Genomic DNA, 71078 nt, shown 5'->3' on the forward strand with positions numbered 1-71078 from the left:
TGAAGGAGTGAAACTCTGTCTCAAAAAAATAAAAATAAAAAAAAATAAAGAAGCCCGGGCAGGGTGGCTCATGCCTGTAACTCCAGCACTTTGGGAGGCCAAGGCAGGTGGATCATGTGAGGTTAGGAGTTCAAGACCAACCTGGCCCACATAGTGAAACCCTGTCTCTACCAAAAAATACAAAAATTATTTGGGCTTAGTGGTACACACCTGTAGTCCCAGCTACTGGGAAGGCTGAGATGGGAGAATCGCTTGAACCTGGGAGGCAGATGTTGCAGTGAGCCAAGATTATGCCACTGTATTCCAGCCTGGGTGACAGAGTGACATTCTGTCTTAAAAAGAAAACAAACAAACAAAAAAATTAAAGTGTTAGCTGAATGCAGACGCCAAGGAGAAGCAACTTCCTGGGCATGCACATTAAGAGACAAAATGGTGAAGTATGACCTTCCAGGGACACTCCATTGGAAAAGGGAAGAAAGCCTCAGATGGGCATGTGTATAACGGCCTAAATACATTGCACGTGTGTGCTCACTTTCCAAGGGTAAGGGCACTGTGCATGCAGACAGCCCATCCTAAGGGAAGAATCATGGGAAAGAGGCAAGCTTATTGATATGGTTTGGCTCTGTGTCCATACCCAAATTTCATCTTGTAGCTCCCATAATTCTCATGTGTTGTGGGAGGGACCTAGCGGGAGAAAACTGAATCATGACGATGGGTCTTTCCTCTGCTGTTCTCATGATAGTGATTGGGTCTCATGAAATCTGATGGTTTTAAAAACAAGAGTTTCTCTGCACAAGCTGTCTTACCACCACCATGTAAGAAGTGCCTTTCCCCTTCTGCCATGATTGTGAGGCCTCCCCAGCCATGTAGAACTGAAAATCCATTAAACCTCTTTCTTTTGTAAATTGCCCAGTCTTGGGTATGTCTTTATCAGCAGCATGAAAATGGACTAATATGGTAAATTGGTACCAGTGGAGTGGGGTGTTGCTGAAAAGATACCCAAAAATGTGGAAGTGACTTTGGAACTGGGTAACAGGCAGAGGCTGGAACAGTTCGGAGGGCTCAAAAGAAGACAGGAAGATGTGGGAAAGTTTGGAACTCCATAGACACTTGCTGAATGGCTTTGACAAAAATGCTGATAGGGATATGAACAATAAGGTCCAGGTTGAGGTGGTCTCAGATGGAGATGAGGAGCTTATTGGAAACTGGAGCAAAGGTGACACTTGTTATGATTTAGCAAACAGATTGGCAGCATTTTGCCCTTGCCCTAGAGATTTGTGGAACTTTGAACTTGAGAGAGATGATTTAGGGTATCCGGTGGAAGAAATTTCTAAGCAGCAAAGCATTCAAGAGGCTATTTGCGTACTGTTAAAGGCGTTCAGTTTCAAAAGGGAAACAGAGCATAAAAGTTTGGAAAATTTGCAGCCTGACAATGCAATAGAAAAGAAAATCGTATTTTCTGAGGAGAAATTCAAGCTGGCTGCAGAAACTTGCATAAGTAACAAGGAGCTGAATGTTAATCACCAAGACAATGGGGAAAATGTCTGCAGGGCATGTCAGAGACCTTTGTGGCAGCCACTCCCATCACAGCCCCAGAGGCCTGGGAGGAAAAAAGTGATTTTGTGGACTGGGCCCAGGGTCCACGTGCTGTGTGCAGCTTAGGGACTTTAATGCCCTGCATCCCAGCCACTCTAGCCAAGGCTGAAAGGAGCAAACATAGAGCTTGGGCCATGGCTTCAAAAGGTGAAAGCCTCAAGCCTTAGCAGCTTCCATGTGGTGTTGAACCTGTGAGTGTACAGAAGTCAAGAATTGAGGTTTGGGAGCTTCTGCCTAGATTTCAGAAGATGTATGGAAACGCCTGGATGCCCAGGCAGAAGTTTGCTGTTGGGCGGGGTGCTCATGGAGAACCTCTGCTAGGGCAGTGCAGAAGGGAAATGTGGGGTAGGAGCCCCCACACAGAGTCCCTACTGGGGTACTGCCTAGTGGAGCTATGAGAAGAAGGCCACTGTCCTCCAGACCCCAGAATTCTAGATCCACTGCCAGCTTGCACCATGCATCTGGGAATGCTGCAGACACTCAATGCCACCCCATGAAGGCAGCCAGGAGAGAGGCTCTACCCTGCAAAGCCACAGGGGTGGAGCTGCCCAAGACCATGGGAACCCACTTCTTGCATCAGCATGACCTGGATGTGAGACATGGAGTCAAAGGAGATCATTTTGGAGCTTTCAGATTTGACTGTCCTGCTGGATTTTGGACTTGCATGGGCCCTGTTGCCCCTTTGTTTTGGCCAATTTCTCCTATTTGGAATGGCTGTATTTACCTAATGCCAGTACCACCATTGTATCTAGAAAATAACTAATTTGCTTTTGATTTTACAGGCTCATAGGCAGAAGGAGCTTGCCTTGTCTCGGATAAGACTTTGGACTGTGGACTTTTGAGTTAATGCTGAGATGAGTTAAGACTTTGGGGGACTGTTGGGAAGGCATGATTGGTTTTGAAATGTGAAGACAAGAGATTTGGAAAGGGCCAGGAGCAGAATGATATGGTTTGGCTCTGTGACCACACCCAAATCTCATCTTGTAGTGAAAGGAGCCGGGCACATTCCTCAGCCCCGGGCTCAAAACAAACAAGCCCAGTACAAACACATCCCATCCTCCCATCCCACCACATATCGCCATATATCTCTCAAACTTCCTGAGCCCAGTACAAACACACTCCATCTTCCCATCCCACCACATATCGCCATATATCTCTCAAACTTCCTGAGCCCAGTACAAACACATCCCATCCTCCCATCCCACCACATATCGCCATATATCTGTCAAACTTCCTGAGCCCAGTACAAACACCACCTGGAAAGTCTCCAATAAGGAGCCAGCCGTTCAAAGTTTTACTGAAAGCGCGGGAACCAAAAGAATTCCTTTGTTCCCCTGTAACTTTCGGGCTATAAAAAAGCAAGCAGTGGCATTGTTCGGGGCCCTCTTGTATGCTGTGGAATGGAGGGACCAGGTTCGAACTTGTAGTAAAGATCCTTGCCGCTTGGCTTTGACTCTGGACTCTGGTGGTCTTCTTTGGGGAACAAACGGTCTGGGTATAATAGTAGCTCCCATAATTCCCACATGTGGGAGAGACATGGTGGGAGATGATCGAATCATGGGGCTGGGTCTTTCCCATGCTGTTCTCATGATAGTGAATGGGTCTCATGAGATCTGATGCTTTTAAAAATGGGAGTTTCTCTGTACAAGCTCTCTCTTGCCACCACCATGTAAGAAGTGCTTTTTGCCTTCTGCCACGATTGTGAGGCCTCCCCAGCCACATAGAACTGTAAGTCCATTAAACCTCTTTCTTTTGTAAATCGCCCAGTCTCAGGTATGTCTTTATTAGCAGCATGAAAACAGACTAATACACCTATAAAGTCCTAGGATCAGGGTTAAACACCACACTTGACCTTCAGGTGCCCACTTGGATCTCATCCAAGTGAATTTTCCTTTCTTTCCTGTTCTAAAGGCTTTAAAATAAACTTCCACTCCTGCTCTGAAACTCACCTCTGTCTCTTCTTCTGCCTTATGCCCCTCAGTTGAATTCTTTCTTCTGAGAAGACAAGAACTGAAGTTGCTGCAGACCCATAGAAAGTCGCGGCCAGTATCTCAGATACCTTCCATCAGTAACAGGACTACAGGCATGCACCACCATGCTCAGCTAATTTCTTTTAGTTTCTATAGATACAGAGTCTCATTATGTTGCCCAGGCTGGTCTCAAACTCCTGGACTCAAGTGATCCTCCCGCTTCAGCTTCCCAAAATGCTAGGATTATAGGTGTGAGCCACCATGCCTGGCCAAGCACTTTTTAATAAAATTCTTATGATTCTAATATCAGAGCTCCTACTTGTCTTAAAAACTTTATGATTTTAATATCAGAAATTCTATCTATAGGAACAATGGGTGTGCAAATGTGGTGCTATGTGCCTTTTGGTTACAAGGAAGTGAGTCAAACTGCAGCTTGATAAATGCTTAATTATAATTGTATTTCTGTCCATTATTCTTGCTAACCCTGTGACAACAACTTCATTAAGTGTGTGAGTGGGTGGGAGGAACACCTTCACAGAAGGAAATGTATGTTTTACTCTCAGGCAGATAGGAGAGGGCAGAGAGCTCATGTTATATCTGCTTTTTATTAATTGTCTTCAGCTCAAAATAATCCTTATACCAGAGAGACATTTTTTGGGATGGTATATTTTGATCTCCTATAGACTCTATAGACCACTCCTGCAGCCACTCAGATGCTGATGATGGGACTCAGGATACACCAACCCAAAATATGACCATAGGAGACCGGAACACATCACCCTAAAATACGCCTCTTTGACATATTGATTATTCTGAGCTAGTTATTCTGGGAAGCTGCAGACACAGAAGCAGCTATGAAAAGTTGTCCTTTTATCTCAATAAAGGAAATCTCCATTGATAAGGATGTCTCCCTCTCTGCACCAAGAAGACACTGATTATTAAATCACTAAACAGGCTTTTTAATTTTTTGACATGGAGTCTCACTCTGTTGCCCAGGCTGAGTGCAGTGGCATGACCTCCACCTGCTAGGTTCAAGCAATTCTCCAGCCTAAGTCTCCTGAGTAGCTGGGACTACAGGCATGCACCACCACACCTGGGTAATTTTTTCTTTTTTCTTTTTTCTTTTGTTTTTGTATTTTTAGTGGAGATGGGGCTTTGCCATGTTGGCCAGGCTGGTCTCAAATTCCTGAGCTCAGGTGATCAGCCCACCTTGTCCTCCCAAAGTGCTGGCATTACAAACATGAGCCACCAGTCCAGCCCTAAATCACTAGAGACTCTTAAACAATCAAGACAGGATCAACTGAAATCTACATAACAAACCTTATCTCTGTTTAAGGTAATTTTGCTGGCCATCTCAACTGAATCTGTCTCTGTCTTCACATCCTTATTTGTTGTTGTTGCTGCTGTTGTTGTTGTTTTCAGAAAATGATAATATTTAAGTCTGAAGTTGAAAAGATTTTTTTGTTAATTTTTATTTTTTAAGATTTACTCTTTGGGAGGCCGAGATGGGCGGATCACGACGTCAGGAGATCGAGACCATCCTGGATAATCTGGTGAAACCCCGTATCTACTAAAAAATACAAAAAAAAAAAAAAAGATTTACTCATCTCTCTGGGTTATCCCCCATCTTGCATACAAGATGTATACATGTTACTAAACTTGTTTTTCTCTTGTTCAATCTGTCTTTTGTTACAGAGAGTCTCAGCTAAGAACTCATGAAGGGAAGATAGAAAGTCATATTTCTTCCCCTATACCAATATATTTAACAACTTTACACCACTCCCCTTCTATAAACTGAGTTATACCCAGACATCTTAGCCATTAGCAGCATTAGCAAAATAAAGAGCAAGATCACGTAACACAGATTGGTACCACTATAAATTCATGATCCCCAAACTAAACTAGACCATCAACACTGCCTGATATCATGGCTGTCTCACTAGTCAACCCATACTTCTTTCTTTACCATCTTAACCATTTTTTTAGTGTGCATTTCAGCAGTGTTAAGTATATTTACATTGTTGTGCAACAGATCTCCAGAACTTTTTCATCTTGCATATCTGAAACTCATTAAACAACTCCACCATTCCTGGTAACTGTCACGGGGGTGGCAGGGACAACAATCTGGGCCAGTGGCTCTGGAGTAAAAGAATTTACCAAAAATGGTTGTAAAGAAAGGCAAATTTATGAAAGAAAGTAGGAAAAGCCAGGCACGGTGGCTCATGCCTGTAATCCCAGTACTTTGGGAGGCCAAGGCAGGCAGATCAAAGGGTCAAGCGATCGAGACCATCCTGGCAAACATGGTGAAACCCGTCTCTACTAAAAATACAAAAATTAGCTGGGCATGGTGACGCATGCCTGTAGCCCCAGCTACTTGGGAGGCTGAGGCAGGAGAATGGCCCGAACCCGGGAGGTAGAGATTGCAGTGAACTGAGATTGCACCACTGTACTCCAGCCTGGTGACAGAGTGAGACTCCATCTCAAAAAAAAAAAAAAAAAAGAAAGAAAAGAAAGAAAGACAAGACAAGACATTGCAATAAAGCAACTGGAAGCCTGCAAAAGAGGAGCTGACTGCAAAGAGACAAAGGTTAGCTGGAGATTTTATAGAATAGAACTTGGGCTGATTGATAATGCCAATGCACTGGGAGCATAAATTGCATTCTTTTGTCAGCTGAGATGTTTGATAAATTGAGGCGTTTGTTGGTAAGCAGTAAGTTTGTGAGTTACATACATTATCTGAGTAGGAGGGCCATATGTCTTGGACAATATATCCTTGGGCATAAAGAAAAACAGACCCATAATTCATCTGCTTCCTTTTTTGTTTATATGTCCTGAACCATGAAGACAGGCATATTTATAGCTTATTTGTTTTATCTCTTTGCTTTCCCCGGGTCCCACCAGCCTGACTCCTTTTCCCTAATTAGGACTCCACAGTAACAACCACTCTACTTTCTGTTTCTATATATTTGTTATATATTATTCTTTATAATAATAAACCTTCACCCCATCTTTAGTCTCCTCAGAGGTGGTCTGTCTACCTCTTTCATAGAGAATGCAAACTATATCAAATTATAGCCATCATGTCTATAAATTGTCCTCCATACCTACCTAACTTTCTTCCTTTCTTCTTGTTACAATGGAAGTGGTATTTCTTCCTCTTATACGAAACCAATCTCTCCATCTCTCCTCTAAATACCATCTCTGTTAATCTTCTCAGGAAGTCTACCCATCCTATTATCCTTTCTTTCTCTTATCCCTTTGCTGATGATTCTCTCAGCATTTAAAATGTCAGGCCTCTCCTAACATAACAGTAATAATGATGAAGAAAATTTTCCTGAACTCCACACCCAGGGACTAAGCATGCTATCTTTTCTTCAGACAAATTTCATAGAAATGTTTAAACTTGCTGATTCTATTTTCTCATAATCTCCTCATTCCTTATTCATATTCATCTGGCTAAAGCCCCCAAACCTCACAATTAAGGTCCCAGTGGCCCTTGTATTGCTAAATCTAGTAGATGCTTTTCAGTCTGCATTGCATGATCTCTAGGCAATATTTGACCCTGTTACCCATCCACTTGTCTTTGAAAACACCCTTTCCTTGATTTCTATATCATATTCTGGTTTTTTACCTCCCATCTCTTTAGCTGCTTATTTTCAGTTTCCTTTGTCCATTCCTGTTCTCTACCCAAGCCCTAGGTAATCTCTTCCTCCCATATGGTTTCACAGACTCTGTTAGTAACTCTCAAATCTCTATCTTTGGTGCATTCTTCTTTCTCCTAAACTCCATACCCACACAGCCAACTGCCAAATATCCTAAAGGAGACATCATTTGGCTGTCTTGAAGACAGCTCAAAAGCCACATATCTAACACTATATTTACCATGTCTGCCTTCACCCCATATACTCCTTTTCATTGTCTGCCCAAGTACTCAAACCAAACTATTGACTTGTTCCTCTCTTTCTCTCCCAAATTGATCACCAAATTCTGTCATGTCCACCTCTTAAATGTATTTCAAATCTTCCCCCTTTTCTTTGCCTCTACTGCCACCACTCTTGTCCAAGCCACTAACATCACTTACCTGATCTATTTAGTATTCCTTCATCAGCAAATAATTATTGAGTTTCCGATACTTGCCAAGCACTGCTGTAGACATTGAAGGTAAAGCAGAGAATCAAAGTTCTCTACTTTGTAAGTAACACCTAAATCTTTGAATCCATGCTTTGTCTTCCAACTCTTGAAAGAGACGTTGGTATAGAGAAATCGTTCTCTATTATATAATAAACAGTGCAGGCAAAATACATGGCAAATTACATTTTTACCAGTGTAGAAACGATAACATGTGGTGGAATAAGCTCTGGGGAACTGGAGAGTGGGTGCCTTGACTACAAAACAGCCTCTACTTAGGTCTAACCATTGTTTCCAAGAAGAAATATGAGCTAAGAGAGAGCATTCAGACCTTCTACTTTTTCAATTCTAGTGTTTATGTGACATTGCCTTATGGGTTTTTATGTATTTCCTTGCTTTTAAAAATTAGTCCTTTTTCTTTTCTTTTCTTTTTTTTTTTTTTTTTTTTTTTTTTTTGAGACGGAGTCTCGCTCTGTCGCCCAGGCTGGAGTGCAGTGGCCGGATCTCAGCTCACTGCAAGCTCCGCCTCCTGGGTTTACGCCATTCTCCTGCCTCAGCCTCCCGAGTAGCTGGGACTACAGGCGCCCACCACCTCGCCCGGCTAGTTTTTTGTATTTTTAGTAGAGACGGAGTTTCACCGTGTTAGCCAGGATGGTCTCGATCTCCTGACCTCGTGATCCGCCCGTCTCGGCCTCCCAAAGTGCTGGGATTACAGGCTTGAGCCACCGTCTTTTTTTATGTATTTTTTGTAGAGACAGTTTCACCACATTGGCCAGGCTGGTCTGGAACTCCTGAGCCGAAGCAATCTGCCTGCCTTGGCCTCCGAAAATGCTGATTATAGGCATGAGCCACTGCTCACGGCCTAAAATTTATTTTTTGTGTACCTTACATCCCATATTACAAGCCATTTTTCTATGCCAAAACATATATTTTGAAAATCACTGTGCTTTTTGTTGGAGGTAAGATGTCTGAACCCTGGAAATATTCTTAATCTAGAACAGGTCAGATCCCAGACATACTGAATAAATTATGTTCTGCTATATTTTTAGAAACACTTCCAAAGATTTTTCACATAAAGAAACTTAGTAAATTCAACAGAATGAAATTTCCTTTACTTGACAAAGATCATATAGCAAAAACCTTCATAAAATATTAATGGAAAAACTTCAGATGTATCTCTTTAAAGAACAGGAACAAGAAAAAGATAACTCCTACCACTGCTATTTGTTATAACCACTAGAGGATATTTATTCTTGAATTTTTTCCATGTTTGGGTGTAAAATCATGATTATTTTGCTAGCCCTACCTCACCTTTCTAACATGATGGGAATCAGTCTCTTACAAAAGATCTCATCTTTTAAAATCATTTGGAAAAGACTATGCCTACCGTCTTTTATTTGGGTAAAGTATACATAATATAAACATTTCCATTTTAGTCATTTTCAAGTGTACAGTTCAATGGCATTAAATACATTCACGTTCTTGTACAACCATCACTACTATCCATCTCCAGAACTTTTTCATCATCTCATACTGAAAATCCATACCTATTAAACAGTAACTGCCCATTCTTCCCTTTCCCCAGCCCCTGGTAAACACTATTCTACTTTCTGTCTTTATGATTTGACTACTATAGGTACTTCATATAGGTGGATTTATACAATATTTGTCCTTTAGTGCCTGGCTTATTTCACTTAGTGTATAATGCCTCCAAAGTTTATCCATGTTGTACCATGTATCAGAACTTCATTCCTTTTTATGACTGAATAATATTCCATTATATGTACATGCAACATGTTTCTATCTATTCATCTGTTCCTGGATATTTGGGTTGCTTCCACCTTTTGGTTATTATCAATAATGCTGCAATGACATTAGAGTACAAGTGTCTGTTTGTGTCTCTGCTTTCAATTCCTTTGGGTATATAGCTAGGAGTAGCTGCAGAATATGTTCATTCTGTGGTCTCTTGAGGAACTGTTAAACTGTTCTTCATAGCATCTGCTCCATTTTGTTGTTGTTGTTGTTTGAGACAGTCTCACTCTGTCACCAGGCTGGAGTGCAGTGGTGTGATCTCGGCTCACTGCAACCTCTGCCTCCCAGGTTCAAGCAATTCTCCTGCCTCAGCCTCCCGAGTAGCTGGGACTACAGGCACGCACCACCATGCTCAGTTAATATTTGTATTTTTAGTACAGATGGAGTTTCGCCGTGTTGGCCAGGATTGTCTCAATCTCCTGACCTCGTGATCCGCCCACCTCAGCCTCTGAAAGTGCTGAGATTACAGGCGTGAGCCACCACACTCAGCCGTATCTGCTCCATTTTACATTCTTACCAGCAATATACAAGGTTTCAATTTCTACACGTCTTTGCCAACATTTAACTTTTTTGGCTTTTTTTCTCTTTAGAGACAGGAAAAACACAGACTTGCTTTGTCACCCATGCAGTGCAGTAGTGCAGTCATAGCTCACTGCAGCCTCAAACTCCTGGGCTCAAGTGGTCCTCCTGCCTCAGCCTCCCAAGTATCTGGGACGACAGGCACACACCACTACACTTGGCTATTTTTTTATTTTTAGTAGAGATGGGGTTCTGCTATGTTGCCCAGGTTGATCTTGAACTCCTGGACTCAGTGATCCTCCCACCTCAGCCTCCCAAAACACTAGGATTACAGGCATGAGCCACCATGCCCAGCCTTATTGTGGTTTTTATTTGCATTTTCATAATAATGTTGAACATCTCTTTATGTGCTTACTGGGCATTTTTATATCTTCATTGGAGAAATGTCTACTCAAGTTCTTTGCTCACTTTGAATTGAGTTGTTTAGGTTTCTTTTGTTGTCGAATTCTAGTTCTTTACATATTCTGGATTTTTTGTTGTCATTGTTTTGTTTTTTGAGATGGAATCTCACCCTGTCGTACCCAGGCTGGCGTGCAGTGGCGTGATCTAGGCTCACTGCCACCTCTGCCTCCTGGGTTCAAGCGATTCTCCTGCCTCAGCCTCCCAAGTAGCTGGGATTACAGGCGCTTGCCACCATGCCCAGCTAATTTTTTGTATTTTTAGTAGAGACGGGGTTTTACCATGTTGGACAGTCTGGTCTCAAACTCCTGACCTCAGGTGATCCGCCCACCTTGGCCTCCCAAAGTGCTGGGATTACAGGCGTGAGCCATCATGCACAGCCATATTCTGGATATTAATCCCTTAACAGATACATGATTTGTAACTATTTTCTCCCATTCTGTGGATTGCCTTTTTATTCTGTTGACAGTGTCCTTCTATGTACAAAAGTATTTCTTCTTTTTTTTTTTTTTTTTCTCTTGAGACAGAGTCTCGCTCTGTTGCCAGGCTGGAGTGCAGTCACACAATCTCGGCTCACTGCAACCTCTGCCTCCCAGGTTCAAGCAATTCTCCTGCCTCAGCCTCCTGAGTAGCTGGAACTACAGGCACACACCATCATGTCCAGCTAATTTTTGCATTTTTAGTAGAGACGTGGTTTCACCATGTTGGCCAGGATGATCTCAATCTCTTGACGTCGTGATCTGCCTGCCTCGGCCTCCCAAAGTGCTGGGATTACAGACATGAGCCACCGCGCCCGGCCCAAAAGTATTTCAATTTTATGAAGCCCAATTTGTATATTTTTTCTTATGTTGCCTATGATTTTGGTGTCATACTTATGAAATCTACCAAATCCAATGTCATGAAGATTTTCCTCTATGTTTAATTCTGTTTTATAGTTTTCACTACACTATTATATTTAAGTATTTGACTCATTTTGAGTTAGTTTTTATATATGGTGTTAGGTAAGGGTCCAACTTCACTCTTCTTATGTGTATATGCAGTTTTCCCAGCACGAACTGTCGAAAAGATTGACCTTTCCCCAGTAAATGGTCTTGTACCATATGTTTTTAAGATGACAGCTAAACTAAAATAATTGAAAACATAAAAACACTGTGCTAGCTAAACAAAATATGTGGAGGCTGGATTTTGACCCAAAGGCCACCAATTTACAACAGTGTTTTAACTTCATTTCACATTAAATTTTCCAAATGAACTAGGAGGAGAGAGAAACTTACTGTGGCTTACCATGTTCCAAGCATAGTGACAGGTACTGGTGATAAACTGGTCAAAAAGATTAAGAGTTTAAAGTCCTAGCGTCAGGGAGTTTGAAGCTGAGTAAGAAGATCTGTGGAAAAAGACACACTTTATTTTAGTACTTGGTCAGCAAATGTTTATAAATACGGAGCCCAAGAGGAGAGTCAGTTGAGAACAGGATTAGAAACAGTTTTTGTTTTGCTTTTTGAGACGGAGTCTCACTCTGTTGCCCAGCCTGGAGTGCAGTGGTGCGATCTCGGCTCACAGCAACCTCCGCCTCCCGGGTTCAAGTGATTCTCCTGCCTCAGCCTCCTGAGTAGCTGGGACTACAGGCGCGCGACACTACACCTGGCTAATTTTTGTGTTTTTAGTAGAGACGGGATTTCACTATGTTGGCCAGGCTGGTCTCGAACTCCTGACCTCAAGTGATCCGCCCGCCTCAGCCTCCCAAACCGCTAGGATTACAGGCGTGAGCCACCTGGCCGGCCCAGAGACAGCTTTTAGGATAAATGAAGGAAAACACAACACAACACAACATAGGTACAAGTCCATGACAACTAAGAGCGTAGTCTGCAAGTACCCAACTGCCTACTGACACCTGTCTCGTCTACGGCGCTTCTTTCAGCCGGGAAAGCGTTCTTTGCGTGCTGTGACATAAAAAAGCAGCGCCGGAAGGGAGAGGGCGGAACTTCCGCCTGAGCCCCAGCGACCGCTTTGGTCTATCGGGTGGAATGTTGGGTAAGCTGCGTGCTGGCTTCGGCGCGGGTCACTGGGCGTCCATACGGCGGAATCCTTCGTCCTCTAGGGTCCCTGCACTTTGCGTCAGCTAGAACCACTATCTTTGCACTCCTGGTAAGCGAGTTTCTTCTTTCTCCTAATGTGTGTGTTGGGGGTGGGAGGACGCCGGAGACGTTCCGGGACGCACTTAGTGGAGCATATGCGCTCGGAAGGTCCAGAGGTAAGAGGAAGTCCAGTGAATAATAAACTGTAACTAGTACAGTACCTTAAACAAAATCAGTGGTTCCTGAAACCATGTCCTTGATTGCTTTTTACAAGTGGGGTTTTCATTTCTGTGGTATTCTAAGTCTTTACCAGTTACAAGAATAAAACTTTTAAAACTCTTCTCTGAAATCAATGTTTATTAGACTGGTGCCTGGGGACTCCAGCTTAAATATTTCGGGGATTTTAAAGTAAATTGTTTTCTCTTTAAAGGGAGGCTGAGCAGGGCGCGGTGGCTCACGCCTGTAATCCCAGCACATTGGGAGGCCGAGGCGGACGGATCACGAGGTCAGGAGATCCGAGACCATCTTGGCTAACACAGTGAAACCCCGTCTGTACTAAAAATACAAAAGAATTAGCCGGGCGTGGTGGGCGCCTGTAGTCCCAGCTACTCGGTTAGCTGAGGCAGGAGAATGGCGTGAGCCCGGGAGGCGGAGCTTGCAGTGACCCAAGATGGCGCCACTGCACTCCGATACTCCTCAAAAAAAATAATAAAGGGAGGCTGAACTTTTTTTCTTTTTTTTAATGTAAGAAGCATCGAGCAAGGATATTAGGAAAATATTTGCGTGATTACTGTGAGCCAATATTTATTGACTATTTATTGTCAAGCATTGGATTCAATGTTAACATTATAGACAAAGTCCTTGTCCTCATGGACACTAGTTAGTCCTTACCATCTAGAGAGGCAAATAGATAACCAGCCAATTACAGTACAGTGTTAGAAGTACTGTCATAGGGACAAGAGTGCTGTGAAAACTAATGGTGGAATACTAAAGTGTGAGGTGAAGAGTAGCTAGAGATGCTGATGCTGCTGACCTGGCCGCAATAGGCTTAGAAATATATGTTGGGAACAATACTAATGGATAGCAATATCCCTTGAAACAACACTGAAGGAGGACCAGATTGTGAAACAAAGGTAGAGGGGTTATTTCGATTTGTTGCATTTGAGGTGTTTTTTGTTTGTTTTTTTGAGACAGTCTTACTCTGTCGCCCAGACCGGAGTGCAGTGGTACAATCTCGGCTCACTGCAACTTCGGCCCCCCCCCCCCCACCTTTTCAAGCAATTCTTCTACTTCAGCCTCACAAGTGGCTGGGATTACAGGCGTGCACCACCACACCTGGCTAATTTTTGTAATTTTAGTAGAGATGGGGTTTCACCATGTTGGTCAGGCTGGTCTCAAACTCCTGGCTTCAAGCGATCCTCCCTCCTTGGCCTTCCAAAGTGCTGGGATTACAGGAGTAAGCCACCGAACCCGGCAAGCATTTGAGGTGTCTTTCTGATGAATGGTCATTGAAGCCACAGAAGTAAGTCACATCGCACAAGGGAAATATATAGATTGAAAAAAAGAATAGGATAGAATGCAGAGTTATATCCACCTTTAAAGGAGGGGCATCTGGACATCAGTGCACTGGTCAGAGAGCAGGAAACCTGTGCAGGGTCATTAAATGAAGCCAAGGGAAGAAGGAATTTTTCAAGTGTTTTATTTGCATTTTGTAAAAATTTGAATTCCCTTTATTTCTTTTCCTTCAAATTTGAGACTAGTTTTACATCTGTAAGCACTTTCAATATCTCAAGGACATCCAGGCCTTTAGGATAAAATTGTGGAGCTTTTTATACATTTGTCCCAATCTTGGACATTTTCTTTGTTAAAAACATTTGCTGCAAAATAAAGCCTGAACTGGGGAAGAGTTTGTTGCCATTTTTTGATCAGTAGATCTCAGTATATTTCTGTAATGAGGGCATTGGTACAGCAGTTCCTAAGTGCTTTTTACCTGTTGCCATTCTCAGTTGCTTTCATGTCCTTTGTCTTTATTTGTTGCTTTTGTGAAGGATCTTGTGTTTGGTTCTGTATCTGGGCTTAGTGTAGAATGGAGGAGAATGTAGCATCATGATGTCAGCTGCCTTGGTGATACACAAATTTGTTGCCCAGTAACATTATCTGGGCCCCTAGATAAAAACCTGAAAAGGAAAGTTATCCTTTTAGCTAAAGCAATAGTGAAATTCATTTCTAAAATAAAAACCCAAATTTTTTTTTTTTTTTTTTTGAGACAGAGTCTCACTCTGTCACCCAGGCTGGAGTGCAGTGGCACAACCTTGGCTCACTGCAACCTCCACCTCCTGGGTTGAAGCAGTTCTCCTGCCTCAACCTCCCAAGAAGCTGGGATTACAGGTGTCTGCCACCATACCTGGCTAATTTTTCTATTTTTGGTAGAGATGAGGTTTCTCACCACGTTGGCCAGGCTAGGCTTGAACTCCTGACGTCAGGTGATCCACCGACCTTGGCCTCCCAGAGTGCTGGGATTACAGGCATGAGCCACTGCACCCGGCCAAGAACCCAACTAAGTTTTAAACTTTTTGCTCAATGAGTGATCACAGGCTCTAGGCCACAGGAGTCTAGAAAAAAAAATTGGTGCAAAGATTTGACTTTGTGTTTCAAAAATTGATTTTATTTTGGTATTTCAGATTTATACTTGCACAATTAGTTGTTAAGTTTTAAAAATCTTAATTTTTAATTGCATTTTTCTTCTTTTACAGGAGTTTTCTTACACATCTGCTTTCCTCAAAATGAGTGTTTGTGTAAATTTCTTCAGACCTTTCACCAGGTTTTTGGTGCCATTTACCCTTCATAGGAAGAGAAATCATTTATATTCAACAATTTTGCCGAGGTACATATCTTCCAAAATACCAGCTGTTACTTCTCCTAATAATGAGAGTACACCCCCTTCTGAAGAGCTAGAATTGGATAAGTGGAAAACCACCATGAAATCTAGTGTGCAAGAAGAATGTGTTTCAACAGTCTCAAGCAGTAAGGATGAAGATCCTCTAGCTGCCACCAGAGAGTTCATTGAGATGTGGAGATTGCTTGGCAATGAAGTACCAGAACACATCACTGAAGAAGAGCTCAAAACCATTATGGAATGTGTTTCTAAAACAGCAAAAAAAAAATATTTAAAATATTTATATGTGAAGGAAAAACACAAAAAAGCTAAGCAAATAAAAAAGGAAATGAAAGCAGCAGCAAGGGAAGAAGCAAAAAATGTCAAGCTGCTGGAAACCACTGAGGAAGATAAACAGCAAAACTTTCTATTCTTACGACTTTGGGATAGGAATATAAACATTGCAATGGGCTGGAAGGGTGCCCAGGCCATGCAGTTTGGACAACCTTTGGTTTTTGACATGGCTTACGAAAATTATATGAAACCAAAAGAATTGCAGTATACTATTTCCCAGCTTTTAGAAAGTGAAGGATGGAACAGAAGAAATGTTGATCCTTTCCATATTTATTTCTGCAATCTAAAAACAGATAGTGCTTATCACAGAGAGTTGGTTAAACGGTATGAAGAAAAATGGGACAAACTGCTTTTAACAGCAACAGAAAAGTCTCATGTAGATTTATTTCCAAAGGACAGTATTATCTATTTAACTGCAGATTCTCCCAATGTTATGACTACTTTCAGGCATGACAAAGTTTATATAATTGGGTCTTTTGTTGATAAGAAGATGCAGCCAGGCACATCCCTAGCCAAGGCAAAACGGCTGAAGCTGGCAACTGAATGCCTTCCATTAGATAAATATTTACAATGGGATACTGGTAACAAAAATCTCACCTTAGATCAAATGATGCGTATTTTGTTATGTCTGAAAAACACTGGTAATTGGGAAGAGGCTCTGAAATTTGTTCCCCAGAGAAAACATAGTGGTTTTCTGGAGATTTCTCAGTATTCTCAAGAGTTTATCAACAGATTGAAGAAGGCAAAGACTTCTAATTCATTTTCAAAAGGTTCTCTAAATGTGTGTGCACAGAAGTGGCTCAAATGAGAACATTTCATGGCCTAAAAAGTAAATGGGTTGGAAATACAGTTCTGTTAATATATTTCTTCCCAAATAATTCATTTTTCTCTTCTAAAGGTAGTTTTTCCCAACTGACTGCAGGGTTGTGTCTTTTCCCAATTAAATATCTGCAGAACTTTGGGATTATACTTTGTTTACTGTAAAAAGATAATAAGTAAAAAGAATTGTCCAATATTGTTGAACAGAATCATCTTTAAATTATCCCAAATAAATAGTTGTACCATTGGTAGACTTTTTTATGGAGGTTCCTAGAGGGTGGTGCCCTGGGGAGGGCTTGGAAGCTCTGCACCCCTTCCCCCATACCTTTCCCTGTGCATCTCTTCATCTGTATGTTTTGTAATGTCTTTTATAGTAAACTAGTAAATGTGTTTGCTTCAATTCTATGAGCCACTCAAGCAGATTAATCAAGAGAAGGAATTGGTACTCCAACTTGAAGCCAGTCAGTCAGAAGTTCTGTAGGCCCAGATTTACAACTTGTGCTGGGGTGGGAGGAGGGAGCAGTTTCGGGGACTGGGCCCTCAACCTGTGGGCTCTGACACTATCTCCAGGTAGATAGTATCTGAATTGAATTACAGAACACCCGGCTGGTGTCCAGTGCAGAACTGATTGCTTGTGTGTTGATGAGAAATTCCCCCACATTTGGTCACAGAAGTCTTCTGTCTGTGTTGCTTGTTGAGGGAGAAAATAGGAAAAAGGACTTTGAGGTTGTGGGGGTTTTTCCATACAACTATGAAAAACAGGTTCACGGATAAAACTGATTTCTTGTCCTCTTATGGAAAAAGGGATTTATGCTTGGTGCACTGGCTCACTCCTGTAATCCCAGCACTCTGGGAGGCCATTGCAGGCTGATCACTTGAGCCCAGGAGTTTGATACCAGCATGGGCAACACGGTGAAACCCCATCTCTAAAAAAAATACAAAAATTACCCAGGTGTGGTGGTGTATGCATGCAGTCCCTGCTACTTGGGAGGCTGAGGTGGGAGGATCTCTTGAGCCTGGGAGGTGGAGGTTGCAGTGAACCAACATTGCACCACTGTGCTGTAGCCTGGGCAACAGTGAGACCCTGTCTCAGAAACTAAAAATAACATTTTTGAAAACATGGGAGATAGGAATGATATAGGCAACTATTCCTAATTTCTGAATTGGAAATTAGCATAAGCGTCCAATGCATTTCTTTTTTTTGTTTTTTGTTTTTTGTGATGGAGCCTCACCTTGTAACCCAGGCTGGAGTGCAGTGGTGTGATCATGGCTCGCTGCAGCCACAATCTCCTGGGCTCAAGTGAGCCTCCTGCCTCAGTTTCCCAAGTAGCTGGAATTTTAGAACCCTGAATGATGCCCTGTTGCAGGGTTGCATTTGCTAGAAAAGACGCCATTTCTTCATACAAAGACTGTCCATCTTTAGGCCATGTGCTTAAAAGATTGCATCCACTAAGGAGGTATTCCTTTCCTAATTTGCCCAAAGACAGACAAGGTGACATCTCCACAGAATTCAAGTGAGAGTAAGCTATGAAGATATGAGGGAAGGGAATTCCAAGCAAAAGGAACAAGTGTAAAAGCCCTTGAGAGAGGGTTCAAGGTCCAACAAAGGTTGGTGCGCCTGAAGCAAAAGGAGTAAAGAGCTGATCAGGTCAGAGGAGTAGCTAGATCTGTCAAGTAACGCATCTTAAGCCACCATAAGAACTTTGGTTTTTACCAGAGGATCAGATGGTCTTCAACTAAAAAGTGACATCTGACTTATGTTTTAATAGGAAAACTGAATATTAGCTCTGTGAAGGCAGGAAATTGTTTTTTTTATTTTTATTTTTTATTCACTGTTACATCCCTAGAGCCTAGTGCTTAAACATTTGAATAGATGAATGTGACTCATTCTCCACCACCCACCCCCATGGTTTTGTATATTCTACGTGAAAACGTTAACAGAAACTTTTTCCTCCAGCCCAGATATAAATCTGAAATGGGTGATTTTTTTCCTCCCCTTCCTTGGATGATTTCTTTTCTTCCTCTTTCTCTGATTCTTGTCTTTTCTTGCCCACTTGCTACCACCACCCCATTTAGGGATCTTCATCTTGTCTTCATCTCCTCCCACCTGTCCCAACCCACCCCAAATTGGATTCAGTTTAAAATGATCGCTTTGGCTGCTATGTTGAGAATAGATTTTAAGAGAGAGACCAGTTAGGAGGCTATTGCAGTAACAAAAGTGAGAGATAATAGGTAGGTAGTGAGACGCAGTCAGATCTGAATGTGTTTAGTCTGAAGGGGTAAAGCTGGCAGTAATAGATTGGGTGGGAGAAAGATAAAATTTAGGTACGACTTCAAGATTGTTGACTAGAGAAACTGGAAGGACTTGTTACTATTTACTGAAATGCAGAAGCTTTGAGGGGGCAGGTAATCCAACGTTAACTTTGGGACATTTTACAGTTGCCTATTAGATGTCCAAGTGGAGATGTCAAGTGGTCAGTTGGATATATGAGCCTGGAGTTCAGGGACAAGGTCTGGCTGGAGATGTTAATAATGTAGTTAAATGCTCCAGACTAGTTGAGGCCATCTGGGGAGTCTGTGTGGATAAAGATATTTGATGTCTGACCCCTGAGGTACTCCAACATTTAGAGGTGTGGGAGATGAGAAGGAACCGGCAAATAAGACTGAGGTAAAGCAACCAGTAAGAAATGAGAGAAAATGTCCTGGAGGCAAAATGAAAAAAAGTGTTTCATGCTGCAGATCAAGTAAGATGAAGTCAGAGCTGACCACTGAATGTAGGAATGAGTGCAGGGGCCTTTGAAAACAGTATGCTGAGAATAGATAGGGCTCAAGGACAGTATCTCCAATTGAACTTTTAATGAACTCCCGTAGGCGCCAAGAAGGCGGGCATAAAGAAGAGCATAGAAACAAAGAACTGAGTAGAAGGTTACATCTGGGAAAAGAAAGTTTGTTTTGCATTGCATTCTTTCTGCTGATGTGGGGTTTATGGAGTATAAATAAAGTGAGGCGGAGGCTCTGAGCGCGGCCGCCATGTTCTCTGTGTGTCTTTGTCTTTTGTGTGTTCTTTCATTCTCCACCACCCCCGGCACGGACCCCAACAAATGAGGACATTGCTGATTATCTTGACAACAGCAATTTCAATGGAGGGTTGAAAAGAAAGCCAATTGGAGTAGCGTTAAAAGAGAGTGGACAAAGCCAGGTGCAGTGGCTCAGGCCTGTAATCCCAGCACTTTGGGAGGCCGAGGCTGGCAGATCACCTGAGGTCGGGAATTCAAGACCACCCTGACGAACATGGAGAAACACCATCTCTACTAAAAATACGAAAAAAAAAAAAAAAAGGCCAGGCATAGCGGTGCATGCCTGTAATCCCAGCTATTTGGGAGGCGAAGGCAGGAGAATCGCTTGAACCTGGGAGATAGAAGTTGCAGTGAGCTGAGATCATGCCATTACACTCCAGCCTGGGCAACAAGAGCGAAACTCTGTCTCAAAAAAATTTAAAAAAAAAAAAAGGAGAAAAGTTTGAGCTAGTGAGCGTGGTGGTGTGTGCCTTTAGTCTCAGCTACTTGGCGGGCTGAGCCAGGAGGATCGTTTGAGCCTATGATGTGGAGGTTGCAGTGAGCCATGATCATGTCATTGCATTCCAGGTTGGGTAACACAGCAAGACCCTGTCTCAAAAGATAAAATAAAGAATGGACAGATATAGGAGATGGAGTATGAACAATCTTTTCAAAGAGTTTCTATATGAAGGGAAATAGGAATGAGGAGCTAGAGGAAGATATGAGATCAAGAGAAGAGTCTTTTATTAAGATGGGAGACATAAAAGTATGTATGTATGATGTTGGGAATGCCTCAGTAGTAGAAAGAAAAATCGGATGGAACAATAGTGATGTGTGTAAACAAGGACAGGCTCCACTTCATAAATTTTAGGGCCCTAGCCACTGAGTCAACTGAATCAGAAACTGGCAGTGGGGCCCAGCAATCTGTGTTTTAAAATGCCCTTCAGGTGACTCTGATGTACACTGAAATTGAGAATAGTCTAAGGACATGTAGTAGAATTATAAGGCTACATTAAGAACCTACTTAATGGCTTACGTCTGTAATCCCAGAATTTTGGGAGGCTAAGGCAGGAGGATCACTTGAGCCCAGGAGTTCAAGGCTGCAGTGAGCTATGAGCCACTGTACTCTAACCTGGGCAACAGAATGAGATCCTGTCTCAAAAAAAAAAAAGAAAAAAACAAAAAAACCTATTTAAGGTTAGTGAAATCATGATTAGCCACTTTTCTTCTCCACTCTAATTTTTTTTTGGTAGCTCTTGGCCTGAATTTCAAGTTCAGCTCCACTTCTTCCCTTTTCCGTGCCTAAATTCCCTCTTCCATAAAAATGGGAGTAATAGTAGCACTTAAGTCATAGGGTTGTAATGATTTAATGTACTTAATTTCATGTAGAATACCTACAACAATGCTTGAGTAAGCTTGAATAAATGTTAGATATTATAGTTGTCACCTCACAAATTACACATCTAAATTAACATAACAATTGCTCGTATTACCTTCCATGTCCAACTTTTTAAACCACTTAAATAGCTCATTAGAGGTTATAATCCATAGCTACTACTAAGCAAGCTCTCACCATGGCCAGGCAGCATATTATAGATTTTACGTTTATTATCTCACTTAATGCCTTCAGTAACCCTATATGAATTATTCCATTTGTATAGTTATAACATATTCCATAACATTTTTATCCAGTCCAAACTCACAGAATTAGCAAAAGGCAGAGTTAAAATTTAAGTCCAGTTTTTGTGTGGTACAAAAGTAATGCTCTTTGCCTTGGACTACATTGCCTATTCATTGTCAGAAAACAATACTTCAAAATTCAGTGCTTTGACATGCTGAACTAGAGAAGCAGCCACAAGGTGTCTCTGATCTCCCCACCCAACCTCCTGCCTCTCAATCCTCTGCCTCCCCCAAAACACAGGATAAGACTGTTCTTTGAAGTTTCTTATCTACCTAGAAACCAGACCCATCAAAGAACACAATTGCTTTCTATCTCCTTCCTCCCTGAAATTTCATTAACCAGAAGAAATTAAAACATATCACAAAGCCAGACACAGTGGTGCACACATGTAGTCCCAGCTACTTGTGAGTCTCAGTTGGGAGGATTCTTGAGGCCAGGAGTTTGAGGCTGTAGTGTGCTATCATCATGCCTGTGAATAGCCACCACACTCCAGCCTGGGCATGAGACAGTGAGACCTGGTCTCATGAAAAAAACAAAGCTCACATCACAGAGAAAGAGACTGAAAATTAACCACCACACTTAGAGCCCAAACTTTGCCTCAAACTACTGGTTTTTGTTTTCGAGACAGGGTCTCACCCTATCACCCCAGTTGGAGTGCAGTGGCGAGATCTTGGCTCACTGCAATCTTGCCTCCTGGGCTCAAGTGATCCTTCCATCTCAGCCTCCCTAGTAGCTGGGATCATAGGAGTGAGTCACTCACCCCTGGCCCTCAAATTATTGTTGGTTCTCTAGTTTCACTTGGTTTACAAAGAGAATAATTTACAAGTGAATTTCTGCATTAATATCTCCTAAAATCATTTACTACTCCTCTAAAATTGCCTGTAGTCCCCCCACCTCTCTCTCCCCTGTGAAAAGTATTTAAGCTTCAACCATCTGACCCTTATTGAGTTTTCTTATTTTGTTGTATTGTTCCCCACGCTTATGCACATTAATTTGTTAGGCTTCTCTCGTTAACCTGTCTTTTGTTATAACCATGTTGTCATGACTTTTGATGGGGAGGAAAGTGATCATCCCCTTTCCACCCCTTCATACTGCACTACCTTTTCATTTCCTAACCCGTTTGTAGGAGGCTACTGAAGTTTCCATTAATTTCTTCAATAGATATTTATCCAGACTAGTATAATCCAGGTGATGGGGAAACAGTGGCGAACAAGACAGGCACACTTCATGAAACTCACGGAACTGAAAGGTGAATGGATTACTATCTTCATCCTTTTTTTGTTTTGTTTTTTTCCCTTACATACGTAGTCCTGCACATCCTTAACTTCTGCAGTGTGGTATATGGGAACTGGATCCGCTCCTAAACAGGTTTGTGACTTCTCTGAGCTTTATCTTCTTCACTTAAAAATTACAAGAAGCGGCCGGGCGCGGTGGCTAATGCCTGTAATCCCAGCACTTAGGGAGGCTGAGGTGGGCGGATCACAAAGTCAGGAGATTGAGATCAGCCTGGCCAACATAGTGAAACCCCTTCTCTACTAAAAATACAAACAGCCGGGTGTGGCGGCACGCACCTGTTGTCCCACCTACTCAGGAGGCTGAGGCAGGAGAATCGCTTGAACCCAGGAGGCGGAGGTTGCAATGAGCCGAGACCATGCCATTGCACTCCAGCCTGGGTGACAGAGTGAGAGACTCCATCCCCCCACCAAAAAAAAAAATTAGAAGCATCTATAAATACATAATCTCAAATAAAATTCTTCGCGTATACCTCCATTTTTAAAATGCTCTCTTTTCACTGAGGAGGTGGAGGACAGTCTCAAGGATTACCTTGAAAAGATCACTAGGAAAATGAAACAAACATGAATTAAGTACCTGTAAGATAGTTTCCTGGTTACTTTTACATACATGATGATAAATGATGGCTCAGGGACTTCAACCTAGATCACAAAATCACCACCACACTGCCCTGCTTCTGTCATGGGAAACACATTTTGATACTTTCTTCATTCTTTCTCCACTCCCTGGACTTGAAGCCCGAGGTGTAATCCATCTGCAAATATTGAACACTTTTCATATATGAAACGCACAGCACAGTTTTTAAAAACTGGGTCTCTGTTTTCAAGGAACTTTTGAGCCATTCACAGACAACAGTTTAAAAACACACACGCCAGGCGCGGTGGCTCAAGCCTGTAATCCCAGCACTTTGGGAGGCGGAGACGGACGGATCCCGAGGTCAGGAGATCGAGACCATCCTGGCTAACACGGTGAAACCCCGTCTCTACTAAAAAAATACAAAAAACTAGCCGGGCGAGGTGGCGGGCGCCTGTAGTCCCAGCTACTCGGGAGGCTGAGGCAGGAGAATGGCCTAAACCCGGGAGGCGGAGTTTGCAGTGAGCTGAGATCTGGCCACTGCACTCCAGTCTGGGCGACAGAGTGAGACTCCGTCTCTAAATAAATAAATAAATAAATAATAAAAAAAAATAAACACACACACACAAATTGAGGGAAGTATGAAGTGACCAAATAATGGTATACAAAAGTGATCTCATTTGAGCCCTATTACCACTCTTTGAGGAGGCACTATTATTATTTCTCTTTTATAGAGAAGAAAAGGTAGGTCTGTAGGCAGTAAGCAAGTCTCTAGGTTACTCAAGCAGGAAAGGGCAAAACAGATTCAAATCCAAGTTCTGACTCCTAAGACTTTCTCTAACTATATATCGTAGAGCAAACCCAGAAATTCCAGTTCCCTAAGCAAGTAATAGACCCCATTTGGCTAGGAGAGCTGGATAAATACTGAGAAAGGGGGAAGATGAAGCCGAAAAGGTAGGCTAGGGCCTAATGTAACTCACGGACTTCATTCTGCAGACTGTAGGAATCCACTAAAGATTTCTTAGTAAAGCAAAAATTACCGCAGTCTGAACTTGACATAGTAGTTTCTCAACTTCGTAGAAGCACCCTGTAGAAAAAGTAGCGTTACAGTTGGCTACCTGACTTGGACAAATTACTCTCTCTGGCCTCAACTCTCACAGCTAATTGAGAGAATTCTATATTTGGCCAATCGCGGTGATTAAACGAGTGTATGAAAGGCGTCTGAAGCTAGGCGGCGCTACATAAACGCTGATTTCCCCTTTAAATAGGGAAAAAGAATGCGGGCTTTTTGTTTACATAGAGTTGGCAGGCATACGTTATCCAGCAAGGCCGGAACAGAAGACTCTCTCAGCCTCAGCTGCAACCACACCTGGGTATGCAGAAACCTTCTAAGATCCCAGCGTTTCCAGGGAGATGCTCCATTTCCCCTCACTTCTCGGGCCGTGTCGCTGGACCATGAAGACCTCACTACCCTCTAATATAAAGTCCCTAGCCAGCACTCCACTTAGACTACCCAACCATCCCAGCTCTTCCTTCCGAGGCGGCTACTCGATGACATCACAGCCACTTCCGTTTCCGAAAGGGGCCTCTTTTCATTCTTCGGGACCGCTCTAGGCCGCCACCACGCCGGCTGGCCCCAAAAACTCAATGGTTGCTGGGCGGGGTCGTGACGTCCTTGGCGTGGCTGCAAGGGAGGCCGCGGCGGGGAAAATGGCGGACGGGAAGGCGGGAGAGGAGAAGCCTGAAAAGTCGCAGCGAGCTGGAGCCGCCGGAGGTGAACACAACCCCAGCGTCGCGGGCAGCGTGGGATGCTCTGGGCCTTTGTTTGAGCTCCCCAGGGTGGGGGGAGTGGGGTGGGGCGAGAATGGGCGGACCTGGACCTCACCCGGCCAGGTGCTGGGCCCAGACCTGCCTCGGGCACGCCCGGTGCGGCCCGCTGGGCTCCTGGCCCACATCGCCTCCTTGCCGGGGGAGAGGTGGCCACTGTTCGTCACCTCCTGGCCCCAGCGGAGGCCCTGATTCCGAGGAGAAGGGAGATGGGCGCCAGAAAGGGAGACCGAACTCGGGGTGGGACCAGGAGCGGCGGTGCAGGAGCCGCTACCGCCACACCGGAGACGCATATCACACAAAACACACATACCGGAGACGCTCATGAGACAAAACATACACACAGTGCAAGCCACCGAGTAGTTGCCGCGGGAACTGGCCGCAGGCCGTGTCTCTGACGGTGCCGGCCTCTCAGTTCCACGCAGGAGTTAATTACGCTTGCTGCTCCCTTTTCACTGAGGAGGTGGACAACTCCGGCCTGCTCTCTTTCCTTTACTTCCAAGTTTAATACTGACCCTGTGACAGGGTGGGCCGAGGTGATGGAGGGGAAGAGGAATGCCTTTGCCTGCCCTCTGGTTTAAGCTGTGGGGTCTAGGGCTAAGGTTTGCTTGCCTTTCTTTGAAGTATTTCCCTTAGGCTGTTGCCAGCTGACCGCTTGCCAGATACTTAGGCGACTAAATAGTCTAGCGTGACTCTTCCTGTATTTTGTTACGATGTTAAAACTCAGGTTACAGCTATGCTTATTCTGTCCATTCCATTCCACTCCCTAAATTCGGGTCTTGTGCGTTAAGGAAAAGAAACATGTAATCTCTCCAGCTCCCTCTTTGCACGTAACAAGACAAGTGACTTAACACGTGCGAGCTGTTTAAAATGTTTTTAGAGTATTTTAAACATTGTTCTCTATTCTGACCACCTCAGTTATCATTCCGGAAATTATTTAATATGAGAAAATAGAAACGATTAATAGCATATGAAGGCCACTAGTAGACCTACTAACATGTTTCATGTGAATTGCCTTGGGAACAAAAATTATTGAAAAGATGAAGTGTAATGTTAATTACTTTGGACCCAGGATTTCCTTCTTAAAAAAACACGTACGGTTCTGTTAAGCTGAAACTCCATCTCTCTCTCTCCCCTCCCCACCCCCTGCTTTTTTTTTTTTTGACTAGTAAAATACCTTATGAAAGAACAATTTAAACTATCTACTACTTTCTCACTAGTGAATTTTTTTCCCAAAAAAATTGTCTTGGAAATTGTGGAATAAAATTACATAAAAATTTAAAAGCAGTTTGAGAAAAAGCAAAAAAATTTAGAAGTAGTTTGAGGAAAAGTGTAAAGAATCATGTGTTGACTTTAAGGCCATCTCGTTAACTGTCTTGACCGAGGGTAGCAAATGTGTTTAATGTGCTGTCAAAATGTACCTTGAATGTCATCATAAATCCACTGTATAATGTATCTGCCATTCTTTTAGTTGAGGGTTATTAGTTCTACAGTATGAATATTGATGTTTCCATTTTAGCATGTGGGGAGAAATAGTATAAAATTACTTTGCTAATTGGTATCAGAAAAATTATTATGGTCTTTTTCGTGGTAACTTAGAGTAAGTAATATCCCTTAACTTCTACATAATTTGTCTCCTTGTCGTTACAAGAAAGTAGTGCTGTTACATTTAAGCCATTTTTGAATGTCAGATATTTTTAATGAAATTGTGCAGAGGAGTCATAATTAAAATATGTCATACCATGGATATTGCTAAATTGGTAATTTTGTGGCAGTCACTTTTTTGAAAACACTGTCAAGTTTGTCTTAGGGGCTTAACTAGAGAATGTTCTGAATTGTAATTCCTGTTGAGCAGTCTACTGAGTTGGAAGTATAAGTATTTTTTTATGAGTAGTTTCCATTAATGTTTTTTTTTTTTTTTTTGAGATGCAGTCTTGCTCTGTCGTCAGACTGGAGTGCAGTGGCGCAGCCTCGGCTCACTGCAAACTCCACCTCCCAGTTCAAGTGATTCTCCTGCCTCAGCCTCCCAAGTAGCTGGGGCTACAGGCCCGTGCCACCACGCCCAGCTAATTTTTGTATTTTTAGTAGAGATGGGGTTTCACCATGTTGGCCAGGATGGTTTCAATCTCTTGACCTCGTGATCCGCCTGCCTCGGCCTCCCGAAGTGCTGGGATTACAGGCGTGAGCCACCACGCCTGGCCAACATTAATTTATGTCTGTGAGAGAAGCTACTTATTTGAACTCCCTACTTTAAAGAATAGGGTAAAACTTTGGTAGTTTTTTTTCTCTGCTCTTTGGTTATATCTGTGTAGCTCTTTGAAAAAATGTTAGGAGAAATAACGTTAGAAATAATGTTGAAGAAGAGCTAGTCATACATAATCATGGCCATCTCAAGCTTTTTTGGTTATACCAAGAACTGCGTGAATGAAATTGACATTTATTATGCCAGACACTAGTAGGGTCTTGAACACCTTCTCATTTAGGCTGCACACCTCTGTGCATACTAGAGAGGTAGCTCTGCCCTTCTTTCAAAAAAGGAAGCAACCAGAATGCAAATGGATTATGAAGGGTACCCTTATGGACTTAAACTTGCTTATTAGGTAATTTTTTCTCTCTTTCCTTTTTTTTTTTTTTGAGATGAAGTCACGCTCTGTCGCCCAGGCTGGAGTGTAGTGGTGTGATCTCAGCTCACTGCAACCTCTGCCTCCTGGATTCAAGCAATTCTCCTGCCTCAGCCGCCCAAGTAGCTGAGATTACAGGCGCTCACCACCTTGCCCATCTTAATTTGTATATTTAGTAGAGACGGGGTTTTGCCACGTTGCCCAGGCTGGTCTCAAACTCCTGACCTCAGGTGATCCACCCGCCTCAGCCTCCCAAAGTGCTGGGATTACAGACATGAGCCACTGTGCCCAGCTTACTAGGTAATTTTTTCAAAGTAACGTACCTTTGTGCTCTAAGGCTCACCCCTCTCCAATTAGTCAATGAAAAAAAAAATGCTAGTACCATGTGTAATTTTATTTCATATTAATTATATGTTTTATTTGCTCAATACAAATTAGATAAAATTCCTTTTATTAAAATATTCCTTAGTAAAGAATCTAGTGATTTGCTATTTTATCCATGTTTTATGTTCTAAATTGATAAGTGATTTTCTCATTTTTAAAAAAACTGATTGTGTATTTAGTCATTCTTTGGTGTATAGATTATTTCTACATATAAAGCCAGCAGGTTTTTTGTATGTTTCTCTGTTCCAATGTGTAGAGCCAAAGAGATTTTTATTGTAACTGTGTGTCAGTCACAGGAAAGTAGTTATTGTTTGGGTTTCACTATGAAATGTCATACTTTATTAGAACTACAGATAGAATACAGAATAAAATTAGCATAAGTGCTTTTAGTTATAAACTGAGACTCTGACAAAACTGCATCATACTCTTTTTCAAAGATATTCTGTGCTTTGTAAATTGAGTTCCATTTTTCAGCTGTTGAATAGCAATCTTGATTCTTTAATTCTTCAGGTGCTTTTGTGATTTTATATATAAATAAGAGAATGGCACCTCAAGCAACCATTTCAGTGCTATCTTTGTCTCTTAGGGAAATCCCAAAACATAGTCCTGCTTAATTTCCCTCCCCTATACTGACTTTACAACTTTTACTCCTTGTCCAAAGAGAATAAAGAGTTTCTTTTATTTTTCATCTAAACAGAATCAAATGTTTTGTTCAAAGTTCTTATTAATCTAGAGACCCCATTAGTCCAAAACTATATAGATCTAGATCTGTAGCCTCCGATCTTTAATCCTTTGCTTGTCAGTCTATTTGTGTTTGACTTTTTTTCTCCCCATTCTAGCTCTGTGTCCTGCTTTCTTAACTGTTATCAAGGCCATCTTTTGGAGCATCTTCTTTTTCTCCATAAATAAGCTCTTGATCCAGTGTAGCAGAATACATCCTATATGGTGAATGGGCAGACTGGGGAAAGAAAATAAAATTTTTAATATCAGCCAGCCTTCTTCTGTCTTATCGCCTGATATGTTCTTAGTCTTACATAACAGACCCAAGAAAGTCAGAATGTGAACTAATTTCATCATTGACTTCATACAAACAGAAGCAAAATTAGCAAGACATTTTGCCTTCCAAACCTACATATGTATGCTTTCTACTGTTTGAAATTATGATTAACTCATCTTTCATGAAAAAATCTAAGATATAAACCAAAGTAAGATTTTTTTTTTTAATAGTTCTTATGGGTAGCTTAAAACAGGTAATAACCAAATTGTCAGAGTAGAATTAAATTTCTCAGGAGGGAGTGACCTTGAAGTTCCTTTTCAACTCCTAAGATTGTGTGAGATTTACATGAGGAACACATCACTCAAGAAAATAACTAGGCTGTATTAACATTGTCATTTGGGTAATAATGGGCCTGTTTATAACTAGGTACTTTGTATGATTATTACTGCATTACTGAAGAATATTATAATTTGTTATCCAAGTATATTCTTTTACCATGTGACTGATTGCTCACAAACTACTAAGTGTAAAAGATGTTAGATAGATCTGATTTCTAAAAAGCAAAATCCCACAGATAACCAGATTATTGTGCAAATTGTAGTGTTTAGTTGAAGGGTCTTTACTTTTTGTGAACTCTCTGTTTATAATTTTTAATTGCTCTGTATTTGATGCTAGTTAATTCATGGGAGCCTCTTCTGCTGCCACACACTCTCAGTTCCTGCTGTATACTCTAACAAACAGTGGAAGAGACTGGTGGGTCAGTAGGTGACAACTGCAGAGGTATCTTCCTTATAACGATGCTTTTTGAGGTTGCTGCTCCCATCAATCTGCTAAGTAAAAATAGCTCATCTTGGTAAGTTGTTTCGACTTCACCAGGACCTGAAGAAGAAGCAGAAAAACCTGTGAAAACTAAGACTGTTTCTTCCAGTAATGGAGGGGAAAGTTCCAGTCGCAGCGCTGAGAAGCGATCAGCTGAAGAAGAAGCTGCCGACCTCCCAACAAAGCCTACAAAGATCTCCAAGTTTGGATTTGCCATAGGTAGTCAGACGACAAAGAAAGCATCAGCCATATCCATCAAACTTGGATCAAGTGTGAGTTGTTATTTCATATATGATGTTTGTAATGGATCTTAAGGATTTGCTTTGGAAATGTGACATTTACTAGGTTCTGGTAAATTAAGGGTGAAAAGGTACATTGTTTGAGAACTAATCTTTGACCTATGAACTTAGATGATCAGCGCCCTGTTTAAGAAGGGTCTGAATGAATTTTATCTCAATAAAGCTGGTAAGAAACAAAGATTTGGACTATTAGAAGGAACAACTATTATAGGGAATATGATTTATAAAATAATAAACTTAGAATTTTTCTAAGTTGGCTGGGCACAGTGGCTCACACCTGTAATCTGAAAACTTTGGGAGGCCAAAGTGGGAGGATCATTTGAGCCCAGGAGTTTCAGACCAGTCTGGGCAACATGGCGAGATCTATCCCTACAAAAAATAAAAATCTTTTTTCTAAGTTGAGCAAATACTCTGAAAAATATTTTCAGAAAGATTTTCCAAAGTTTATTTTGTTATCTTTCAGTGCCTGTAGTATTAAAAATAATACTGAGAAATCAGTTATTTATATCTTAAAAGATTAATATTAGTAAGGTATTGCTTGGTAAAAGATCTACGTAATTATCTTACTTTGGAACTACAAATGGGTAGTCTTTTACAGGTCAATATTTGATCCTTAGTTTTAAGATGTAAGCCTTAGATTAATACTTATTAACCATGGAACCTCTGGAAGTGTTTGAAATATTAATTTGAAGCATATAAAGTTGTAGATATTTGTTTCTGACCTATAGTATGAAAATTTCATAACCTTCAACCAAATAGATCTCTTATTTAAGGGAAAAGGAAGTGACTTAAATAGTGTATTGCTGTTGGCTTTGGAAAATGGTTACATTCTTGTATGAGGAGAAAAATCCTATTGCCTTTGAGTTGGTTATTTGTATCTGTGCTGTGAAAGTTAATGCTCAATTGCCAGATGTGCATAACTTTATTCTACATTAGATGTTTATTCAAAGATCTTAAAAATATGGTCTGGAGCAGTCAGTATATTTGGGCTATTCTCATTTTGCAAAGCTATTATTACTTAGAATCCCCACCCTCACTCTGCTCTGTTTTCCCTTTTTCTATTTCTATTTTTTTTAAAATTCAGTCTGAACAAAAAACATTGAGCTTATAACATCATTACTTCATTACTCTATTTCTGTATTTCAGCTGATTCTTTTTGTTTAATATGTAGTTATAAAACTTGTATAGACCTAACTGCATAAATATTTAATGTTTTTTGATAGGCAGTATATTAAATATATATTCTCAGCTGTACTTCTACTATAGATGTCCCCTTGAGAATAGATTTTACTGTGCATGAACATAGTCCCTAAATCTAAATCCCTACTCTTTCTTTTTTTAAATTTATTTTTATTTTATTTAATTTATTTATTTTTTTGGAGATGGAGTCTCTTACTCTGTCATCCAGGCTGGAGTGCAGTGGCGCAATCTCAGCTCACTGCAACTTCTGCCTCCTGGGTTCAGGCGATTCTTGTGCCTCAGGCTCCTGAGTAGCTGGGACCATAGGTGCGCGCCACCACGTCTGGCTAATTTTTGTATTTTTAGTAGAGAGTGGATTTCACCACGTTGGCCAGGCTGGTTTCAAACTCCTGACCTCAGGTGATCCGCCCGCCTCGGCCTCCCAGAGTGCTGGAATTATGGGCATGAGACATCGAGCTTGGCCCCTCTTTCTTTTTTTTATTTTTTTAAGACAGTTTCACTCCCATTGCCCGGACTGGAGTGTGGTGGTGCGATCTCAGCTCACCACAATCTCTGACTCCCGGATTCAAATGATTCTCCTGCCCCAGTCTCCCGAGTAGCTGGGTTTACAGGCATGCACCACCACGTCCTGCTAATTTTGTATTTTCAGTAGAGACGGGGCTTCTGCATGCTGGTCAGGCTGGTCTCGAACTCCCGACCTCAGGTGCTCTGCCCGCCTCAGCCTCCCAAAGTGCTGGAATTACAGGTGTGAGCCACCGCGCCCGGCCTACTTTATAAATAATTGATATGATTAGTAATTTCTGATAATTTGGGGTGGGAGGGTTATATTTTGAAAAAACTACTCAGTAAAACTTTTTAGTTTTGGAAAACAAATCTGTTTTTATAAAATAAACTGCAAGACTGGGTGTGGTGGCTCACGTCTGTATTCCCAGCACTTTGGGAGGCCAAGGTGGGTGGATCACAAAGTCAAGAGATCAAGAGCATCTTGGCCAACATGGTGAAACCCCATCTCTACTGAAAATACAAAAGTGAGCTGGATGTGGTTGCATGCTCCTGTAGTCCCAGCTACTCGGGAGGCTGAGGCAGGAGAATCGCTTGAACCTGGGAGGCAGAGGTGCAGTGAGCCGAGATCGCGCCACTGCACTCCAGCCTAGCGACAGAGTGAGACTCTGTCTCAAAAATAAAATAAGATAAACTACAGTGTAAATACAGTCTTATGGGGGGGGGTGAAGTGTAGAATATTAAAAAATAATTGAAAGTGCTGGATTGATTATATTATATGAAGATAGTTAATCCACCAACAAATGCTTATTTGTGTCCACAACGTTAAATACATGACATCTTTAAAAATTAAGGGTGTTTCTAGAGTTACTATGCGTACAACTGAACATGTTGTATTCCTTCAAAAGAAAACACCTATTTAAAAAAATGTGTGTGATATAAAAGAAAGGATGGTTAATTTTGTTTCAGCAGGTCAGAGAAGATTTTACTGATGAAGTGATCTTTGAGTTGGACTTAAATGTAGGCAGGAGCACAAGGGCATTTCATGCAAAGGCGGTTACGGTACATTGAGAAAATCATTAGTATTTGGACAGGGTTTGGTGGGGAAATGGGTAAACAGCCCCCAAAATTAGACCATGAGACCGAATTTAAGAACTGTTATTCCATAATGAGTCTCAAGACTTAAACAGATTTGCATCCCAGAAGCATCACTGTGGTGCCATATAGATGGTTGGTAGAAAGAGGATGCAGAAAGTGGGGGGCCAGGTGCAGTGGCTCACGCCTATAATTACAGCACTTTGGGAGGCTGAGGCAGGATTGCTTAAGCTCAGTAGTTTGAGACCAGGCTGGGCAACATAGTGAGACCTCTTCTCTACAAAAAATAAACAAGGCTGGGCGCGGTGGCTCAGGCCTCTAATCCCAGCACTTTGGGAGGCCAAGTCGGTGGATCTCTTGAAGCTGGGAGCTCAAGACCAGCCTGGCCAGCATAGCAAAACCCCATCTCTACTGAAAAATACAAAAAATTAGCCAGGCGTGGTGGCACACACCTGTAATCCCATTTACTTGGGAGGCTGAGGCAGGAGAATTGCTTGAACCCAGGAGGTGGAGGTTGTAGTGAGCTGAGATCATCCCATTTCACTTCAGTCTCGGTGACAGAGCAAGACTGTGTCTCAAAAATAAGAAATGAGCCAGGCTTGGCAGGGTGCACCTATAGTCCTATCTCCTTGAGAGGCTGAGGTGGGAGGATCACTTGACCCAGGGAGGTCAAGGCTGCAATGAGACAAGACTGCACCACTGCACTCCATCCTGGGTGACAGAGTAAGACCTTGTCTCAAAAAAGAAAGAAAGAAGGGTCAGGAGATGTTTTTTGTTTTTTGTTTTGTTTTTTGTTTTTTTGAGACAGTCTCACTCTGTCACCCAGGCTGGAGTGCAAAGGTGTGATCTACAGGCGTGCATCACCACCATATCCAGCGTGTGTGTGTGTATGTGTGTGTGTGTGTGTGTATTTTTAGTAGAGAGAGGGTTTCGCCTTGTTGGCCAGGCTGATCTTGAACTCCTGGCCTCAAGTGATCCACTTGCCTAGGCCTCCCAAAGTGCTGGGATTACAAGCATAAGCCTCTGTGCCTGGCCAGGAGATGTATTTCTGACAGTAGTCCCGGCAGGTAAATGCTAAGGACCTTAAGTTGGTAGTGTGATGGCATGATTGAAAAGGCAGAGGGAGAATTAAGTTTACTTAATAGATGTCTAATCAATAGGACCTTACAAGTTGAGGAAAAGATTTTCTGATTTGAGTACTTACGAACACTGTGAAACTAAAGTACCTAGGGGAGCTCCTAAGTGGAGCTGCCCAGTAGGCAGATGATAACCCGTTTAGGGGTAGACATAGGATTTGGTAGTTAAAACTAGGAATGAATGAAATCGACCAGAGAAGGAAAGATCACTGACAATTCAAAATTCTGGTTGTCTGCTAATTAAAAAAAAATTTTTTTTTTAGAGGTAAGGGACTTGCTGTGTTGAGCAGGCTGGCCTGGAACTCCTGGTCTCAAGCAGCCCTCCTGCCTCAGCTTCCCAGAGTGTTGAGATTGCAGACGTGAGCCACTGTGCCCGCCTGGGTATCTATATCTTCTAAATGGGGAGCAGCAGGAAAGGGAGAGAGACAGAACAAAAGGTGGGAAAATTAGGAGAATAGCCAATAAAAAGCAGTGTTACAGAAGCCAAGGAAAGGGTGTTTTTATTTTTTAATTTCTTTTTTTTTTTTCTTTTTGAGACAGTCTCACACCGTCACCCAGGCTGGAATACAGGCGCTCACCACCACACCTGGCTGTTTTTTTGTATTTTTAGTAGAGAGCACCTTGGGAGGCTGAGGCGGGTAGATCACTTGAGGTCAGGAGTTCAAGACCAGCCTGGCCAACATGAAACCTCATCTCTACTAAATATACAAAATAAATTCGCTGGGCATGGTGGCACACACCTGTAAATCCCAGCTATTCAGGAGGCTGGGGCATGAGAATCGTTTGAACCCAGGAGGCACAGGCTGCAGTGAGCCAAGATTGTGCCACTGCACTCCAGCCTTGGCAACGGAGCAAGACTGTCTCAAAAACAAAAACAGAAAACATAGTGTGAAGAGATGGTTTGTATTAATTATGTTTATAGGCCTAGGAGCAGAAAGCTGGCTAGTACAGAAAGATGATTCGTGATTCCTTTTATGCTTTCAAGGCACATTGTGTTTAACATTACTATGGGAAGGTATTACTAATCATTTTTTCTTGCCTATACCAAGTACCCCTTAGGTAAGTGATACTGTAGATCCTAACTAGCAAATATTTTGTAGGAGGGCAACAAATGAACACCACAAGTTAGTAAAGTAAAACATACCTACTGATAATCCACATTTTTGAAAAGAGAGAATGGATTTGTCCAAAGTATTGGGTTCGTTACTATACAAATTTCTATGGAAATATAAAGTTAAAATTTTTCAAGATAAATTATTCATATCATTAAACAAGCTTGTATAAATGTTACTTACATGATATTCTTTTTAATATGTTTCTTCTTCAGAAGCCTAAAGAAACTGTTCCAACTCTTGCTCCAAAAACTCTTTCAGTAGCAGCAGCTTTTAATGAAGATGAAGATGTAAGTTGATATCCAGTTTTGTTTTTTTACTTTAACCAGTTATTTAAGGAAGGTATTAGTGGCAAATTATAGGTTTTAATAGTATTAATGAATTTTCTTTATAATAGTTTTTTTGTGTGTGTGTGACATCCATAAAAACTGGATGTTCTGTTTTTGCATTTTATTTGGTTGTAGGATTATATTAGAATATTGTTGACTTTGGGGGCAAGAAGCTTAAGGATGAAATCAACAAATGTTTATTATGAGTAATTTGTGCTAGGAAGTATGTAGGATCCAAAAAAAAAAATTCAATACTGTTGCCTTAATAATTTTTATAGCTGGGGTCTTCAGTAATGATACATTATGCATGCATTCAACTTTAAAAAGCCAACTGTTGGCTGGGCGTGGTATCTCATGCCTGTAATCCTAGCACTTTGGGAGGCTGAGGCCAGTGGATCACTTGATGTCAGGAGTTGAAGACCAGTCTGGCCAATATGGTGAAACCCCTTCTCTACTAAAAATACAAAAATTAGCCAGGCATGCTGGCAAGCACCTGTAATCCCAGCTACTCGGGAGGCTGAGGCAGGAGAATCGCTTGAACCCAGGAGACGGAGGTTGCAGTGAGCCAAGATCGCGCCACTGCACTTAAGCCTGGGCAACAGAGCAAGACTCTGTCTCAGGAAAAAAAAAAAAAAAGTCAGCTATTGTGCTCACTTCCCATATCCCTAGGAGGGATAACAATTAAATAGTGCAGGTGATTCTGCCAGAAGTTCTACTCAAAAAGCATGTGGTCCAGAATGAGCATGAGATGCTTATCTGACTGTCTCTTAGTCCCAGTTTCCTCATGCCCCTCACAATGTCGCTACCTTCCCATGTTATGAATGACAAGCGTAATTCTGACTGATGTTAGGAGGTTTCAAGCCTAATTCTGACATGTTTTTGTGTTAGACTCTGACATTAAAACTTAACCCCCACTCATGATGTGACATCATTGCGTAACAATTAAGTGTTTCAGGATACATCAGTAGTTGTTCCCAAAAGCATATGTGGGCGTATATTCGTGTGTGTGTGTGTGTGTGTGAGAGAGAGAGAGAGAGAGAGAGAGTGTCTCGCTTTGTTGCCTAGGCCGGAGAGCAGTAGCATAATCACAGCTCACTGTAGCCTTGACTTCCCAGGCTCAAGTGATCCTCCCACCTCAGCCCTCCAAGTAGCTGGACCATAGGCATGCCCCACCATGGTCAGCTAATTTTTGTGTTTTTTGTAGAGTTTCACCATATTGCCCAGGCTGGTCTCAAACTCCTGGGCTCAAGTGATCCTCAGCCTTGGCCTCCCAACATCCTGGGATTATAGGTGTGAGCCACCACACAGCCATATGTTCTATGTGGATGAGACTTTATATATTCAGAGGACTGGAGTGATTTGGGAAGAATATATATGAAGGAGATACTAAAACATTAGGCAGGGTTTAGTGAATCAAGAAATACTTTTGTGGCCGGGTGCGGTGTCTCACGCCTGTAATCCCAGCACTTTGGGAGGCTGAGGCGGGCAGATCACCTGAGGTCAGGAGTTCGAGACCAGCCTCAACATAGAGAAACCCTGTCTCTACTAAAAATATAAAATTAGTCGGGCATGGTGGTACATGCCTGTAATCCCAGCTACTCAGGAGGCTGAGGCAGGAGAATTGCTTGAACCTGGGAGGCGGAGGTTGCGGTGAGCCGAGATCGCGCCATTGCACCCCAGCCTGGGCAATAAGAGCAAAACTCTATCTCAAAAAAAAAAAAAAAAAGAAAATACTTTTGTAAGCCAGGCTGTCAGTTTTCAAGTCACAAGTAGTAAATACTGAGTAGCTGCATTTGACTGAACTGGAGAGTTTTGTAGAAGAATTTTGAGCAAGGATAATTATGGAATGATTGGAGCCCAAATCAATAAGCAGAAAATTACTATAGTCATCAGTGTATTCTCTCTCGGACTTTCACTTATTCTCTCCATTTGAGTGCTTTCTGTATGTTAGCCACTGTGATGTTATAAAGATAAATCAGAAACATTCCCCTAGGAACTCAGCCTAGTAGGGCAGACTTAAATGTAAAACAGTACAAGATAAAAATCGAAAGTACCTGAATAAATGATACTGTGGAAATTGAGAAAAGGAGTAAAGGCCAGATACTAGATGCAGCAGCATGTGAAAGACCACTAGACTGGCAGTTAGAAGAACTGAATTAAGTTTGAGAAGCACTGACTTAAATAATATTTAAAGTTCTTGGCATCTCTAACAATCTTAAGAAATTAGGTACCATTTGATTCAACCCATTCAGATATGTACAGATTGTAGGAGGGAAGAATGATACAGGATGCAGGGAATACGTACAAAAGTGCAGAGGTTGGAAATTGTAAGCACCTACATTACAACAGTGGCTTACTTCGAATGCCTAACAATTTGGATATCTTTTCACATTATTTTACCCTTAATTTGTGAGTTGTGTGATATATTTATTCATATTTTGAAAATGGAGAAATTGACCGGACGTGGTGGCTCATGCCTGTAATCCCAGTACTTTGGGAGGCTGAGGCAGGTGGATCACGAAGTCAGGAGATGAAGACCATCTGGCTAACATGGTGAAACCCTGTCTCTACTAAAAATACAAAAAATTAGCTGGGCGTGGTGGCATGAGCCTGTAATCCCAGCTACTCGGGAGGCTGAGGCAGGAGAATCGGTTGAACCCAGGAGGTGGGAGGACTGGGTAAGTGAGGCAAGATCACACCACTGCACTCCAGCCTGGGCAACAGAGCAGGACTCCATCTCCAAAAAAAATGAAAATGGAGAAATCAAGTATGCATGAGCACATGCCAGTGCACACACATGTTGTCTTTTAGGTCTTCTGGTTTCTTGTTCTTTGCATCATACCCTACTGCTTTCCCTGCTTTTAAATAAATTTCGGATGCATTTAGACAACAATTCTTCTGCTGCATTGTGCAAGGATAAACTGTCTCAGGATTTAAAAAACATACATGTATCTGGCCGGGCGCTGCACTGTAATCCCAGCACTTTGGGAGGCCGAGCGCTGGATCGCTGTCAGGAGATCGAGATCACAGTGAAACTGGCCTTGTTAAAATACAGCAAATCAGGTTGGCGTTGCCTGTAGTCCCAGGTACTCTCAGGAGGCTGAGGCAGGAACAAGTGGAACCTCGGGAGGCGGAGCTTGCAGTGAGCTGGGCATCAGCGCTTCACTGCACTCCAGCCTGGGCGACAGCGCTGCAGACTCCTGCCTCTGTAAAAAAACACATGTATCTGAAATCTTCCTTTTTTTTTTTGGAGATCATAATTAAGTAACCTTAGATATATATTTGAATTTTAAATATACTGAACAAAGAGGATAGCCACTTAATTAGTTAATTTTGAAATTTTAAAATATTTTTCCAGTTGTTACATATGTGTAGTCTAATTTGGACAGATTCTTGAGTCTTTATATGTATTTCATGGTGTTAACATTTTTGAAGAGTACAGGCCAGTTATTTTATATAAACCCCCTCAATTTGGATTTGTCTGATGTTTCCTCATGATTAGTTTCATGTTTCTTACCTTAGGCACAAATACCACAGAAGTGATGCCAAGTTATCAGTGCATCATATCAGGGAGTACATGCAGCCAACATACCCCATCACTAACGTTGTTAACTTCGATCATTTGGTTAAAGTGCTGCCTGCCAGATTTCTTCACTGTCAAATTACTATTCTACCTTTTGTAATTGAAATTTATTTTGTGGGGATAGGCTTTGAGAATATGTGAAAATAATATGATTGAGGACGTTTACTCACTAGTGTTAACATCTGTTGATAATTCTCATCAGAATTATAAGATTTGCCAAATGATGATTTTTCTGATTCTGTCATCCTTTCTGCATCTATTAACTGTCTTACTGTAAGGAAGAGCTTCTTATCACGCTTAAATTTTATTTATTTAAGTGTATACTCATGGAATCTTACTTTATTCAATAGGTTATTATGCTCAGATTGTCACAGATTTAACCAGTAGAAGCCCCTTTAAGCTGAATCAACACCCTTTTTTTTTTTTTTTTTTTTTTTTTTTTTTTTTTTGAGACGGAGTCTCGCTGTGTCGCCCAGGCTGGAGTGCAGTGGCGCGATCTCGGCTCACTGCAAGCTCCGCCTCCTGGGTTCACGCCATTCTCCCGCCTCAGCCTCCGAGTAGCTGGGACTACAGGCGCCCGCCACCTCGCCCGGCTATTTTTTTGTATTTTTAGTAGAGACGGGGTTTCACCATGTTAGCCAGGATGGTCTCGATCTCCTGACCTCGTGATCCACCCGCCTCGGCCTCCCAAAGTGCTGGGATTACAGGCTTGAGCCACCGCGCCCGGCCCACCCTTTTAAAAAGTAGTAGTTAGCTAAGCAGCAGCATTTATACGTGAAAATTTACGTTTGAAAGGATCTTTCCCCACAATTTTCAACAATTATAAGTTTAGAAAAAGTAAGGAATGAGCTCTCTTTTTCTCTGAGACAGAGTTTCGCTCTTGTCACCCAGGCTGGAGTGCAGTGTCATGATCTCGGCTCACTGCAACCTTTGCCTGCCGGATTCAAGCAATTCTCCTGCCTCAGCCTGCTGAGTAGCTAGGATTACAGGCACGCACCACCACACCTGGCTATTTTTTTGTATTTTTAGTAGAGACGGGGTTTCACCATGTTGGCCAGGCTGGTCTTGAACTCCTGACCTCAGGTGATCCACGCACCTCTGCCTTCCAAAGTGCTAGGATTACAAGTGTGAGCTACCGCACCCAGCCGGGAATGAGCTTTCAAGATGTCTTTATTGTAATAGATATTTTTGAGGAGCAGTACATTAAAGTGGTTAAGAACCTTTGCTTTGGTGTCAAACTCTTGCTATTCATTCTCTTTGTTTCCTTGAGCGAGTTAACTTTGTTACCTTACCTGCAAAATATGAATGATGATAATCATACCTCCCTCATGCGATTATGTTAGGATTTTTAAGGGATAGGACATATAAAAACATTTAACACGGTGTGTAGCATTTAGTAGCTAAATGGTTTTAGTTCTAGAATGTTTGTTTTTTCAGCAGTTTTTTTTCTTTATGCAAAATCAGCACCCTAGAAGACAGGCATTTATTTTTTAAATGTAGTTAAGGTAAATAACTCACTAATTTTCTCCTTTTATCAAAATTTACAGTGGTGAAAATGCTGAAAGACTTAGATATAAAATTTAGCATATTAGGAATCAGGAATTTAATAAGTTTGTATGCAGTTATCGTGGTTTACTTACTTTTTTCTTTAGAGTGAACCAGAGGAAATGCCTCCAGAAGCAAAGATGAGGATGAAGAATATTGGAAGGTATTATAATTTTTCATAAATATTACGGAAAGTTACAAAGGTGAATTAAGAACAAAAATAACTTGCACATGATTTCTTAGAGTTCAGACTTTTCTTTTTTGTTGTTGTTTATATTTTTTGAATTGTTTTCTTTTTTTGGCAAGCACTAACTTAAAGGATTGTTGAGGCTTTTCTTGTGCATTTGGGCAGAATAGTTTTTAAAAGCATTTTCTGGGTACCAGATGATTAATTAGGATTTTGAAGATGAGTAAGACATGGATCAAGCCTCATGAAGAAAGATAACTGTAATTATTCTGTGAACTATCACTGATCTTATTTAGTCTCACAGTTAGAGAAAATGAGTATCATAAGACATAACAATAATTTAAGACTACTTCTTGACTGGGTCTTACTCTGTTGCCCAGGCTGGAATGCTGTGGCACAATCACAGCTCACTGCAGCCTCGATCTCCCACGCTCAAACGACCCTCCCACCTCAGCCTCTCAAGTAGCTGGGACCACAGGCATATGCCACCACACCCAGCTGATTTTTTTAATTTTTAGTAGAGACAGGGTCTCACTATGTTGCCCAGGCTGGTCTCTTAACTCCTGAGTTCAAGTGATCTCCCCACCTCAGCCTCCCAAAGTGCTGGGATTACAGGTGTAAGCCACCACGCCCAGCCTTTTTTTTTCAAATAAGAAATAGCTATGAGAAATGTTTCTGATTTCAAAATTTTTCCTGGTACAAAACAAATGGCTTTCAGTCACTTTACTTTTTTAAAAAATTTTTAAGTAGAGACAGGATCTTGCTATATTGCCCAGGCTGGTCTCAAACTCCTGGCCTCAAGCAGTCCTGCCTCAGCCTCCCAGAGTGTTGGGAATATAGGTGTGAGCCACCATACCCAGCCACTTCACTTATGATATCATTTCTACCACTTTATCTTACATTTCTTTTTCTCTTTAATGACTTAGATGCCAAATACCAAAATAAGACAAATGAAAGTATTTTAATTTTCTCTATTGTTGCTGTTGTCATGGAGACAACATTAATTTTAAGTTAACACGATGTTCAGTTTCCTGTCTGTGTGCATTAGTGGATAGCTTAGAGATTAGTAAGAAACTTTTTTTTTTTTTTTTTTTTTTTTTTTTGAGACGGAGTCTTGCTCTGTCGCCCAGGCTGGAGTGCTGTGGCCGGATCTCAGCTCACTGCAAGCTCCGCCTCCCGGGTTCCCGCCATTCTCCTGCCTCAGCCTCCCGAGTAGCTGGGACTACAGGCGCCCGCCACCTCGCCCGGCTAGTTTTTTGTATTTTTTTTAGTAGAGACGGGGTTTCACTGTGTTAGCCAGGATGGTCTCGATCTCCTGACCTCGTGATCCGCCCGTCTCGGCCTCCCAAAGTGCTGGGATTACAGGCTTGAGCCACCGCGCCCGGCCAGTAAGAAACTTTAATTCCACATCAGCCCCATACTGTGTCCCCATTTCTTCCAAATGTATGAACCCACAAAGAACTGAGTGCCAAATCTTTTTCCTTTTCCTAATTAACTACCAGTATGATAATGCTAAGTGCTAAATCTATACACAGGCATAAGTTTTCAGACTTTCATCATGTGATTCAAGTAGAGTCAGTCCCATTGGGTACCTGCATGCCTTCCTTTCATACCGAGCTTAAAGTTGGAAGTACATGTGATATTGTTGTCTTGCCTAAACACCTAGCACATATATTAATATATTCAAACATAAATAATTGAAGTAGAAGTTCATAAAATGACACTGAACCTTTCTATGTGTAATATGTCTTCATGTTTTTCTTCTATTTCATTTTTTTACAAATGCTGGTGGCCAGCTATCACATTGACTTCATAGTGGTATTAATAGGTTATAGGCAACAGATTTGTTTTTTTGTTTTGTTTTGGTTTTGGTGGGTTTTTGTTTTGTTTTGTTTTGTTTTTTTAAGATAGGATCTAGCTCTGTCACTCAGGTTGGAGTGCAGTGGTGTGATCATAGCTCACTGCAGCCTTGACTTCCTGGGCTCAGGCAATCCTCCCACCTCAGCCTCCTGAGCAGCTGGAACCACAGGTGCACAACACCACACCTGACTAATTTTTTAATTTTTTGTAGAGACAAGGTCTCACCATGTTGCTTTGGCTGGGAGGCAACAGTTTTTAAAACTGTAGTGGTTGCCACACTTAGCTGTGTATCAGAATTACCTTAAATGTTTGTTAAAACTACAGATTTATCCCCACCCCCAGTTTAGGCCTGCTGGATCTGAAATTCTAGAACTGTGTCTGTGAAGTGTTTTTTTGTTTGTTTTTTTGTTTGTTTGTTTGTGATGAAGTCTTGCTCTGTTGCCCAGGCTGGAGTGCAGTGGCGTGATCTCGGCTCACTGCCACCTCTGCCTCCCAGGTTCAAGCAGTTGTCCTGCCTTAGCGTCCCAAGTAGCTGGGACTACAGGCATGTGCCACCAAGCCTGGCTAATTTTTGTGTTTTTAGTAGAGACAGGGCTTCACTATGTTGGCCAGGCTGGTCTCAAACTCCTGACCTCAGGTGATCCGCCTGCCTCGGCCTCCCAAATTGCTGGGATTACAGGCATCAGCATCGTGCCTGGCCTGTGAAGTGTATTTTTAAAAAGCTCTGTAGGGGCTTCCAGTGTTCAGTCTGTGTTTATAATAGGTGCTAAACAAACCTGTATTGAATGAATCAAAATCATAACCTGAAAGGCTTTATATAGCATTTTAAATAAATTTTCTTTCTTTTAACACAGGGATACACCAACATCAGCTGGACCAAACTCCTTCAATAAAGGAAAACATGGGTTTTCTGATAACCAGAAGCTGTGGGAGCGAAATATAAAATCTCATCTTGGAAATGTCCATGACCAAGACAATTAAATGATGTTTTGAAATTGGGGTGTGGGGTGGGTGTAAAGTTAAAAGGAACAGTTTCCTTTTTTAAAGAATGGTATAAGACTATCTTTGGAGCCGCTTTGTTTTTCTTTTTCATTTTTTTAAAAGATTGAGTGGTACACTAATAAATGAGAGTTTGAAATTAGAGGTAATTTATGTTTTATATACAGATTTCAAGACATTTGCTAATTTTGTAGTTTCATGTGATTAGTTTCCAAAGGTTACAGATAATAAAGAAATCAGAAATGGTACCTTTTTAAGAATTGCATATTTTTTTAGACACAACTATTAGCACAGTAAGAGGGAAGCAAAAAGTTATTGTCTATTTAAAACTGCAAGCAGTTACTCTCTTAACTCCCTTATTACCTAAACTTGTCTGGCTCCCAGGAACAGCCTTATAGAGAGAGGGAGTATTGTATTGGGAGGAAGATGTTACTGAACTATTCACTGAAAGTAAATTTAGATAAAATACAGCTTTTTTCCTTATGGGCATTTGTTTTGTTTCAAGTCATCATAAACTAGATATTGCATTGCTATCAGTGGATACAGATGCTTAGCTCTTAAAAGAATTTTTTTTTTTTTTAATGTAAACTGTTGAATATTTGAAATAGCCCACTTCACCTTAATGGGTCTTGTCTATCTTCATTAGTCTTCAAAGAAAAACCATTTGCTACCAAAGTAAATCAGTATTTTGAATGTGCTTCTCCTGTTTTTTTGTTTATTAGCTAGGTCCTGTAAGCATTTCCACCAGAACTTGAGGCAAATCATAAGGAAGCTGTTTCTTTTAAAACACAAACCACCACCAAAAATTTAAATGTACATATTGCTTAAATATTTGGCTGTTTTTAGTTTTTAAAAGGTATAAACACCAAAAAAAAAAAACAACATTGTATGAAGATGGAAAACAAGAAGATGCACTTTCTGTAGCCTTGTCTAAGGATTTAAATTACTAACTTGTGAACTCCAATTTGAATTGAACTTATCGGCTTTCTTACTAGTAAAATTGTATGGTTTATGTTAAATACGTACATATTGACCAATGGCCTCTGAAAAAGCACATTTTAGATTACTGAAATTGAAGGAAAGAAAATGCATCTTCAAACATTTTTTGGAATCTCACCACATGTACTTCGTTAGATTTGTGTATTGTAGGGTGTTTGTTTTGTATTTTTGTATTGTATATGAACTTTTTTTTAAATGTGACAGTTAAACACATCTTTAAAAGCATAGTCACAGACAAAGGAAGCATACAGTATACAAATTTCCTTGAAAACTCCTACAATATTATATTTGGGGGCAGCTTCAGATTGTTTTATTGGTGGTAACTGCTTGCTGAGGTCTTTTAGTTGGTAATAACTCCAGAGAAGCAGCCTGTGTATATTCCTAACATTTTGTTCACTAGCATTTAAGTTTAGAATAAGCCCAAGTAAAACGATGGAAATGTATATAGAACTCTTAGTTCTTACATGATTTAATTATATCAAGATACATGAATTTAACTTACTTTAATGTAGGCAAACTATCCATTTTTTGTCCATTTTCCTGTTTGTTAAAATAACATACCTCTCCTACGTATTATTTTCTTGACCCAAATGAAATATTAACCTAAGGTCAAGCTGGGAGAGAGAAATGACTGAGATGAATGTCTTTACTAAAGTACCAATAAATTTGTCAAACTCAATAGTGTGTTTACTTTCTATTCCATTTAATTGTTGCTTACTGGTTTTTGTTTTTAAAGTTGAGACAAATGTCAAGTGTTGCTCTTGTTTGTATTGTTGACCAAAGTAATGGGGCATTTAAAATTCTGAATTACTGGTGTCTACCTAGCTCAGCACCGAGTTCTATAGCATTACAGAATCTCAGACTGAAGAAGACTTAATCCTCCTCCAGTGCCAAAGGATTGTCTGTCCTGTCCTTTAGAAAATCAAGACTTAATCCTCCTCCAGTGCCAAAGGATTGTCTGTGCTGTGCTTTAGATAATCTTGCCAAAGCTTTTCTTTGACAATCACTAAATATTAGAAAGTTCTTTTTTTTTTTTTTTTTTTTTGAAGCTGAGTCTCGCTCTGTTGCCCAGGCTGGAGTGCAGTGCAGTGGCACGATCTCGGCTCACTGTAACCTCTGCCTGCTGGGTTCAACCAATTCTCATGTCTCAGCCTCCCAAGTAGCTGGGACTACAGGCGCATGCTACCGGCTAATTTTTGTACTTCTAGTAGAGACAGGGTTTCACGATATTGGTCAGACTAGCCTCGAACTCCTGACCTTGTGATCCACCTGCCTCAGACTCCCAAAGTGCTGGGATTACAGGCGTGAGCTACCGCGCCCGGCTTGGTCTACCATAATTTTTTTTAACCCCAACATAAGATGAACATGCAACCTTCTGATCAAAATCAGTGTCAGATTTATACTTTTTTAGCAGATCTGTACTTTTTTAGCAGATTTATATTTAATTGTTTATATATAGAAAGGTTATTTTTCCTATAGCTCTATTCCCTTTTCCTCACTTTTGTATTATTATTATTATTATTATTATTATTATTATTATTATTATTACTTTGAGACAGAGTTTCGCTCTGTCACCCAGACTGGGGTGCATTGGTGCAATCTTCATTCTGTACAACCTCTGCCTCCTGGGTTCAAGAATTGCTTCAACAATTATGCTAAGGCAGCAATTCTGCCTTAGCCTCTCGTGTAACTGAGGCTAAGTAACAGGCACCCACCACCACACCTGGCTAATTTTTGTATTTTTAGTAGAGATGGGGTTTCACCATATTGGCCAGGCTGGTCTCAAACCCTGGACCTCAGGTGATCCACCCACCTCAGTCTCCAAAAGTGCTGGGATTATAGGCATGAGTCACTGCACTCGACCTGTAGTATTACTATTAAACATATCTATTAATAATATGACCCCAACAATATATAATTATTACTTTACCATTACCATTTCCTTAGCCCAATATAGCTTTGCTATCACTAACGTCTTTGTGTAGTTATTATATTACACATTACATTCTATGTAGTATTGGCTCACCTATACATTATATACATATTTTATATGATGCATGTTAAATTAGTTAAGAGAAGAAAGAATGATTATACATTTAACCTGCCTGTCATAATTTCATTATTACTTTTACCTGTGCTTTTTTTATTTTTTATTTTTATTTTATTTTTTTTTTTTTTGAGACGGAGTCTCGCTCTGTCGCCCAGGCTGGAGTGCAGTGGCCGGATCTCAGCTCACTGCAAGCTCCGCCTCCCGGGTTCACGCCATTCTCCGGCCTCAGCCTCCGGAGTAGCTGGGACTACAGGCGCCCGCCACCTCGCCCGGCTAGTTTTTTGTATTTCTTAATAGAGACGGGGTTTCACCGTGTTAGCCAGGATGGTCTCAATCTCCTGACCTCGTGATCCGCCCGTCTCGGCCTCCCAAAGTGCTGGGATTACAGGCTTGAGCCACCGCGCCCGGCTACCTGTGCTTTTTTTAAAGTGTGGATTTGAATAATCATCTGTGTTGATTGCTTTCAGCCTGAAGAATTTCCTTTAGTATTTCATTAACACAGATCTGCTAACAATTTTTCACAACATTTGTCTATCTGGTAGTCTTTATGCTATCTTATTTTCGAAAAATACCTTGCTGGATATAGGACTTTTGGTAGACACTGTTTTGTTTTTTCCTTTGAGCATTTTGAATATGTAATCCCACTACTTTCTGCCCTTCATTGTTTCTCCGGAGAAGCCATCTGTTAATCTTATTGGGATTTCCCTGTAAGTGATGACTTGTCTTTCTGTTGCTGCTTTTAGAATTTGATTCTCATCTTTTTTTTTTTTTTGAGACCGAGTCTCGCTGTGTCACCCAGGCTGGAGTGCAGTGGCGCAATCTCGGCTCACTGCAAGCTCCGCCTCCTGGGTTCACACCACTCTCCCGCCTCAGCCCCTCGAGTAGCTGGGACTACAGGCGTGTGCCTCCACGCCTGGCTAATTTTTTGTATTTTTAATAGAGATGGGGTTTCACCGTGTTAACCAGGATGGTCTCGATCTCCTGACCTCGTGATCTGCCTGCCTTGGCCTCCCAAGGTGCTGGGATTACAGGTGTGAGCCACTGTGCCTGGCCTAGAATTTGATTCTTATCTTTGCATTTCAGCATTTTTACTATGATGTCTTCTGGCATTTATTTGTGTTTATCCTTTTTGGAGTTTGTTGAGTTTTTGGATGTGTAAGTTACTATTTTTAAATAAATTTGGAAGTTTTCAGTTATTATTTTTACAAATATATTTTTCTGCCTCTTTCTCTCCCCTCCCTCTGGTATTCCTGTTATGCACATACAGTCATGTGCTGCATAATGACATGTTGGCCAACAATGGACCACATAAATGATGGTGGTCTCATAAGATTATAATGGAGTTGAAAAATGTCTAGCACCCAGAGATATCACAGTCATTGTAATGTCATAGCACAATGAATTATTCACGTTCGTGCTGATGCTAGTGTATGCTGCACTGTTACACCTATAAACGTATAGCAATACAGGCGAGGTGCAGTGGCTCACGCCTGTAATCCCAGCGCTTTGGGAGGCCCAGTGCTGATGGAGGTGGCTCAAGAGGTCAGAAGTTCGAGACCAGACTGGCCAAGATGGTGAAACCCCATCTCTACTAAAAATACAAAAAAAAAAAAAAAAAATTAACTGGGCACTGTGGCAGGTGCCTGTAATCCCAGCTACTTGAGAGGCTAAGGCAGGAGAATCGCTTGAACCTGGGAGGTGGAGGTTGCAGTGAACTGAGATCGTGCCACTGCACTCTAGCCTGGGGAACAGAGCAAGACTCTGTCTCAAAAATAATAATAATAATATAAAAAAAATTAGCCGGGCATGGTGGTGGGCACCTGTAATCCCAGCTACTTGGAAGACTGAGGCAGGAGAATCACTTGAACCCAGGAAGTGAGCTGAGATCATGCCACTCCACCCCAGCCTGGGTGACAGAGCAAGATTCTTTCTCAAAAAAGAAAAAACAACAACAACAAACAAATGGCCAGGCGCAGTGGCTCACGCCTGTACACGCCTGTAATCCCAACACTTTGGGAGGCCAAGGTGGGCGAATCACGAGGTCAGGAGATCAAGACCATCCTGGCTAACATGGTGAAACCCTGTCTTTACTAAAAATACAAAAAATTAGCCAGGTGTGGTGGCAGGTGCCTGTAGTCCCAGCTACTCGGGAGGCTGAGGCAGGAGAATGGCCAGAACCAGGGAGGCGGAGCTTGCAGTGAGCTGAGATCGCGCCACTGCACTCCAGCTTGGGCAACAGAGCGAGACTCTGTCTCAAAAAAAAAAAAAAAAATTATAGCAATACAATTATGTATAATTCATACTTGATAATAAATGACTATATTGCTAGCTTATTTATTTACCATACTATTCTTTTTATTGTTGTTTTAGAGTGTACTCCCACTTATTTAAAAAATTAATTGTAATACCAGCCTCAGGTAGGTCCTTCAGGAAGTATTTCAGAGGGCTTTTTTTTTTTTATCATAGGAGATGATAGCTCCATGCCTGTTATTGTCCCCGAAAACCTTCCAGTGAGAAAGTATGTGGAGATGGAAGAGAGTGATGTTGATGATCTTGATCCCATGTTGGCCCAAGCTAATTAGTGTGTTCGCGTCTTAGTTTTGTTGTTGTTGTTGTTGTTTTTGAGACAGTCTCAAACCGTTGCCCAGGCTGGAGTGCAGTGGCGCAATCTCAGCTCACTACAACATCTGCCTCTGGGGTTCAAGCGATTCTCCTGTCTCAGCCTCCTGAATACCTGGGATTACAGGTGCCCATCACCACACCTGGCTAATTTTTTGTGTTTTTTTAGTAGAGACAGGGTTTCACTATGTTGGCCAGGCTGGTCTCAACCTCCTGACCTCGTGATCCACCCACCTTGGCCTCCCAAAGTGCTAGAATTACAGGCGTGAGCTGCCGTGCCTGGCCATGTCTTAGTTTTTGTTTGTTTGTTTTGAGATGGAGTCTCGTTCAGCTGCCCAGGCTGGAGTGCACTGGTGCTATCTTGGCTCACTGCAACCTCCACCCCCCGGGTTCCAGCAATTCTCCTGCCCCAGCCTCCTGAGTAGCTGAGACTACAGGTGCGCACCACCACACCCAGCTAATTTTTGTATTTTTAATAGAGACAGGGTTTCACCATGTTGGCCAGGATGGTCTCGATCTCTTGACCTCGCGATCCGCCCACCTCAGCCTCCCAAAGTGCTGGGATTATAGGCTTGAGCCACTGTGCCTGGCCCATGTCTTAATTTTTAACCAAAAAAAGTTTAAAAAGTAAAACAAAGAAAAATATAAAATTTTAAAAATAGGAAAAAACTTGTAGAATAAGGATATAAAGAAGGAAAATATTTTTATACAGTTGTATAATGTGTTTATGTTTTAACCTAAGTGTTATTACAAAAAATTTAAACGTTTAAAAAATTAGTTTATAAAGTAAAAAAAGTGTAGTAGGCTAAGTTTATTATTGAAGAAAAGCAATTCTTAATAAATTAGTGAAGGCCTGGTGTGGTGGCTCACACCTGTAATATTAGCACTTTGGGAAGCTGAGGCAGGAGGATTGCTTGAGGCCAGTAGTTCAAGATCAGCCTGGGTGATATAGTGAGACACCATCTCTATTTATTAAAAAATACATAAATAAATAAATTTAGTGTAGCCTAAATTGTGTATGTTTATATAAGACATGCTTCTTTGCATGTCTTTAATTTTTATTGGAAACTGGACATTTTAGATAATACAGTATTTATTGTAGCAACTCTGAGTACTGGTCCCCTGTGTTTCTCCCTCCGAGGTCTGGTTATCTTTATTTGCTTGTTTATGTGTCTAGTGACTGGCTGTGTTATTTTAGTGAAGTCTGTTTCCCCTTCCACAGTCTAAGGTGCAGCACTGAGTATGCTCACAGTCAACTTGAGATGATAGTGATTTCCGGAAACCTTCTTCCCTTTTCCCTGATCACCCCCAGCTGTTAAACTCCTCTCATTGATGGCTAATTGCTCAGTTGTTTTGAATAACACTAAGGGCATAAACAAATTGCTCTACAAACTAATTCATGGAGAGTTTCTGAGATCAGTGTTTGACATTTGTTCTGATTCTGCAAGGGCTTCTTCCAGGTTTTTGTTTTGTTTTGTGTTTCAGATGGAGTCCCATTCCATGGCTCAGGCTGGAGTGCAGTGGTGCAATCTCAGCTCACTGCAACCTCTGCCTCCTGGGTTCAAGTGATTCTCCTGCCTCAACCTCCCGAGTAGCTGGGATTACAGGTGCGGGCCACCATGCCCAGCTAATTTTTGTATTTTTAGTAGAGATGGGGTTTCACCATGTTGGCCAGGCTGGCCTCGAACTCCTGACCTCAGGTGATCCACCCACCTTGGCCACCTGCAGAGATTACAGGTATGAGCCACTGTGCCTGGCCACTTCTTCCAGTACTATTCCCTAGTTCTCTCCTACAAACAATCAGATCTACAGTTTATCCTGTAACTTGAATTTCCTCCCAAGTACCTTTCACTTGAATCTCCATCGTGCTTGGGTGTGTCCTTAGATTTATATACATTTTTTTTTTCTTTTTTTTTCTTGTTTGCATTTTTTTAGTCTTTACATTTAAATATGTCCAAATAGTTTTTAAAAAAATTAAAGTGGCCGGGCGCGGTGGCTCAAGCCTGTAATCCCAGCACTTTGGGAGGCCGAGACGGGCGGATCACGAGGTCAGGAGATCGAGACCATCCTGGCTAATACGGTGAAACCCCGTCTCTACTAAAAATACAAAAAAATAGCCGGGCGAGGTGGCGGGCGCCTGTAGTCCCAGCTACTCGGGAGGCTGAGGCAGGAGAATGGCGTAAACCCGCGAGGCGGAGCTTGCAGTGAGCTAAGATCCGGCCACTGCACTTCAGCCTGGGCGACAGAGCGAGACTCCGTCTCAAAAAAAAAAAAAAAATTAAAGTTAGTCCTTTGGGAGGAGATTAGAATCTCTCTGTTTTACAGCCTGCTCCTCTCTTCAGGCAAAATATCTGAGCCAGGATTCTGGAGGTGGAGGTGGGGACAATAGCGAGTTTCTGAGTGACAGTCTTGCTTTGCAAGCTAAGCACAAGATGCAGCAGCCTGAGGTCCTCTTTGTTTTCCTCTCCTGGTGTGGAACCGCCACTTCACGAGCTTAAAGAGGTCTCAGTCCTCTCATCACACTTTGTCCAAGGTGGAACTTCCATTCTACAAGTGGGGGTTGGGTGGGGGAAAAAAAAAACCCTTAAGTATGTATGCCCAGGACTTAGTCTCAGCAACAGGTAGCTGGAGGGGGCAGGATAAGAAATACATCCTTGCCTGGTGCGGTGGCTCACACCTGTAATACCAACACTTTCTCTTTTTTTTTTTTTTTTTGAGACAGTCTTGCTCTGTTGCCCAGGCTGGAGTGCAATGGCGCAATCTCAGCTCACTGCAACCTCCACCTCCTCGGTTCAAGCAATTCTCCTGCCTCAGCTTCCCAAGTAGCTGGGATTACAGGCGCCCACCACCATGCCCAGCTAATTTTTGTATTTTTACTAGAGACAGGGTTTCGCCATGTTGGCCAGACTGGCCTCAGGTCATCTGCCCTCCTCGGCCTCCCAAAGTGTTGGGATTACAGGTGTGAGTGACCTCCCCGGCCTGTAACTCCGTGTAACACTGTGTTGCCCAGGAGTTCAGGACCAGCCTGGGCAACACAGTGAGACCCTGTCACAATAAAATAGTAAATAAAATAAAATAAATAAAATAAAATACTGACATCCCGATTCTCCTGGGAAGACAGCCCTCCACCTGGGAGCTGGTGGGAGAGGGAGCCCTGTGTTTTAGGATATAGCAGTCTGGAGTGGAGTCTGCACCTCACTGAGTTGAGATGGGAGAGGGAGGAGTGATCTTGATTAAAATACCACATACCCTTGCCTTTCTTAATGAGTTTTCACAGGTTGTCTTGAATAGATGTTTCTTCTTTTGCTGTTTGCCCTTAGGCTGATGATCACAGGCTTTAAATGGTTGGGGTTTGTTTTTGTTTTTTATATAATTTTTGCCAGGTACCTTGAGGAACAAGTCAGTGGAGCTCCTCATTCTTCATACCATAAGTCTATGTTATTCCAACGTATTTTAAAAATACTTTTAGGCTGGGCGTGGTGGCTCACGCCTGTAATTCCAGCACTTCGGGAGGCCGAGGCGGGCGGATCACCTGAGGTCGGGAGTTCGAGACCAGCCTGACCAACATGGAGAAACCCCCGTCTCTACTAAAAATACAAAAGTAGCTGGGTGTGGTGGAGCATGCCTGTAATCCCAGCTAGTCAGGAGGCTGAGGCAGGAGAACGGCTTGAAACCGGGAGGCGGAGGTTACGGTGAGCTGAGATTGTGCCACTGCACTCCAGTCTGGGTGACAAGAGTGAAACTCCATCTCAAAAAATAGATAAGTAAAAATAAAAAATAGTTTTATATTTAAAAATATAACCACAATATGATCCAGCAAACCCACTTCTGGATATACATCCAAAGGAAATAAAACCAGTATCTCAAAGAGATATCTTCATTTTCATGTTTATTGCAGCATTTTCAAGATACAGAGTATCTTGACTATAGCAAAGATATACATGCTACATAGAGCATATAGCGGAGATATGTTTGACTGATGAATGGAGAGAGAAATGTGGTATATACAATGGAATATCATGCATGAACCTGAAGGGTATTACACTAAGTGAAATAAGCCCGACATAGAAAGACAAATACTATATGCGTATATGTGGAATCTACAAAAGTCAATCTCAGAAGCAGAGAGTAGGCCAGTCGCAGTGGCTCACATTTATAATCCCAGCACTTTGGGAGGCCGAGATGGGCGGATCATGAGGTCAGGAGTTTGAGACCAGCCTGACCAACACAGTGAAACCCTGTCTCTACTAAAAATACAAAAATTACCTGGGTGTGGTGGTGGGCGCCTGTAATCCCAGCTACTCAGGAGGCTGAGGCAGGAGAATCGCTTGAACCCGGGAGGCGGAGGTTATGGTGAGCCGAGATTGTGCCACCGCACTCCAGCCTGGGTGGACAGAGCTAGACTCCGTCTCAAAAAAAAAAAAAAAAAAAGAAGCGGAGAGTAGAATGATGGTTGGTGGTCAGGGGCTGAAGCGTGGGGGAAATGGATGTTGGTCGAAGAGTACAAACTTTCAGTTGTAAGATGAACATGTTCAGGGAGCTAGTGTACAGCACAGTGACTATAGTTAATAATACTGCATTTTTTTTGTGCTCGTTTTGGCAACACATACTGAAATTGGAAATATGTTAGATATCGATGCATAGGAGTAAGGATATGCAAATTCATGGAACAGTCCACGCTTTTTGAGATGGAGTCTGGCTTCTGTCTCCCAGGCTGGAGTGCAGTCACGGATTCAGCTCTACTGCAGCCCGGGCCTCCTGGGTTCCTGCCATTCTGCCTCAGCCTCCCAGTAGCACTATAGGGCGCTCAGCCACCACACCCGGGTTAATTTCTATTTTTAGTAGAGATTGCCACTGTTAGCCAGGGATAGTCTCATTTCCTGGCCCTCGTGATCCGCCTCAGCCTTTGGCCTCCCCAAGTTCTAGGATTACAAGCGGAGCCACCGCCCCGGCCCCAGTGAGACGGAGTTCGTTTGCCGCCTGGCTGGAGTGCAGTGGCCGGATCTCTCACTGCAGCTCCGGCCCCGGTTCACACGCCATTCTCCTGGCCTCAGCCTCCCGAAGCTAGACTACACGCCACCTCGGGCCTTCGCTAGTTTTTTGTATTTATTAGAGACGGGGTTTCATGTTAGCCAGGATGGTCTCTGCATTCTGACTGGATCCTCGCCCCGCCTCCTGCCCAGTTGATTACAAGCGTGAGCCACCGCCCCCGGCCCCACGCTTTTCTTTCTGAGGAAAAAAAACACTGTATTTTTAATTTGAAATTTGCTAAGATAATAGATCTTAATTGTCACCACTAACCCTCTACCACCCTACTAAATAACTGTGTGAGGCGATAGATGTGTAATTTTTTTTTTTTTTTTTTTGAGACTGAGTCTTGCTCTGTCACCCAGGCTGGAGCACAATGGTGCAACCCTGGCTCACTGCAACCTCCGCCTCCCGGATTCAAGCAATTCTTCTGCCTCAGCCTCCTGAGTAGCTGGGACCACCGGGTTGTGCTACCATGCCTGGCTAATTTTTGTATTTTTAGTAGAGACAGAGTTTCACCATGTTGGTCAGACTGGTCTTGAACTCCTGACCTCGTGATCTGCACACCTCAACCTCCCAAAGTGCTGGGATTACAGGTGTGAGCCACCGCACCCAGCCTTTTTTTTTTTTTTTTTTTAAGACAAGGTCTTGCTCTGTTACCCAGGCTGGAATGCAGTGGCAAAATCATGGTTCACCCTTACCACAAACTTCCAGGCTCAAACAATCCTTCCACCTCAGCCTCCCAAGTAGCTAGGACTAACAGGTGCACCACCACATCCGGCTAAAGATGGGGTCTTGCTATGTTGCCCACGCTGGTCTTGAACTCCTGGCCTCAAGTGATCCTCCCACCTCAGCCAAAGTGCTGGGATTTCAGATATGAGCCACCATGCTCAGCCATGTTTCTTATAAATAAGTACATCTTTTACATAACCTCAATACAGTCAGGAAATTTACATTACTACTTGAATATATACAATTTTTATTTGTCAAGTTCAAGCTTCATCAATTGCTTTGCAGCAAAAGGATCTACTTCAGGGTCATGCTTAGTTGTCACATGGTGTTAGGCACCTTTAGTCTGGTATAGTTCTTCAGTCTTTCTTTAGTGACCTTGACACTTTTGAATATTACAGGTCAGTTGTTTTGAAGAAGATCCCTCAACTTGGGATTGTTTAATGCTTCCTTATGATTAAATTTAAGTCATGTATCTTTCACAGAAATATCACAAGTAATGTGTTCTTCTAATCAATTTCTGTGCCAAGTAGTATACAATTTTGATTTATCCTCTTACCGATGCTGTTGGGAGCAAGGTCCCCCAAAATCTGGCCATAAACTGGCCCCAAAACTGGCCATAAACAATGGTGCAACATGTTCATATTGGCCCTCAGGCCCAGGCTGGAAGGTTGGCACTGTAACATGTTCATATTGGCCCTCACGCCCAGGCTGGAAGGTTGTGGGTTTACGGGAATGAGGGCAAGGAACACCTGGCCCGCCCAGGGCGGAAAACCACTTAAAGGCACTCTTAAGTTACAAACAATAGCATGAGCAATCTGTGCCTTAGAGACATGCTCCTGCCGCAGTTAACTAGCCCAACCTATTCCTTTAATTCCGCCCATCCCTTCATTTCCCATAAGGGATACTTTAGTTAATTGTATATCTATAGAAACAATGCTAATGACTGGTTTGCTGTTAATAAATACGTGGGTAAATCTCTGTTTGGGACTCTCAGCTCTGAAGGCTGTGAGACCCTTAATTTCCCATGTCACACCTCTATATTTGTCTGTGTGTGTGTCTTTAATTCCTCTAGCACTGCTGGGTCAGGGTCTCCCTTACCGAGCTGGTCTCGGCAAGTGGCGTCCATCGTTGGGGGCTCAAATCCAGGTTAAAGGGTCGCCGGAGCAACGGTTGGAATGGAAAACTAGCTGGAGGACACGCAAGTACTCTTAAAGCAATCCCCGTGGTGAGTAAGAAGGGGAGCTCGGAAGCCTCAGGGTAACAGTGGGACAGGTGTGGGGTCTGGTTCCTTCTCCCTTGGAACTTTTTCACACTGATGAGGAGGAAGAATGAGAGTATAGTGAAGTAACAGAAGAGGTTACAGAGCATGTTTATTTAGCTTCAGCTAAAGCTAAAGTGGCAAAGGAGGGAGAGGTTCATCCCTACCCTTCTGCACCCCCTCATTATTATTTTGAAGGAAAAGACCCTCCCGATCTTTCTTTTCCAGAGGACACTGGGCAAAAAGTAGTTGCCCCAGTGACTGTTCGAGCAGTGCCTCAAGTGACCACTCTTAGTTCTATCCAGGCAGGAATTCACAAACTAGATGAGAGGGTGATTTAGAGGCTTGGCAGTTCCCTGTTAGAATACACCCCCTAGATCAACAGGGAAATATTATAGCTACATTTGAGCCTTTTCCTTTTAAATTACTCCAAGAATTTAAACAAATTATAAATCAGCATGGATCAGGTTCTCCTTTTGTAATGAGACTGTTAAAGAATGTTACTGTTTCCAGTCGGATGATTCCTACTGACTGGGATGCTCTTACTCGAGCTTGTGTAACTCCTGCTCAGTTCTTACAGCATAAAACTTGATGGGCAGATGAAGCTTCCATTCAGGCTGCTCGCAAGGCCCAGGCCTATCCTTAAATTAATATAACTGCAGACCGACTTTTGGGGGTTGGCAGCTGGGCTGGTTTAGATGCACAACTGGTCATGCAGGATGATACCACAGAACAGCTTAGAGGAGTGTGCATTAGAGCTTGGGAAAAAATCACTTCAGGTGGGGAACAATACCCTTCCTTTAGTGCTATAAAACAGGGACCAAGAGAACCATATGTCGATTTTATAGCTCCATTATAGGAGTCTCTTAAAAAGATGATTGCAGATTTGGATATAGTGCTCAGGATATAGTGCTGCAGTTACCAGCTTTTGACAATGCTAATCCCGATTGCCAGGGCACTCTGTGACCTAACAGAGGGAAAGCACATTTAGTTGATTATACCAAGGCCTGTGATGGCATCAGAGGTAATCTGCATAAGGCTACTCTGCTAGCCCAGGCAATGGTAGGACTGAGAGTGGATACTCCGTTTCCTGGGGCTTGTTTTAACTGTGGGAAGCATGGTTATACTAAAAAAGAACGTAGAAAAAATCAGCGAGTCAGGCCGCCAGAGATGGGAAAAAAGAAAACTGTTGAGCCTGAAATATGTACAAAATGTAAAAAAGGAAAACATTGGGCTAGTCAGTGTCACTCTAAGTTTGATAAAGATGGGAACCTGATTTCGGGAAACGCCATGAGGAGCCCATCCCGGGCCCCATTCTAAACCGGGGCATTTCCAGCTCAGGCCATTCCCTCATTCCTGTACAATGTCTGTCGCCCGCCACAGCCTGAAGTGCCACAGTAGATTTATGCTGCACAAACGCTGTGAGCCTTCTGCCTGGGGAACCCCGGCAAAAGGTCCCCACAGGAGTCTGAACTCTTTTTTTTTTTTTTTTTTTTTTTGAGACGGAGTCTCACTGTGTCTCCCAGGCTGGAGTGCAGTGGCGCGATCTCGGCTCACTGCAAGCTCCGCCCCCCGGGTTCACGCCATTCTCCCGCCTCAGCCTCCCAAGTAGCTGGGACTACAGGCGCCCGCTACCGCGCCCGGCTAGTTTTTTGTATTTTTAGTAGAGACAGGGTTTCACCATGTTAGCCAGGATAGTCTCGATCTCCTGACCTTGTGATCCACCCGCCTCGGCCTCCCAAAGTGCTGGGATTACAGGCTTGAGCCACCGCGCCCGGCCTGAGTCTGAACTCTTGCCAGCGAGGACAATGGGATTGCTTTTAGGAAGGCCTAGTTTAAGTTTAAAAGTAGCGTGCAAATACATACAGGAGTCATTGATTCAGATTACAATGGGGAAATTCAGACTGTTATATCTACTTCTGTTCCCTGGAAAGCAGAGCCAGGAAGCACAGCTTCTGATTGTGCCATATGTGGGAATGGGGAAAAGTGAAATTAAACCAACAGGAGGATTTGGAAGCACAAATAAACAAGGCGAAGGAGCTTATTAGGTAAGTCAAATTACTGATAAACGTCCTACCTGTGAAATAACTATTCAGGGAAAGAAATGTAAAGGTTTGGAAGATACAGGAGCGTACATTTCAATCATTTCTCTACAGCACTGGCCGTCCGCGTGGCCAATTCAACCCGCTCAATTTAACATAGTTGGAGTTGGTAAAACCCCTGAAGTATATCAGAGTAGTTATATTTTGCATTGTGAAGGGCCCAGTGGACAACCTGGGACTATTCAACCAATTATAACTTCTGTACCTATACATTTATGGGGAAGATATTTATTACAACAATGGGGAGCACAAGTTCTAATTCCAGAACAATTATATAGCCCTCAAAGTCAACATACAATGCATGAAATGGGGTATGTTCCTGGTATGGGACTAGAAAAAAATTTGCAAGGTTGGAAAGAACCACTTCAACTGGAAAACAAAGTTCCCGCCAAAGATTAGGAAATAATTTTTGATGGCAGTCATTGTTAAGCCTCCAGAACCTATACCTTTAAAATGGTTAACAGATAAGCCAACTTGGATAGAACAATGGCCGCTAAGTAAAGAGAAACTGGAGGCTTTAGAGAAATTAATTACTGAATAATTAGAAAATGAGCACATAGCTCCAACATTTTCCCCTTGGAATTCTCCAGTTTTTGTAATTAAGAAAAAATCAGGTAAATGGAGAATGTTAACTGACTTAAGAGCTATCAATTCAGTTATACAACCTATGGGAGGTTTACAACCAGGATTGCCTTCTCCTGCTATAGTTCCAAAAAATGGGCCTTTAATAGTCATAGATTTAAAAGACTGTTTCTTTACTCTCCCTTTAGCTGAGCAAGACTGTGAATGGTTTGCATATACAGTTCCTGCAGCAAACAACCTGCAACCTGCTAAGCGTTTTCATTGTTTTACAGATGGGTCTAGTAATGGTAAAGCTTCTTATTCTGGATCAAAAAGTAAAGTTTTCTAGACGCCCTCTACTTCAGCTCAAAAAGCGGAGCTTGCGGCTGTAATTAAGGTATTGACTGCTTTTGATATGCCTATTAATGTGATTTCTGATTCTTCATACGTGGTTCATTCCACACAGTTAATTTAAAATGCTCAGTTATGATTTCATACAGATGAACAACTGATGACTTTATTTACCCAATTGCAAACAGCAGTTAGGAGTAGAAGGCACCCTTTTTACATCACTCACATTAGGGCTCATACACCTCTTCCAGGACCTTTGACTGCAGGGAATCAAATGGCTGATTGCCTAGTTGCTACTGCAATATCTAATGCTAGACACTTTCACAATTTAACCCATGTTAATGCCTCTGGTCTCAAACACAGATGCTGCATTACCCGGAAAGAAGCTAAAGCTATTAAATAATAACTTGGGGTAGAGGTTATGCTTGTGTTTGTCCAGGCAAAAATCAACAGCTGATTTGGATACCATCAAGACACCTGAAACCTTATCATGAGCCAGATGCCGAAGAAGAGACTCCAGGAGGATCCCGAGGACCCCCCCGGTTGCAGCCATGTCAAGACTGACACTAAGGAAGGACCCCAACTGTCATGAACAACACCCGTCGAACACAGTCACCCACCTGGGGACAGATCAAGAAGCTGTCACAGATGGTGGAAGAAAACCTGAGGAAAGCGGGACAACCAGTCACAATGAGTAATTGAACGGTAGCTATGATAGCGATGATCACCACTGCCGTGAGTATTCCTTCAACAAGGGCTGACACAGAGAACAATTGTACTTATTGGGCATATTTATCAATCTTGGCTGGCAATAATGCCTGGATGTAATCACTCTATGACACAGTTACACATGCTTCCTGATCTCAGTATTTACCATAATAAATCTGCTCCTATAATTGAGGCATACAGGGTTTCTCTATGTTGAGGCTGGTCTCGAACTCCTGACCTCAGGTGATCCACCTGCCTCAGCCTCCCAAAGTGCTGGGATTACAGGCATGAGCCACTACGCCCGGCCTGATAGGTAGTTTTTAAATCCTCACCGTCTTCCCAACCTCCACCCTCAAGTAGTCCTCGGTGTTACTTTCCCTCCTTGATATCCATGTGTACTCGATATTTAGCTCCCACTTATAAGTGAGAACATGCGATATTTGGTTTTCTGTTCCTGTGTTAATTCGCTGAGGATAATGGCCTCCAGTTCCATCTGTACTGCTACAAAGGCCATGATTTTGTTCTTTTTTACGGCTGCATAGTGTTCCATGGTATATATGTATGACATTTTATTTTATTTTTACTCAGGGTCTCACTCTGTCACCCAGACTGGAGTGCATTGGTGAGATCACGGCTCACTGCAGCCTCAATCTCCCAGTTTCAAGTGATCCTCCCACCTCAGCCTCCCTACTAACTAGGACCACAGGTGTGCACCATCATGCCTACCTAATTTTAATTTTTTTTGTGAAGACAGGGTCCTACTATATTGCCAGGCTGGTCTCAAACTCCTGGCCTCAAACGATCCTCCTGCTTTAGCCTCTCAAAGTGTTGGGATTATAGGCATGAGCCACCATGCCCAGATGACATTTTCTTTATCCAGCCCATCACTGATGGGCATCTAGGTAGATTTCATGTCTTTGCTATTGTGAATAGTGCTGCAATGAACATACATGTACATGCATCTCTATGGTTGAATGATTTATATTTTTTGGGTGTATACTCAGTAATAGGATTGTTGGATCAAATGGTAGTTTTGATCCAGAACTGTTTTAAGTTCTTTGAGAAATCTCCAAACTGCTTTCCACAGTGGCTGAACTAGTTTACATTTCTACCAGCTCTGTGTAAGCGTCCCCTTTCCTCTGCAGCCTGTTACCAGCATGTTCTTTTTTGACTTTTTGTTTTTTTAACTTTTATTTTAGGCTCACGGCTACATGTCATGTACAGATTTGTTATCCTTTTTTTTTTTTTTTTTTTTTGAGATCGGGTCTCATCACTCTGTCACCCAGGCTGGACTGCAGTGGTGCAATCACAGCTTGCTTCAGCCTTGACCTCCTGGACTCAGGTGATCCTTCCACCTCAGCCTCCTGAGTTACAGGGCATACAGGTGCATGCCACCATGCTCAGCTAATTCTCGTATTTTTTGTCGGGACAAGGTTTCACCATGTTGCCCAGGCTGGTCTTGAAGTCCTGGGCTCAAGCAATTCACTTGCCTCGGCCTCCCAAAGTTCTGGGATTTCCTACCCGAAGGCGGGAAAGTCCTTGTTTGGCTGGGTCTGGGCCTTTTATGGACTCAGAATGTGGAGTGCAAGCTGATTGGCATGAGCCACTGTGCCTGGTCCTGACTTTTTAATAATAGTCATTGTGACTGGTGTTGATGCAGAGCAGATGAGCCCCAAAATTGGGGCTTAGCCCAGGAGGGTGTGTGGCTTAGCCCAGGAACGAATTCAAGGGTGAGCTGCTGGTGTTGGCAACGTTTACTGAAGTGGCAGTGGGCAGCAGCAGCAGATGTTCTGCTCCTTGTGGAGCAGGGCTACCCCACAGGCAGTGTGCCCAGAGGAACAGCTCCAGGGCAGTTTTGCAGTCATATTTATAACCACATTTTAAACCTAATTTTATTTTATTAAATTTTTAATTTTTGTAATTTTATAAAATAGAGACAGGGTCTAGCTCTGTTGACCAGGCTGGTCTTGAATTCCTGGCCTCAAGTGATCCTCCCACCTGGGCCTCCAGAAGTGCAGCGATTACAGGTGTGAGCCCCTATGCCCAGCCTTTACCCACATTTAATTATATGGAAATTAAGGGGCAGATTATGCAGAAATTTTTAGAAAAAGGGTGGTAACTTCCCGGTCACAGGGTCATTGCCGTGCAAATGAGGGGTAACTTCTGGGTATTGCCATGGCAATGGTAAACTGACATGGCACACTGGTGGGCATGTTTAGGGAAAGCTGCTTCCTCCCAGTCCCTGTTTTCGTTAGTTCTCAATTTGTTCTGGTGTCTGAGCCTCACCTCTGGAGTCAAGTCCCGCCTCCTACCTCCACATAGAATCTCATTGTGTTTTCAGATATCCTTAATATGTTTACGTATTTTATCTTCTGTTTAGGCAGCCAATCCTTATTGCCTCCATTCCTTATACTTCCCACATGGATACCCCCAACTTGATCTCTGCCACCACAATCCAGACCAGCCCTCTGCATGAATGCTATGTTTCGACATTGATTGTCTGACACGAACTGGGTGTCCTACGATTTAGTTCTCCCACCACCCGGAGTTAATGCAGACTCCACAAATTGAGGGCTCTGTTCCACAAAACTGCTCCTGACTTCTGATGCCAGTGCAAGGCTTTCATATCCCAAAGCTACCTGTGCTTCTGACCACAGGTTTGGTAATTCACTAGAATGACTTAGAGCATTCATTAAAAACACTACTTTTTTTTTTTTAATGACGTGGGGTCATTATTTTGCCCAGGCTGCTCTCAAACTCTTGGGCTCAAACAATCCTCCCACCTCAGCCTAGTAGCTGAGATTACAATTGTGCACCACTGCACCAGGCTACAAAAGTATTGTACTGGCCAGGCGCAGTGGCTCACGTCTGTAATCCCAGCACCTTGCGAGGCCGTGGGGGGCGGATCATGAGGTCAGGAGATCGAGACCATCCTGGCTAACATGGTGAAATTCTGTCTCTACTGAAAATACGAAAAAATGTGCCCATAGTCCCAGCTACTCAGGAGGGTGAGGCAGGAGAATCACTTGAACTCGGGAGGCGGAAGTTGCAGTGAGCTGAGATCAGGCCATTGCACTCCAGTCTGGGCGACAGAGCGAGATGCCATCTCAAAAAAAAGAAAAAAAAAAGTATTGTACTTAAAGTTTTATTATAAAGGATTCAGCTCAAGAAGAGCCAAGTGAAAGAGATGCATAAGGCAAGGCGTGACAGGGAGGAGCACAGAAGCTTCTGTCCTTGTGGAGTCACAGTGTGTCAGTACTAGCATGGGATTGGGGACCTCCAGCATGTGATGCCCACCCAGGCCTCACTCGGCCACCCTACCTGCTGCTGGACATGGCCCACCCACTCAGCCCACCCAGGCTGACTCTGGCTTGCACTCCAATTCCAGAGTTCTTGTCCTGTGCCTAAGAAGAATAAGGATGCTCTGACAATCAAAGAGTGAGCAAAGCAGGGAGTTTTATTAAGTGATGAAACAGCTTTCAGCAGAGAGGGAATGTGGGGGTGGTCCCCCTACCTGAAGGCAGGAAAGTCCCCCGTGTGGCTGGGTCCAGGGACTTTTCTGGACTCAGAATGAGGAGTGTGTGCTGATTGGTTTGTGAGTATGCAAAAAAGGTTAAAGTGAAGACACTACTTAAAGGTGGCCATGACAGTGTAGAAAACCAATTAGGAAAAGGTAGATATATGTAAAATAGGTGAAGGGTGAGGATCAATCAGAAGAAAGCATGCCAAATGGGAAGACAAGTTCTTAATCTGGTCCGAGGATTTAACCTGTAGCTTGGCTTTCAGGCTTGAAACTATCTTTGGCTTGGAGGTGGGGTTTCACTGGGGACCCGCCCCTATCTGCCTAGCCATTTGACTGCCTTTTGTCACATCAGTACCTCATATATTCACCAACCAGGAAGTTCTCCCCTGATCCTCTTTTTTTTTTTTTTGAGACGGAGTTTCACTCTTGTTGCCAAGGCTAGAGTGCAATGGCGTGATCTCCTCACCTCAACCTCCGCCACCCGGGTTCAAGCGATTCTCCTGCCTCAGCCTCCTGAGTAGCTGGGATTACAGGCATGCACATCATGCCCGGCTGATTTTGTATTTTTAACAGAGACGGGGTTTCTCCATGTTGGTCAGGCTGGTCTCAAACTCCCGACCTCAGGTGATCCACTCGCCTCAACCTCCCAAAGTGCTGGGATTACAGGCATGAGGCACAGTGCCCAGACTTGATCCTCTTTAAGAGTTTTTCTAGAGGTTTCATTATGTGGCCACCTTTGATTTAATCTAAGGTCATGACTGACCTCAATGTCCAGCCCCTACCTCCCCAGGAGGCCGGGGGTGGGACTGAAATTTTCAATGTTTAGAAGGTTGGTTTTTCCTAAAATAAGCCCCCATTGTGAAACAATTAGGGGCCCTACCATGAATCACCTGTTTGGCATAAACTCAGGTATAGTCACTGAGAGAAACGGGCTCATTGTGAATAACAAGACAGTTGGATCACTCAGGAAATTTTAAGGCTTTTAAAAGCTCTGTGTCAGGAACTAGGGACAAAGATCAGATTTATTTTTTTATTTTTTTTAGATTATATTACAGATGTCCTCTTCTCCTGACTCAGGCTTTGATAACCCATGCTGTCCAGCGCTCCTACATAAGATAGACATCAACCTCACCTTACCTCAGCTTCAGAAACTCACTGTAGCCCACAGAATGCCGACTTCATTGTTTCATGCCTAATGGATTTAGGACTGTTCTGGAAAAGAAGATAATTTGTTTGACATTCAAAATATCTATCAAATTCATCACATTAATACAATGAGACTATACAATTTATTTTATCATTTAAATCTGGAAGCCACCATGCCCAGCTAGTTTTTTTGTATTTTTGTAGAGATGGAGTTCTGCCATGTTTCCCAGGCTGGTCTTGAACTCCTGAGCTCAAGCAATCTGCCCGCCTTGGCCTCCCAAATTGATGGGATTACAGGCATGAGCCACCATGCCTGGCCTAATTTTTAAATTTTTTGTAGAGACAGGGTCTCACTGTATTGGCCAAGCTGGTCTTGAATTCCTGGGCTGAAACAGTCCTCCCATCTAGGCCTCCCAAATTGCTAGGATTGCAGGCACAAGCCACTGCGCACAGCCTTGATAAATTTATGATAAACTGTAGCATATACTTTTTTAAAAATTTCTTTTTTTTTTTTTGTAGAGACAGGGTCTTACTATGTTGCCCAGACTGGTCTTGAACTCCTGGGCTCAAGCAATCTGCCCACCTCGGCCTCCCAAAGTGTTGGTATTATAGGCATGAGCCACTGTACCTGCCCACACTTATAATTTTAAAATATCCTCTCAGAAAGCTTAGAGACTTTTTTCATGTGACAAGAGATGTCTACAAAAATCTACAGCAAAACATTCTAAGTGGCAAAATGTTGAAAATTTTCACTCTGAAATTGGAAAAAAGACAAAATGACAATTATCATATCTATTTAATATTGTACTGCAAAATCCTATACAGAGCAAGATGGCAAGCTAGAACAGGAGTAGGAGATATAAAATTTCATTATTTGCAGATGATACAATTAGATATGTAAACAGTTCAAGCAATTTGAATTAATAAGATAATTAAACAAGGTTGTTGTATAAAAGGTATTATTTCTCATCTCAGAGAAAATGTTAAACATTTCACCACTTAAAAAGGTTTGCAGAAAAAAAAAAATCTTGGCAGCTTGGCTGACAATAAAAAAAAAAAAAGAATGTTCTCAATCTGTCACCCAGGTTGGAGTGGAGTGGGCACAATCATGGCTCACTACAGCCTCAACCTCACGGGTTCAAGCAGTTTTCTCATCTCAGCCCCCTAAGTAGCTGGAACTACAGCTGTGCCCCACCATGCCTGGCTATTTTTTTTTTTTAAATATAGGGATGGGGTCTCCCTTTGCTGTCCAGGCTGGTCTTGAACTCCTGGGCTCAAGCAATCTTCTCACCTCAGTCTCCCAAAGCGCTGAGAGTCTCGGCATGAGCTACCACAGCCCAGCCCAGACTTCTTTTAATAGATGAAGAAAGTTCTCTTCATATACTAAATTATTTTGTCTTGACATATATATACATAAACTGATAATTGAAAAGAAAATTTAAAAGACAAACCTTAGGGAAGTTTTCAACTTTCCCTCTACTGTCTAAAGTTTCAATAATTTGAGTCTGGCCAGGCGCAGTGGCTCATGCTTGTAATCCCAGCACTCCTCCTAGGGAGGCCTAGGCAGGCAGATTACCTGAGGTCAGGAGTTCAAGAGCAGCCCGGCCAACATGCTGAAACCCCATCTCTACTAAAAATACAAAAATTAGCTAGGTGTGGTGGCGCACACCTGTAATTCCAGCTACTTGGGAGGCTGAGGCACAAGAATCTCTTGAATCTGGGAGACGAAGGCTGCAGTGAGCAAGATTGCTCCACTGCACTCCAGCCTGGGAACAGAATGAGACTCTGTCTCAAAATAATAATAGTAATTTGAGTTTGTGAAATACACTGACAGTAGACAAATTAGCAGGAGAAAAGGTATACAAGTTTTTAAAAGCCAGTCAAATTTAACAGTGACGAGTCTGTATACCAGCTTTAGTGGCACTAATGTTAATAAGTTCTGATGATCCACTGCCATTGGACAAGTGGCATGCAAATTTATTTATTTATTTATTTATTTATTTATTTATTTATTTATTTATTTTTATTGAGATGGAATCTCGCTCTATCACCCAGGCTGGAGCACAGTGGCGCAATCTCGGCTCACTGCAACCTTCGCCTCCCGAGTTCAAGTGATTCTCCTGACTCAGCCTTCCGAGTAACTGGGACTATAGGCGCATGCCACCATGCCCGGCTAATTTTTTGTATTTTTAGTAGAGACGGGGTTTCACTGTGTTAGCCAGGATGGTCTCGATCTCCTGACCTCATAATCTACCCACCTCGGTCTCCCAAAGTGCTGGGATTATAGGCATGAGCCACCACGCTCGGCCGTGGCATGCAAATTTATTACATGCATGTGTACAGGAGTCCCACAAATCATGAGACATAAAGAAGGACCAGATGACTTAAGTTGTTCTAGTGTCATGATCTACAGCAAGAAATAGGGGCTTGGGGGCCAGGTGTGGGGGCTCATGCCCATAATCCCAACACTTGGGGACGCCGAGGTAGGTGGATTACTTGAGGTCAGGAGTTCGAGACCAGCCTGGACAACAAGGTGAAACTCTGTCTCTACAAAAATACAAAAAGAATTAACTGGGGCTGGTGGTGGGCACCTGTAATCCCAGTTACTAGGGAGGCTGAGGCAGGAGACTTGCTTGAACCCAGGAGGTGGAGGTTGCAGTGAGCCGAGATTGCGCCACTGCACTCCAGCCTGGGCAACTGTGACACTCTGTCTCAAAAGAAAAAAAAAAAGAGAGAAAAAATAGAAATAGGGGCTTGGGATTTCTGGGGAGAAGCACTGACAGGTTATGGGATGTTGAGGGGAGGAAAAGCACGGTGAATAAAGCTGTTTTATTATACAGGTAATGTCTCTTAGGTAGCAGTCCTCAGAATAGGTGGTGCTGACCGTTAGTCTTTCTGTGAGTTAATTTTCCCTATGCATGAGATTATTTGGGGGGTGGGGGTGGTGCTCATGACAGTTGCATTTCTTCTGGAGGAAATTCCCATAGTCAGATAAGGAAACTTCAGAGAAAGCCCCTCTCTGTGCTTAGGGAGGTAAAGAGGAGGAAGGACAGGGGAGCTGGAGAAGGTCAAAGAGACCTTGGTTCTCCCTTAGTTCAAAGCACTCAGCACGCCCAAAGCACTGTATTTTGGGGCATATTATTATTATTTTTTGAGACAGAGTCTCACTTTGTCATCCAGGCTGGAGTGCAGTGGCATGATCTTGGCTCACTGCAACCTCTACCTCCCGGTTCAAATGATTCTCCTGCCTCAGCCTCCTAAGTGGTTGGAACTACAAGCACGTGCCACCACACGCAGCTATTTTTTTTTAATTTTTAGTAGAGACAGGGTTTCGCCATGTTGGCCAGGCTGGTCTCGAACTCCTGACCTCAGGTGATCCAATCGCCTCAGCCTCCCAAAGTGCTGGGATTACAGGCGTGAACCACCGCGCCCGGCCTTATTTTCTGAGCCACAACAATACAACTCGCAATTACCTAAAAATGTAACTAAAAATAAAAAATGTACACATGCAGACTATAAAACACTATAAGACAAATTAAAAATAACCTAAATAAGTGGAAAAATATACAATAGTCACATAAAACATAAAACACTATACACAAAAATTCAGTATTATAAAGATATTGAGGACAAAACTCTAACTTTTTATATTGCCCACGTTCCTGTCTGAGGGGTCTGGGGAGTCACGCCCTACAAAGCAAATTCTCATCAGATGGGTTTTATTTAACCCTATATATCGTGATTTACTTTCCAACCTGACTCTGGCATAACATTACGAGACAAGGAAGAAAATCAAAATATACTCCAAAACATGTTTCTCTGCCATATTTTCAAATGGCCCTACAAAACTCTTCTTTGTGGGGGAAAATTTGCATCTATAAAGAATCTCTATTAATATAGCTAGATCTTTTTCTTCCAGACCCTCCCAATCCTAAAGAGATTAAATAAGATCTAAATAGGAAACATTTGTCATCTATTGTCTCTAAGGGCAGCCAGTGTAAGACTTTAAAAGAACTTTGATCTCCACAATTTTTATCTTAATTGAACATTCCCTTTCTATGAATCCCAGGTCTTTACACAAACTCAACCAATTGTCAGCCAGAAAGTTTAAATTCATGTATCGCTTGGAAGCCTCTGCTTTGAGTTGTCCTGTCTTTCTGGACCAAACCAATGTATTTCTTAAATGTATTTGATTGATGTCTCATGCCTCCCCAAAAATGTACAAAACCAAGCTGCACCCCGACCACCTTGGGCACATGGTCTCAGGACCTCCTAGGGCTGTGTCATGGGCCATGGGCACTCATATTTGGCTCAGAATAAATCTTTTCAAATATTTTACAGAATTTGACTCTTTTCATCGATAATATCAATTCTCCCCAAATTGATTTATAGTGTCAATGCAATTCCAGTCAAAACCAAGCAGGTTTTTGCTATGAAAATTGACAAAGTAGGCCAGGTGCAAGGGCTCATGCCTGTAATCCCAGCACTTTGGAAGGCCGAGGTGGGCGGATCACCTGAGGTCAGGAGTTTGAGACCAGACTAGACAACATGTTGAAACCCCGTCGCTACTAAAAATACAAAAATTAGGTTGGTATGGTGGTGGGTGCTTGTAAACTCAGCTACTCAGGAGGCTGAGGCAGGAGAATCACTTGAACCCGGGAGGCAGAGATTGCAGTGAGCCGGGATCCCACCATTGCACTCCAGCCTGGGCGACAAGAGTGAAACTCCGTCTCAAAAAAAAAAAAAAAGAGAAATTGACAATGTGATTCTAAAATTCACATGGAAAGAATACCCAAGACAAACTGCAATAAGAACAATGTGGGAGGACTTACTCTACCAGATGTCAAAATTATCATAAACCTGCATTAATTAAGACAATGTGTTATTGGTGCAAGGATACAAAAATAGAGCAAAGAAGCAGAATAGAGAGTCTGGAATGAAACCCACATATACATATACCCTAGATTCATGACAAAGATGACATTGCTGAACAGTGGTGAAATGTCAGTACATTTAAAAATTATATATGCACAATTGGGAATCTGTACTTAAAAAAAGAAGCTTGGCCTCTAGCTCTATTCAAGACGGATTATAGATCTAAATATAAAAAGTAAGGCCAGATGCGGTGGCTCACACCTGTAATAACACACTTTCGGAGGCTGAGGTGGGAGGATAGCTTGAAATCAGGAGCTCAAGACCAGCCTAGACAACAAAAAGAGATTCCCATCTCTATGGCAAAAAGAAATAAAAATAAAAATAAAAATAAGCCAGCATTGGTGGTACCTGTAGTCCCCAGCAACTCAGAAGGCTGAGGTGAGAGGATCCCTTGAATCCAGAAGTTCAAGGCTGTAGTGAGCTATGACTGAGCCACTGCACTCCATCCTGGGTGACAGAGCAAGAGCCTATCTCAAAAAACAAAAAGGTAAAATCATAAAATGTATATTTATTTTTACTTTTAATTTTTTTGAGACAGTCTCGCTCTGTTACCCAGGCTGCAGTACAGTGGTATGACCTCAGCTCACTGCAACCTCCACCTCCCGGGTTCAAGCAATTCTCCTGCCTCAGCCTCTGGAGTAGCTGGGATTACAGGCATGCGCCACCACGTATGGCTAATTTTTGCATTTTTAGTAGAGATGGGGTTTCACGATGTTGGCCAGGCTGGTCTTAAACGCCTGATCTCAAGTGATCTGCCTGCCTTGGCCTCCCAAAGTGCTGGGATTACAGGCATGAGCTACTGTGCCTGGCATAAATTTTCTTTTTTGTTTTTTGTTTTTGAGGTGGAGTCTCATTCTATTGCCCACGCTGGAATGCAGTGGTATGATCTCAACTCACCACCACCTCCGCCTCCTGGATTGAAGCGCTTCTCCTGCCTCACCCTCCCAAGTAGCTGCAACTACAGGTGTATGCCACCATGCCCGGCTAATTTTTAGTAGAGATGGGGTTTCACTATGTTGGCCAGGCTGGTCTCAAACTCCCGACCTTGTGATCCACCCACGTTGACCTCCCAAAGTGCTGAGATTACAGGTGTGAGCCACTGCACCCAGCCCATAAAATTTTTACAAGATTAAGGAAATGTAATGACCTTCTGACAGGGAAAATCTCTAAAAGACAGATTTATAAATTGGGTGACATTAAAGTTAAGGACATTCATGAAAAGATCCCATTAAGAGAATGAAAAGTCAAGCTCTGAAGTGGGAGACGGAGTTTGCAAAGCATAAATGACAAAGAGTTTGCATTCAGAAAGAGAAAAAGATACAAAATCCCATTGGAAATTGGGTATGATATTAAGAAATAATT

General features: G+C 42.4%; 3 protein-coding genes and 1 long non-coding RNA gene across 11 annotated transcripts in view; 2 read left to right on the top strand and 2 right to left on the bottom strand.

The window, feature by feature from the left end:
• Positions 1-5086: 5086 nt before the first annotated feature.
• On the bottom strand, positions 5087-24780 carry LOC103881387. Of its 4 annotated transcripts, XR_002520245.2 has the most exons (5): positions 24251-24779; positions 23110-23391; positions 14550-14736; positions 11769-11868; positions 5087-5136 (listed from the first exon to the last, which is right to left on the bottom strand). It is a non-coding gene; the product is annotated as an uncharacterized LOC103881387 (long non-coding RNA). The 4 variants fall into 4 exon arrangements; XR_004182030.1 differs by lacking the exon at positions 5087-5136 and having other exon boundaries at positions 11236-11868; positions 24251-24778; XR_002520244.2 differs by lacking the exons at positions 5087-5136; positions 11769-11868 and having other exon boundaries at positions 14243-14736; positions 23214-23391; positions 24251-24780.
• Positions 12466-17012, top strand: TRMT10C (tRNA methyltransferase 10C, mitochondrial RNase P subunit). The gene is made up of 2 exons (XM_009199332.3): positions 12466-12629; positions 15313-17012. Exon 2 carries the CDS (start codon positions 15343-15345, stop codon positions 16594-16596), a length of 1254 nt encoding a protein of 417 aa, XP_009197596.1. The 5' UTR covers positions 12466-12629; positions 15313-15342; the 3' UTR covers positions 16597-17012.
• Positions 24781-24803: 23 nt separating the features above from the next.
• Positions 24804-45382, top strand: PCNP (PEST proteolytic signal containing nuclear protein). 5 transcript variants are annotated; one of them, XR_004182029.1, is made up of 5 exons: positions 24804-24984; positions 29715-30130; positions 35417-35491; positions 40766-40821; positions 43560-45382. XR_004182029.1 is itself a non-coding variant. In XM_003893875.4 (5 exons), the coding sequence occupies exons 1-5, from the start codon at positions 24858-24860 to the stop codon at positions 43684-43686; spliced, it is 600 nt and encodes a 199-aa protein (XP_003893924.1). In that variant the 5' UTR covers positions 24804-24857; the 3' UTR covers positions 43687-45382. The 5 variants fall into 5 exon arrangements, 3 of the variants coding, with proteins under 3 accessions (XP_003893924.1, XP_021789683.1, XP_031518837.1); XR_001899530.2 differs by having other exon boundaries at positions 29968-30130; XM_003893875.4 differs by having other exon boundaries at positions 29916-30130.
• Positions 45383-64290: 18908 nt separating this feature from the next.
• Positions 64291-71078, bottom strand: part of ZBTB11 (zinc finger and BTB domain containing 11) — a 40955-nt gene continuing 34167 nt past the window's right edge. The window contains exon 11 of the mRNA XM_009199347.4: positions 64291-64847. Within this exon, the coding sequence (XP_009197611.1) occupies positions 64837-64847 (11 nt within the window). The 3' untranslated portion in view covers positions 64291-64836. The remainder of the gene's footprint in view (positions 64848-71078) is intronic.

Source organism: Papio anubis, chromosome 2 (genome assembly GCF_008728515.1).
Source record: "Papio anubis isolate 15944 chromosome 2, Panubis1.0, whole genome shotgun sequence".
In the NCBI taxonomy this organism is placed as follows: Eukaryota; Metazoa; Chordata; class Mammalia; order Primates; family Cercopithecidae; genus Papio; species Papio anubis.

What these genes read in the sequence shown, in the direction of transcription:
- TRMT10C (XM_009199332.3), top strand. Translation starts at nt 15,343, where the DNA reads ATGAGTGTTTGTGTAAATTTCTTCAGACCTTTCACCAGGTTTTTGGTG.
- PCNP (XM_003893875.4), top strand. Translation starts at nt 24,858, where the DNA reads ATGGTTGCTGGGCGGGGTCGTGACGTCCTTGGCGTGGCTGCAAGGGAG. An exon ending in GCGAGCTGGAGCCGCCGGAG is followed by an intron (nt 24,985 to 29,915) that starts GTGAACACAACC and finishes CGACTTCACCAG; the next exon opens with GACCTGAAGAAGAAGCAGAA. An exon ending in CTTTTAATGAAGATGAAGAT is followed by an intron (nt 35,492 to 40,765) that starts GTAAGTTGATAT and finishes TTTTTTCTTTAG; the next exon opens with AGTGAACCAGAGGAAATGCC.